This window comes from Arachis hypogaea, chromosome 1 (genome assembly GCF_003086295.3).
Source record: "Arachis hypogaea cultivar Tifrunner chromosome 1, arahy.Tifrunner.gnm2.J5K5, whole genome shotgun sequence".
Lineage (NCBI taxonomy): Eukaryota > Viridiplantae > Streptophyta > Magnoliopsida > Fabales > Fabaceae > Arachis > Arachis hypogaea.
In genome coordinates, this window is record NC_092036.1 from 104129896 (window position 1) to 104201984 (window position 72089).

General features: G+C 35.3%; 5 protein-coding genes and 1 pseudogene across 5 annotated transcripts; 2 read left to right on the forward strand and 4 right to left on the reverse strand.

Moving 5' to 3' along the window:
• The first annotated feature begins 14522 nt into the window (after positions 1-14522).
• On the forward strand, positions 14523-16864 carry LOC112706139 (alkaline ceramidase). The gene is made up of 3 exons (XM_025757285.2): positions 14523-14794; positions 15265-15587; positions 16062-16864. The coding sequence occupies exons 2-3, from the start codon at positions 15337-15339 to the stop codon at positions 16573-16575; spliced, it is 765 nt and encodes a 254-aa protein (XP_025613070.1). The 5' UTR covers positions 14523-14794; positions 15265-15336; the 3' UTR covers positions 16576-16864.
• Positions 16865-20482: 3618 nt separating this feature from the next.
• LOC112706131 (transcription initiation factor IIF subunit alpha) lies at positions 20483-24947 on the reverse strand. The gene is made up of 9 exons (XM_025757271.3): positions 24585-24947; positions 24191-24349; positions 23872-24017; positions 23348-23709; positions 22688-22803; positions 22457-22591; positions 22001-22216; positions 21382-21600; positions 20483-20948 (listed from the first exon to the last, which is right to left on the reverse strand). The coding sequence occupies exons 1-9, from the start codon at positions 24753-24755 to the stop codon at positions 20856-20858; spliced, it is 1617 nt and encodes a 538-aa protein (XP_025613056.1). The 5' UTR covers positions 24756-24947; the 3' UTR covers positions 20483-20855.
• Positions 24948-27897: 2950 nt separating this feature from the next.
• On the reverse strand, positions 27898-28959 carry LOC140183799 (uncharacterized). The gene is made up of 3 exons (XM_072233059.1): positions 28732-28959; positions 28429-28623; positions 27898-28230 (listed from the first exon to the last, which is right to left on the reverse strand). Exons 1-3 carry the CDS (start codon positions 28957-28959, stop codon positions 27898-27900), a joined length of 756 nt encoding a protein of 251 aa, XP_072089160.1.
• A 148-nt stretch (positions 28960-29107) lies between these two features.
• On the reverse strand, positions 29108-37916 carry LOC140183801 (uncharacterized). The gene is made up of 3 exons (XM_072233061.1): positions 37874-37916; positions 29555-29924; positions 29108-29492 (listed from the first exon to the last, which is right to left on the reverse strand). Exons 1-3 carry the CDS (start codon positions 37914-37916, stop codon positions 29108-29110), a joined length of 798 nt encoding a protein of 265 aa, XP_072089162.1.
• A 23323-nt stretch (positions 37917-61239) lies between these two features.
• On the forward strand, positions 61240-61869 carry LOC112764615 (transcription factor TCP7-like; annotated as a pseudogene).
• Positions 61870-67748: 5879 nt separating this feature from the next.
• LOC112706144 (acyl-CoA--sterol O-acyltransferase 1-like) lies at positions 67749-69130 on the reverse strand. The gene has a single exon (XM_025757298.3). It carries the CDS (start codon positions 69023-69025, stop codon positions 67952-67954), a length of 1074 nt encoding a protein of 357 aa, XP_025613083.1. The 5' UTR covers positions 69026-69130; the 3' UTR covers positions 67749-67951.
• Positions 69131-72089: the final 2959 nt, after the last annotated feature.

Genomic DNA, 72089 nt, shown 5'->3' on the forward strand with positions numbered 1-72089 from the left:
AAGCTTCAACTATCTGACTGAATCAGCTCATCGGTGAGATTTCGCAGGAGCTGGGTAACATAAAGACGCTGCAGAATTTGATTTTGGACTTCAATGAGCTAACAGGAAGCATCCTGCCAGTTTAAGCAACTGCATGCAGTTGAATTGGATTTCCCTTTCGAATAACAGGGGCTCACGAGAGATTCTCCTAAATTGGAAAGCTTTCGAATTTGGCGACCTTGAAGCTGAGCAACAACTCATTCTCTAGCAACATTCCACCGGAGCTGGGCGACTGCCACAGGTTGATTTGGTTGGATCTCAACACTAATGAGCTGACCGGAGCAATCCCGCCCGAGCTTTTCAAGCAGTCGAAGAAGATTGCGGTGAATTTCATCTTAGGTGAATTTCATCTTGAGTGGAATGGTAGTTTTAAAAATTGGACAAAAAACAGTCATTCTCCCTCATATGCCATATATGCACCCGTAATGGCAGATCATTAGAACGGGAGTTATGTTAGACTTTTTTTTTGGGTCCGAAAGCATTTACATAGAGGGAATAGCCTGTTCAAGTTTTAAAAATGTGAGGAATTTAAAAATATTTTTAAATAGTTAGAGACGAAAATGTTCGCGGAACAAAAAGTTAAAAATCTATTTGTTCTTTTCTTAAATTAAAATATCTCAAAATTTTACTAAAGAAATAAATCTGATAAATATTTATTTACCTAATTGGCATTCAGTTCTTGATATTATTTCAGATATGATATTAAATAAATGACTAAATTAAATAATATAAATTATGTTATAAATTATTATATTAATATCAAATGAATTTAATTTAAGTAGTTTGATATTTATCCTAATTAAATCAAATGATTGATATAATAGACAAATTATAATTAATTTAATTTATAAAATCATGTGTATGTGTTGCATACTTTTAAAAGTTATAATATTTTTCTAAAATTAACGTGTGCTAATTATTAAAATAAAAATCTTAACCTCACATATTAATAAATATTTAATTTACTTTATAGTTATGTCTATTATGATCATTATGAATTTTAAAATTTGTTTTACCAAACAAATTATTATTTCTTAGTTTGTGCTCATTAAAAATTATTTTTGGTTTAATTTGTTAAATATAGATACTACAATTTTTATTTAAGTGCAAAACGATCATTAGCATAATAAAATATTATGTAATTAAAATATCATATAACACATTTCACTATCCTCTTCAAATAAATAATTAAAATAAAATAGTTTTAATCTTTTGTACAAAGTATAATGAATAAAATATATGAGTCAAATAGGTATAAATATAGAGATTATAAAACTTTATTAACTATCTTTTTATACAAAGTTATCATTTATAAGACTATATATATTAACAATTCAAATAAATTAATATCATAAAACTTAATTAATTGTTTACTTTAAAATTTTACTGACTTTTATTGTTATAATTCTTAACAATCCAAATAAAACAATACCTTAGAGCTTACTTCATTATTTATTTTAAAATAATTACTAATATTTTATTTTTTTAATTAATTTTTTTATTTATTGTTATTTTTAATCAATTATATTAATATACAAATTAAATACAGTATATTACTTAGACTCATTAACATAACTTTTTAATTTGGAATTAACTTATGTTTAATCTAGTATTATTTTCTGTAAAAAAAAAAAAGACAATATTGTTTTACTCTATTTTAAATTAAACTTTATGTTTCAAAACTCTTTTGATAGAATCTTTTTCATTTTTTTTATCATTTTAATTTTCTCATTAAAAAAATTTATAATTTACATTACTATGCATATTTGATATATATTTTATAATTGCAAACAGTTAGTAAGTTGAGAATATATGCCTAGAAAAATTAATTAAAAATAGAACATAGTATTTTTTTTGGTGATTAAAATAGAACATAGTATAATATTTATGATGACTTAGTGATTATCATAAAACTAAAATAAAATGCAAAAAAAAGATATCCTTTTAATTTACTTAACAATTGCAAGAGCAAAAAATAATAATAATAATAATAACAATAATAAGTAAACACATGCAGAGAAGAAAAAATAAATAGGAAATAATATGAAAGAAAGGTTACCTGTAAATGACAGTAATAATATGTTTATGATGAGATGCGAAGAAATAGAACTAAGTTTAAAAGTCAAAATAACAAAAAATTTAATCAAACAATATAAAGGATGAAGAACAAAAAAAAATAATAATGATAAAAGTAATATCATATTTAATTTAATTTTTTTTCATATTAATATAATTGATTAAAAATAATGATAAATAAAACAAAAAATAATTAAAAAAATAGAATGTTAGTAATTACTTTAAAATAAATCATGAAGTAAGTTGTAAGGTATTGTTTTATTTGGATTGTTAAGAATTATAACAATAGAAGGTCAGTAATTTATTTGGATTGTTAATACATATAGTCTTATAAATGACAATTTTGTATAAGGAGATTATTAATAAAGGTTTATAATTTTCATATTTATACTTATTTGATTCATATATTTTATTTTATTATACTTTGTACGAAAAATTAAGACTATTTTATTTTAATTATTTATTTGAAGAGGACAGGGAAATGTGTGGTATTTTAATTACATAATATTTTATTATGCTAAAACATCATTGTTGTTGCACTCAAATAAAAATTGTAGCATCTATATTTAATAAATTAAATTAAAAATAATTTTCAATAAACACAAGCTAAGAAATAATAATTTTGTTTAGTAGAACAAATTTTAAAATTCCTAAAAATTATAATATACATATATATAAGAGTAAATTTAAATATTTATTAATATGTGAGGTTAAGAGAATCTTAATTTTGAAAAAGCATCTTAACTCTTAAAAATATGAAATACATGATCTTATTAAACCAAATTAATTACAATTTGTTTATTATATCAATTATTTGATTTAATTAGGATAAATATCAAACTACTTAAGTTAAATTCATTTGATATTAATATAATAATTTATAACATAATTTATATTATTCAATTTAGTCATTTATTTATTATCATATCTGAAACAATATTGAAAATTGAATGCTAATTAGCTAAATAAATAATTATCAGATTTATTTTTTTTTCATAAATCTTGATATATTTTAATTTTTCATCTATATAAGAATGTGTTTTATTTTAATCCAAAATCAAATTAGTATATGAACCCTCTTATAACATTTTGTTATTTTCCTTATGGCTCTCTTTAATTAATAATGGTTTAGCTTTGATTATCTTGATCTCCTTTTTTTTCGAAAATGTTTGATAACAAAAAAATATTAGTCAAAAACAGTTAAAATTTGTCTTATTTAGTATTTATTAATTATTATAATAATTAATAAATACTAAATAAGATAAGTTTTAGCTGTTTTTTTGTTTCTTTAAGATTACTATTTTTTTAATGTTCCTCTACAACCATTAACATCAATGATATGTCCATATTGCATAAGAGAACATCTAATAATGCATAATTAAAATGTATTACAAAAAATTTGTTGGATATCGTCAGATTTATCCACAAATTTATTAAAAAAATTCGTCGGTAATATATTTACTGCTAGATTTAGTGTCAGAATAAATTCGACAGTTGTTAGATTTTTTTTATTCGATATTAATTACTATAAAAAAAATTTCCAGTAATTTTTACTGTTGGATTTTTTTCGGTAAACTTAAATTTTAAAAAATTTAAAAAATGTGTTTAAAAATTAAATATATAATTTTAAATTCAATAATTTTTAAACTAATAAGCTAAAAAATACAACACTAATTAATTCAGATGATAATAAATTAAAAATTTAACAACAATAAGTCAATAATTAACTCAAAAAATAAACAAGTTAATATTAACTTAGAGAATTAATAATAATTAACTAATTAACTCAGAAAATAATTAACTCAAACAACACTAAAATAGAAATCAGAACAATGTAGTTAGGGATTTTATACTTGCAGATTCATTCACAAGAGCAACACCAGGTCTTGTTGCTCCTTCTGTGACACCAATGTTCTTACTTGAACTGATATCAAACTGCAAAATTATCACAGGATTTGAAAATAGAATCATAAAAACAGAATTAAAAATCAGAATAATAAATACAAAACTTAAAAACACAAAATCATCAAAACAGAATTAAAAATCATTTATAAACAAAATTTTAAATACAAAATCATCAAAACAGAATTAAAAAAAATCTAAACCATCACTAACAATTTCAAAAAAATAGCTGAAGCCATAAGTGAAAAAATAGAAGAACAATAATCAACAAAACAATCAGGAACTAACTCGACACAGAGGCTCTATTCTTGAGGATGACAGAATAGAGGGAGGTCTTACTGTGCATGGAAGACGACATGTTCGGTGTGTGTTGCTACTGTGCATGGAGGACAGTCAACGACAGCTACTATTGATGTGTGAAAGACGATGACAGTTGCTGGTGCGTGGCGCCGTGGAGGAGGACAGAGAGAGAAGCACTTCGAGAATAAGGGAGGGAAAGGAAAGGGTTGCGTCACCGTGAAACACAGGTCAGGGTGCTATGGGGCAACATCGCCGGCAGAGAAGAGGGAAGAATTTCGTCGCTGTGAGAGATTGAGATAGGGAGAGAAAATTCGGCGCTGGAGAAATGGGAGTGTTTCGACGCTGTGAAAAGTGAGACTGAAGAGAGAGAGGAAGTTAGAGAGAGAGAGAGAGTCTGTTTTTCAAAATGAGAAAAGAGGGTGTGTTATTTCAATTTAGAACAAATTTATCGGCGAATAAATTCGACGGTGATATATTACGCGTAATCAAAATGTGATGTTCTATTAATTGAGCTTTACCGACGAATTTATTTGATAGTAATTTCGACGATAATAATCGCACTATTTTTTTTAAAATATTATCGACAAATTTACCATCAAAAAATTGAATTCGACAATAATTTTTTTATCCAAAAAATTAATTATCAAATCTATCGATAAATCTGCTGCTAATGTTCAATGGTCAATTCAATGATATTTAACGGTTTTCTTGGGGAGAAGATATTAAGAAATTTAAATTAAAGCAAATAATAAAAAGTATAAATGTAGCACAAAATTAAAATCATAGATAGTATATAACATTTGTATAGCATATGAATCTTATTTTATTATTAAAGTAATAATGTATCAAATCAACACATACACTCACACATGCACACAAATTCTAAAAATAAACGTAATTTAAAATAATTAATTAAGTTAACGTAAAATAAGAAAGATTACTAGCCATAATTGTAATTGATTATACTTAATAAATTAGGCTAAATAAATCAAGATCAAAACTCAAAAGATTGTCATGTTAGTAATTATAAAATAATTAATTAATTTAAGAATTCAACTATTTTATTCTCTAAGAATACATATTAAAATTACTAATCGAAAAAGTTTTTTTTTAAAAATACAAAATATTTAAATTTTCAATACATTTATTTTGTATTTATTTAAAAAAGTTTAAATAATAATAATAATAATAATAATAATAATAATAATAATAATAATAATAATAATAATAATAATTTTATCATGTATCTTTAGAACATATGTTAATTAAATTCTTAATATAAAATAAGAAATAAATAATTAGACATAAGTGTAATAAATTACATTTAGTGAATTAGCTCGCTATAAATAAATAAAGAAACACTACACAAAAAATTGTCACATATGCTATAATTAATTGATGATAATCTTATATAATATTAATTGGACTAATAACATTATTTATTTACCTACTTGTTATATGTTTTGTATTTTTTTTGGGTAATATTAAAAAAATAAAAAAATCAATATAAATTTATTTCATTTAATATTTATTTATTATAGAATGTATTAAATAAAATTAAAAATAATAAATTTTGATAATTTTTAGCTGCTTATTTTTTTATTATCAAATATTTTTGTTTTTTGTTTGCTTGATTGGAGGGTAGAACTGTGTTTTTCTTTCATTGTGTAGTTTTGTGGATTTTTTATTTTAATAAATAAAATAAATGTAATAATTATTAAATTAAATAATTTTAAATTTTATTATTGAAATCTGTCATCCTATCTCATCTCATTTACATTATAAATGAGATAAGACATTGGATATGATACGTGTATATTTTGTTTACACTGTAAACGAGATACATAGAATCTTATCTCGTTCATAGTGTCAATGAGATAAGAGAGGACGATAGCTATATATATAACTTATTTACAACGTTTGATCGGGCACCAGTTTAAACTTTTCAACCACTTTATCCTCTCTTTTATCCCTTTTTGACCATATAATCAATAAATACGATGATGGCGTGCGCAGCTGGTAACGACAGAGGCATCAATAGGCTGAACGAGACTTCGCATTACGCCGGGGCAGCCGACTTTGCAGTTAGTTCTGTTATGTTAAATTTTATGCAATTCCATATAGATATATGTGTGTATGTAGCCATGGTTATTAGGGTAGTCGTCAAGAACTAGAATATAGTTTGTATAGTTAGGAATAAGTCACTGGTAGAAATTTGGAACTCTCTTTTATTTCACTTGTGTTAGGTTGTTACTACATAATTATTAGTTTGGAACTCTATTTTATTTCTTTTAGTTTCGTGAAATTTACAATTAGTTTTTTTATATTTTTTAATTTAGTTATTATACTACTTTTAATTTTATAATTAGATTTTTTTATATCAAATATATTAAAACTAACAGAATAATATTTTTTTCAAAAACATGTAACTAAATATCTAATTATGTTCTTAATTATAAATATCTATAATTTATAAAAAATTATTTATTTAACTTTAATTTTTCTTATACTGAAAAAATTTAATTACAAAACTAAAAATAGTGTAGGAATTTAATAAAAAAAATATAGAAACCTATTTAAAAATTTAGTGATATTATAAAGACCGTTAAACTTAAAAGAACCAATAAAAGTTTTAAAATTACATATTGATAATTGTGAACATATATTTTTTTTTTCAGATGCCTCGTCTTCTACCGCCCTGCCGAGTGAGTCATACCCTTCCTCCACCCGATGCCATCGTCCCGTATCTGAGGGAAGCTGGATTCGGCGACACGGTGCCTCTCAGGGATTTCACATTCGACAATGCCCTGATTACGGCATTCATGGAGCGATGGTGTCCGGAGACCCACATGTTTCATCTTTCGTGGGGTGAGGTCACTGTCACCCTGTAAGATGTGGAGTACCACCTAGGACTACGCGCCCACGGGACCCTGTTGGGGGCGTTTTCGTGACTTTGGTAGGTGGTACCAGACAGAGACGTGGTAGTTGGTGGAGTGGCTACTGGGTGTCAGGCCTCCGGTGGTTCTATAGCAGGCGGCGTAGAGGAAGGAGTCGTTCACACTGAAGTTCGTATGGCTTCAGGATCGTGTCCGCCAGATGCCCCCTACGGACGACCCAGAGACCCTCCGACAGTATGCTAGATGCTACATCATGTTAGTGATAGGAAGATATCTGATGAGGGACAAGTCAAACAACTTGGTCCACCTGCGTTGGCTCCCACTTCTTGAGGACTTTGGGCGGTGTCGAGTGTTGTCTTGAGGCTCGGCCGTGCTGGCATGAACGTACCAGTCATTGTGCTCGGCAGCACACTGAGGCGTCACGGATATCGCTGGCTGCACTCCACTGTTGATGTCCTGGATATACTAGAGATTTCTTCAGTGGTGTCCACCGAAGAGAGCGTTCTACATGTATCCTATGGATGCAAGGTAACAACGGTTTATGTCTTTATTTAGTTATCAATTTGTAACTTCTTTCGACCTTTTTCATAATGAACTGCTTTTATTCTTTTGATTGGTGTCAGGTTGGTTGAACCAGCAGAGCAGATATCAGCATAAGGCCAGGATCTTGGGTGGGAGAGTATCGATCGATAGGTTATGATTCGATGAGGTTAGTACCATGCTTGACACCACCACATTTGCATAACAAACTCACACGCTGAGTGTGCAACAGAATCAGATTCTCATACTCAAATATTACTCTACTGTTGTCATTTTTCATACAACAATTGGGGTAAACATATGTAACTATGTATACGTTATTACTGGCTATTGTTACCTTCTTTTTGTGAGAAAGACGGGACAGGAGAAGATATGAAATGAATGTAAAGAATACCAAGGATTATACATTTTTTTATAACTGTTAGAAAATTATTTTACTGTATCTCGTTTACACTGTAAATAAAATACATATAAAATTATTTCATTCACAGTGTAAATAAGATAAGAGAAAGTAAAAAATTTTGATAATAAATTTTAAAATTATTTAATTCAATAATTATTATATTTATTTTATTTATTAAAACAAAAAATCCGTAGCGTTGCTGGTTGATTTTTTTTCCTATGTTGTTAATTCTATGACTATCTCATTGTCTTATTTAACCGTGAATGAAAAACCATAAAATAATATTTATTTACCTACTTACTCGGAAATCTTTTAAGAAATTTACAAAATAAAGAGAATTATTTAAAAGGACAAATTAGAAGGATCAAGAATTGTTCTCTTAGGTAGTATTTATTTTATAAATCTAGGACTGAGATTGAATGATTATGATTTAGTATTATATTTAATGATTAAATACTGAAATTAAAATTTTTGAAAATACATAAAATTATAATTTTTTAAGATAGAGACTAAAATTTTAATAATATTAGTGTATGTTAAAAAATTAAATAAAATATATATAGTAATTATTATTATTATAAATATTTTATAAAGTTAAAATTAAAATCAAACTCTCAGGATTTTTCATATTAAAAATAATTAGTATTTATCTTAATCAATTTGAGTTTGTTGAGTGATCATCTCATTCGTCAGCTTAAACAACTATTATGAGTTAGAATCTCGCCTTGTGTGTGTAACAATCCATTAGCTAGCGGTAAACCATTAATAAATAAAGTATCAATAAGTGGTTAGACTTGACAGGAGTACCCGAATACGCGGGTAGCATACCCATCCATACCCGATTGGGGAGGGTAATAATTTGACCCGAGTCAGGGCAGATTTTGCTTAGGACAGGGCACGGTCGTGTTTAGAATGTACCCGTTCTAGATATATACATATAAACACGTTTTAGAAATTAGGATTTGCCTCACATCACAGATTCAGTGATTCATAGTTTCAGTCGATACTCTATAGCCATGCAAGAGAAACCCAGTTATTCTCACCCGGAGTCTTCTTCTTCTCGCCTTCTTCACAAAAAATCTCATAGCTCCGTCATCGTTGTTGCTGAGCGCATTGCTGCCTACCCTTCACAGCTCCTATCTTCCTTCACAGCTCATGTCGACATCGCTGCTTATTCTGTTACTGTCGTTGTTGAGTCCATCGCCACCTTTCTCCTGCCGAGTCCCTGTTCTCTAGGTAAATTTTTTACTCTCTCTGTGTCACACACACACACACACACTCATTGTGAGTATGTTAAATTATTCTCTTCTTCTTCCACAGACTCACCACTTAGTTGTCGTCGCTAGAAGCCCGGGCGTTACCGTTGCAGTTTCTTTGAGTCTGTCACCAAATAAAATAAATCTTATATTCAAGTTGGACCAGTTGAAAATAGGCATGCATGAGATCATTCTTGCATGTAATTTTTGAATTTTCTCATCCAAATTTGATCTATGTGGTTGAGTATTTTAGTATAGCGATCATCGTGATTTCGTTGGAACACTAATGTGATAAAAGTTATGATAATTTCGTAACTAATATATGAGACAGACCAGATTATCAAAGTAATCAGGGAAATAACATTCAGATGTACGCATAAAATTTATAAGATGTGATTATCTCAGGAAAATATATATGTATAGTTCAAGTTGAAGATTTTTAGAAAATTATTATTTCTCAATATATTTATAGACAATGCATATATTAATTATAATTGTAAATTAAGTAATTTCACATTAAATGACTTATATAATGATGATCTCATTTATTGTCATAAATATTAAATTAAATAAGACATTATTACTTTTGATTTGGATAAATGAGATTAAAATCATAGATACTATTTTATTTGAGTTTTAGGATTTAATAAGTGTCACACTCAAATATAAATAATGACTTCAGGATTTTGGTCTCCAACACATCAAACTCGTCTCTGTAGCTCTTTTCCCACAGTGAAGTTGTGATTCAGCCCTATCAGGGATACAGAAGGTTTTGGTTGACGAAGATCAAAGAACCACAAGAGCCATGCTCTCTGATCTCAATCATGCTCTCGAATGAAGAGACACTTTTGTGCTCTCAGTTATATTTTTTTAATAATTTAACATGGATGATCTTGAGGTTGAGAAATCCTAAAATTTTTAGATAATATAAAATTTTTATTCAATTAGATGAAGAGAAATAATTTTATTGAATTAAATTATATTAATATGATCATTGGAAATAAAGAATACTAAAAAAATAAATAAATAATATTTTATGAGTATAAAAATATTAAATTGCTATTTCAATTTAATTTTTTAATCAACAACAATAACTATCTTGAATTAATTATTGTTGTCTTTAGAAATAGTCATCACCATGATAAGAAGTGGAAGCCACGTTGCAGGAAGTTTAGAGCAGTCATTGTTAATAGCAACACCGATCCTCTTTTCCAAACAAGAAGTTCACTAGCACCAATATTGATTAACCCAGTGGCCTCTGGTTTGACCTTCTTGGATGGGGTACTGACCTCCAAAAAAATCAAGGAATTGAGACCAAAAGCGATCAAGATTGGCAGGCTCACCATGTTGAATGTCATGGGTACTTAGTTCCAGCACATCTACACTAACAACGATCCATTGGCAATTTTTTTAACCACCTTGCTAACTTTGGTCATGCTATCATTTTTGTTGTAAGTCCTCACAACCCATCTGTTACATATATGCTTATCATTTTAATTTTGCTCGAAAATGCTTCTTATCCTTTGCTTCAGTAGCTCTCGATGGTCATTGTCTTTAAGAGTCGTGGGAAGAAACGTAAGAAATCGCGATGGTAGATTGCTCTAAACTACCGTTATTGTCTGTTCTAATGGAGGAGATGCACTATTGATGTTGGTGAAAAAAGAAGAAAAAAATATTGTAAGTGATCATTGTTGGGAATAAGACACCATTTTCCCTTGAGAAAATACCTTTGACAGAGAAATAAAATAGACACAATCACAACACAAGAATTTAACGTGGAAACTCCAATTACCGGAGAAAAAACCACGGCCGTTGTCAAATGAAAACCAGAGAATATCACTATGTGAAAATTGTTACAACACATAGACTTCTTTCTCTCTAACACCGGCACCCCAGTACACCCACACTCTCTCAAAACAAATATCTAACTACACCTCACAACACTCTCTAATCAAAGAGTACAGAGGAAAAAAAAATCAGATACAAGCTTAAAGTGTTTCCGACTGGTGCAAAAAACAAATGGAGAACTTAACCTCATATTTATAGCCTAGGCCACCCACTCCATTTGCTATCGTAAGTAATGTGGGACTAATTCAACCAAATTCTAACAATCTCCACCTTGGTTGAAATAGTCACACATCTTCAGCTTCCATTGTCAACACCGACAATTCTTTGCTGCCATTGTCTATACCGACAATCATAGTTCAGAGAACTATCATACTCCACCATGAAAGTATACTCACTTGGAATTAGACCACTCCAAGCATTTTACCTTGGTACAGATCGAAACCTTGCTGAAAATTCATGGTGCAACTTCCAAATTGGCTTTTCCTGGAAGTTCTTCAGCCATCGACCTAACTCCGCCACACACCTTGCATCTCAACGCCAACCAATGCCCGTGTGCAATTGTGGTCCCGATTGCCACAACTTATTCTTATCTATGGCAGTGCGGTAATACCATGAAGATACTTCTTGTCTTCAACGCCTTGTGCAAACCTGATTGTATCAACACATCCTTGACTTGTATTTGCCACAAGCCAAAATTGATTCTTCCATCAAATTTCTCTATTTCAAGCTTCACAGCACTTGAATATCCTGACATTGTTGCAACCGTATACTGGAATAGTATAACTCAACTGTAGACCGTGCACTAGGAAGGGTCCCCAGGAAAGAGAGGTGGGTCACAATGGACACACTTAAATACCAGGTCTTTCCTTAGCCAGAACCTTTCCAAACTGCACTCTCACAGTGTCACACTGCCTTCCAGCAACAACAACAGCAACCAAAGGTCAACCTCAAGCCACAGGACAAAATTCTTTTCTGATGTGGAAGGTCAGACTAGGCTGCAACCACAGAGCATACTAAGAATAAATCCCACCGAACCGAAGCTCTGATACCACTTGTTGGGAATAAGACACCATTCCCCCTTGAGAAAACACCTCTGACAGAGAAATAAAATAGACACAATCACAACACAAGAATTTAACGTGGAAACTCCAATTACCGGAGAAAAAACCACAGCCGTTGTCAAATGACAACTAGAGAATATCACTATGTGAAAATTGTTACAACACATAGACTTCTTTCTCTCTAACATCGGCACCCCAGTACACCCACACTCTCTCAAAGCAAATATCTAACTACACCTCACAACACTCTCTAATAAAAAAGTACAGAGGAAAAGAAAAATCAGATACAAGCTTAAAGTGTTTTCGACTGGTGCAAAAAACAAATGGAGAACTTAGCATCATATTTATAGCCTATGCCACCCACTCTATTTGCTATCCTAAGCAATGTGGGACTAATTCAACCAAATTCTAACAATCATTCCTCTCATAAAGCAACCTTTTCACTCCTCTACATAGTTAAATGGCGATGTTTTACTTTCAAAACGCGCTAAAGATTAAAATAGCGTTGTACTATTCATCCCATGTGACATTGTCACATCAGCTTTTTGACTGCTGACTCACATCTGAAATTTAATTTACGACTTGTATATAATCTGAAATTTAATTTAAGAGTCCAAATTAATATAATTAAAGTCTCAAAAATTAAATTAATACACAATAATCTTGAGAACCACTTTAAAAATTTAGTCTCTACATGCCCCTTATCTAAACAAACCTTTCCGACCGAATTTAAAAGTAGATGTACCAGAAAAGATACCATTAGCTTGTATAAGTTGTAAAGCTTTAAAGGTGTTATTGCATTATACTATTATAGGTATAGAAATTCTTAACCACAACGCACTCCTGTCTCCATTCACATTTGCATATTGACACCACATTGGCCCTGTCCTAAATCCAAAACAAAAGGAAAGGCGGCAAATGAAGGATATTAACAAAAAACTCCAATGGATGTAAAAATGGAGGTTAGGTTCTCCAATCTGCATGGTTAGTATATGATGTAATATTAGGCTTTTTTTCACATTTAAACTAATATTAATTAATTTTCTATTTGTTTACACTAAAAATGTTATTACATATTCTCCTTTTAATAAACATCAGAGTATTGCATTACGAAACTTTTACTATGGTTACCACATGGACATTGGCCATCACCTGTTTTCCATTGATTCATTTGCCTCATTCATCCTCCAAAGTCCAAAGTAGAATAAAGGTCCCGATAATCATCCTATGGTAGCAAATGATCATAGGTATAGTGATTGATGAGTGAGAAAGAGACAAAAACAATGCTAATAATAACTGTTGGCAGAGGCAGGTAAGAAATTTTGGCTTGTGAGTTAAAAACATGTACAAGAATGCAAAGAGAGAAACTGATTAGAAGGTCCACAGAAGGGGTCCATGGAATTCAAATTATTGAGCTGCCTTAAACCCTCAATCAGGCGCCTCCATCCATCACTCCATATGCCTCCTAATTTTTTATTTTTTCTTTTCCGTTAATGTCCAATAAATTAAATTGATAAAATTATGTACCAGACTCATTTAAATCGAAGAAAGAAGAAAGAAGAAAGAGAGAGATGCTGAGTGTGGGAGATAAAGCTCTTTGATTTGAATTGCGAAATATGAAAAATCATGCATTGTTACACATGTTTTTTTATACGAAGAATGAGAATGTTAGAGAATCATAATTTATTATTTTTTGTCGTTAGTTAACCATTAATATTTAAAAATATGGAATAAAATATATTATTAAATTACTAAATTAAAAAAATTATATTAAAAAAATTGAGTTGATAGTCAAATGATAGTAAAAATCAATAAATTCTGATATTCCTTATTATTTTTCTTTTTATATAGAGGCTATAGCTATGATTAACCAACTCTAACTAACTTCTCTTAGCTTAAGCCAGCTGGCCAATAACCTCAACTAACTCATAATTAGTCATGCTGACTTGTCATAACGATCTAACTGTAATAACTACCACTCTTTTAACTAACAAATTTCTGAATCACAATCTGTCAACTTTTTTTTTTTTTTGGTCAAGTACAATCTGTCAACTTAAATTCTAATTATGTGTCTACTTAATCCTAAAACTAACATCCACGATCCACACGTACAGAAAAGACTTGGACCGGAATTGAAAATTTGAGGCCTCGTATGACATTGGGCCACAAATATATGAGTATTATTAGCAATTACCGACCCGATTTGGAATTAACTTGTTGTTCTGGCCTGTTTGCCAAATACGACATGCAGAGTGTGCCGTTTCGTTGTTTCTATTACAGTCCATATACCATAGGCATTAGGCGTAGTCCAGGGTTGTGGATTGTGGCGTGGTTGGAAATTGGAATTAGAAATTTATGGGTTGCGAAATTGTGATTTGAGTGGGCGCGTTTCGTTTGAGTTGCGTTTGTGTTCTCATTCGCACACAGCATACCTCCTTCTGTTCCTCAGATTCAGATTCAGATTCATTTGAGGTAGGTTCTTCTTTCTTCTCCTTCTGCTACCTCCTATTTACTTTGGTTGAATTGAAACGATTGCTTAACTTCACTGTTGGATCAAAACATTGTGGATCCATTCATAGTTTCGTCGATTGCTGTGATTTCTTTTTTTTTTTATAATTATTTTTTAACTTCCGGTTTTACTACTATAGTCAAGTGTGTTAATTAAGGTGTGTACGTTTGTAATATTAATCGAACATCCACATTTTAATTAGCTATTTTCAACTTTCGGTTCATTAATCATTATGTGGAGTATTGCGGTTCCTTTCTCGATTCTCTAGCTACCTGGTTATTGTTGTAACTCGCAAGATAGTGATTCTTATATAGATCCTATACGCCCGATACCATTATTCTTGTTTTACTCACACTTGGAGCTGGTATCAGAAATCCATGGCTGCTGCTTGTATGGTTTATTGGAGTTTGATGTGTTGCCACATGTTTTGTAGGACTGTTTGTTTTGGCTCTCTGCAGCTGAAATATACTTATAAGAAAGAGGTGTCATCAGGCTGTAGAGGAGAATGGTGGAAACTTCAAGCTTCTGGGGTCCAGTCACATCCACTACAGAGTGTTGTGAAAAGAACTATGTATATTTACCTTACATTGCAGAATTTTATAATACTATCTCCAACATTCCGACAATCCTTTTGGCTCTGATTGGTCTTATAAATGCTGTTAGACAGCGATTCGAGAAAAGATTTAGCATTCTTCATGTATCCAATATGATACTTGCCATTGGAAGTATGTCGTACCATGCGACACTGCAAAATGTGTAAGTTTTAATTTCTGTCCTGTGTTTACTAATTTTTTTATGTTTGCTTCTTTAATTTCCATTTTGTTCCAGTTTTCTTGGTATTGTACATTTTTGTTATCTAGAATTTCCATATTGAAAATTTGAAAAGTAGAGCATTTTCAAGAGATATGTCATCATCCCTAGCCACATATTTTCATGGGGATATATTTAATCAGAAGTATAGAATTTGTTCTCTTGCTCTACACCATCAAGATGGCTATGGTTTTACCTGCATAAAAACTACTTTTTCTTTTATGCATAATAAGTATATCAGCATTTATGCAGTCCCTGAGAATTAATAATCCTCAATAACATTTTTCTTCTGCTGAATAAATAGTACTAGGATGCTATGGTGTCCATCCCTTATACAAATGGGTAGGTTGGCCATCATTATTTCATTGTCTGTCTGTTTTGGATGACTATTTATTTTTCAGATGTTGTACTTTAATTTAGGCAACAGCAAAGTGATGAAACTCCTATGGTATGGGAGGTGCTGCTGTACATGTACATTCTCCACTCTCCAGATTGGCATTATCGCAGTACGATGCCCACCTTCCTCTTTCTATACGGTGTTGTTTTTGCCATTGCACATTCAGTTTTCCGTTTTAGTGTCGGCTTCAAAATGCACTATGTCGTACTCTGTCTCCTCTGCATTCCAAGAATGTACAAGTATTACATTTACACTCAAGATGTTGCTGCCAAGCGGCTTGCAAAGCTATTTATAGCCAATCTTGTATTGGGCAGTATATTTTGGTTCTGTGATCGTTTCTTCTGCAAGGAGATATCCAGTTGGCCTATTAACCCACAGGGTCACGCTTTGTGGCATGCTTTCATGGGTTTCAGTTTGTACTTTGCAAACACATTCTTGATGTTTTGCCGTGCTCAACAGCGTGGGTGGTCTCCAAAAATTGTATATTTTATGGGTGTTTTACCCTATGTGAAGATTGAGAAACCAAAAGGACAGTGAGAGAAACTTGTAGCAGAAGAAGGGAAGCTTCTCTGTCATTATATTTTGCCAGATAAGTTGTTAGCAAAAACGGTTTATGATATCTTAGGTTATTTTCTCTTTTCTGGTTTAGATCGGCTACAATGTTGATTGAGTATTTACATATTTCTTTCTAGAAGTAGGACATGTACCATATTTATCTTACGGATACTATTTTGTGCCTGGACCTTTGATAGCTCTAAAATTTTATGACAACCAAAAAGATAGTTTTGCAGTGCCGCATGTTGTTGGGCTCGCAAGTTGAGTCAAATTTTAACACTGTTTGGTGTCTTGTGTAACCGTATCAGGTGTGTGATAAGCGTCATATTAGATTATTATTACCAACTTTTTTGAAGCGCTCATAAATGCCATATACAGCTTGCTGTTGCTTTCACAGATTTTTTCTTTCAAGAAAGTTGGCACTTCTGATATTTGATGCTAAGTTGTCTTTTTTGGGGCTCGATTTTGCTTGTGTTTATGCCTCTCGCCAGGGCTACCCTTGCTGTAATGATCTACGAGCTAATTGGGACCTGAGATTTGTGTTTTGTGCTATTGAAATGTATATTTCTTTTCAGTCTAACACTCGCGCTTAATACTTTTCTAGTTTATGGAATGAAAGTGCTGGGCCTGACCTGAATTTATGTTGGTGAATTGAGTTCAAACTTTCCCAGAATCTGAATTCAATTATATATTATATTGTATTATATTTTTGGACGGAATACTGAATATTTGCTGCACACACACTGAATTGCAGTTTTGTTGCAATGCAATTATGCATAATTAAAAGAAATTCAAAAAAGGGATTACCCTCTCTTTCCTCCACCCTCCCCCTCCCGGCTCCCCTTTTTATCTTTTGTAAAGCATAGTTGTATTTACTATTCAGTTGCAAGTTTCAAGGTTAATTTCAGCTGATTGTCAACTAGTTAAGCTATTTTGTGAATTTTTTCTTCTTTTTTCTTTTTTTGTTTTAGCTGGTAATTATGTGATTTTGATCCCATCAATATTACCACCAGATTTTGTCCTGTCAAAATTCTTGTTCTATGCGTTCTTTGAAGCGTTGATGATAAAGAATCGAGAGTAACATTGTTATCCTCATATCATCCAAAATACTAAAAGTAAAATTTTAAATTATATGGATATGAAGTCAAATTCTTATATAAGCAAATCGTATGAGTATTTTGTTGATAACTAGAGCTAAGTAGTACTTAGAAAAACACAAACAACGACAATAACCAAGCCGCCATGTTGCCAGAAAGATTCATTTGATTTCTTGGCTCTAGTATCTAGTTTTCTCCGTCTCAGAATTTCTCTATGTACTTATTTGGAGATCTTTAAATCGATAAAAAATTAATAAATTTTGTTTTAATATTTTTGGTAAATTTTTAATAGTAAAAGTAAAATTACTAGAAAAATAAAAAATATCTTTTTTGAAAAATTATAATTTATATCTTTTTTTTAAAAGATTTTTTTCTTAAAAAAAATATATTTTTCACATAATAAATGAATAAAAAATACTTTTATCTTATTTTATCCAACGTAATTGATAAATAAAAAAATTTTTACATAAAATATTCATACATAAAATTATTTTTATTTTTATAAAAAATCTTTTAAAAAAATATCCCTAAACAAGTCCTATATATAACCCGCTAAAGATACTGAACTGAATAAGCGGACTCAATTTCCTTATGATTGATGATGTTATTCTCCTAAGACTATACTCTTTAACTCATTTCTCATCCTCATACTAATGGGTGGTTGCCTCTGCACTCTGCGCCACCCAACATCGGCTGAAAAATCTAACTCAGTTGCTGTGACAGACGGAAGAGGATCATCATTGTCAGATTATGTGAGAAGTAAAAAAGATATGGATGTTGAGGCAGCTAAGAGTGAGAAGAAGGTTGAAGATTGGATGAAAGCTTCTTCTCCTAGCTCTAATAAGCATTCTAAGAAAAAGGTGCACCCATGCTTCAATCAATCTCAACTCCGTAGATCTTTGATAAGTGAAGCTCAAGACAGTTTATACTTGGACAGAACCATGAAGCAGCATCATCAAGAAAACGAAGAGTCATCGATTGTGAGAAGCTTAAGCTGCAAGAAACAGAAGAGGGTGAGCTTTAAGCTTCCTCACGTTGTCATATTTTACAACCCAGATGAGCCTGCTTGCAAACAAGCTTCATTAAGCTCATTAGAGGATACTGATTGCATTACTGAAGACTCGTTCGCATCACCAAATTTTGTAGCAAATCTATTTGACTCAACGGAGGAGCCTGTTAGACTCGCTGTGGAAACTCTTCCTCGTGTCTTTGTCTCTTCTCGAATTTCTCACATCTGTCAATGACTCCTAAGGGTGTGTTTGGGACTCCTTGAGAATAGGATTCTTCAAGAAAAGAATTATTTTCTTTGGTTTGGAATACAATAAATAAAGAGTTTTACTAACTTGTGCTATAAGGACTTAGGTTAAGCATACTATAAAAAGAGATGTTTTATAAAAATTATTTCAGCAATTAATTTTTTTTTTTACATTTTCAATGCATTGAATACATCAAAAGTATTAAAAAAATTTTATTATTATATTTTTAAAATGTGTCTTTAAGACACAAATTAGTTAAATCCTACAATAAAAATGTCATTTTTAATTCTCAAAAGAAATTTAATTCTCAAATTAATGTTCAAATAAATTAGACCAAAGAAAGTACTATTACTAAAGATTGAAATATCAAAATTATTCTTAATAAACAAATAAGAAAAGACAAATAAAAAAAACACAAGAATAAAATAGTAAAGAACACAAAATTCATTTCATTCATGCAATCAATTGTTTCAAATCATGAATTTAAATTTGAAATAAAATAAGAATTCACTTTTTAACGGAAATAGAATTTTTTTTTCTTTCTTTGATGCATTCCAATCACACTCTTACACTTTGTTTGGATGCAAAACGAAAAATGGATGGAAAGAAAATGGGTAGAAAGAAAATGAGAGGAAAAAAAATAGAAAGAAAAGTTAATTAAATAGAAAGAAAAAAAATAGAAAAAAAATTTTCTTTTGTTTGAATGAAAGGAAAAATAAGAAGAGAGAAAATCATACCTAAATGAAAATATATTAATACCCTTCATTAATTATAATATACCAATGTTATAACGACAAATTTGTAATTTTACCCATTTTCCACTCCAATCTAAGTTTTCTTCTCAATCTTGAAGAGAAAATTTTAATATGGGCTCCACATGTACTTTTACATTTTTCATCCATTTTCTTCTCCTTCATTTTATTTCCTTTCAAATTCTTCTAAACCAAACAAAGTGTTAATATAAATCCTTATGTCTTCCAAGAGTGCATGTCTGAAGCACTTTAATTTCTTCTTCGTTGCTATTTGAGTAGTGTAACATAGAATAAATCTTTACCTGCGTGCATGCTTCGTCAAAATAATCCTATTTCATGCTAAGTAATTGAGAACAAGAGGCAACGCGCCATGGCAAATACCCTAAGCTAAGATTGTGATTTATTTCATTTTATAAAGGTAAGTTACTTGTACAGTGTGACTTATGCGTATAACTTACAAGGAAGTTGTAGAATACTGATTACTTACTACTACAAGATTCTCATGACTTGAATAAATAGATAAGAATAATCATTTAATCAATCACTTAATAATACATGATGTGTGTGTGTGGGTGTGTCTTTTTTTTCTCATCAGCTTTTATTTATTTTCATTTTTTTCTTCAAAAGACACTGTACTTCGAAGTGAGTACATGGAAAGCGATCGAATGAGATCGAATTTTGAGTTGACGCCAACAAAAAAACAATAAAAATATTCGAAATTTGAGATAGGCTACTTAAATGGTTAGACCATTAGTCCATCATCCTCAAGCTGAGAACTCGTTACTGGGTTAAAAACTAAAAATATGTCATAACTTTTTACGCAGATTACATCACAATTATAAACAGCTGCATCCTGAGCAGAAAGAAATAGCGTCATTGCTTCCTCCTGTCATCTGTTTTTAATAAAACAGTTCATGAATAGCGCATGTGCAATATTGATGTACAATGAATTACACACTGAATAACCTCAATGATATGTGTCATATATAGTGTCTCAAAAACAATTAACAACAAAAATTAGAACAGCTGCCTCTCCCTGTTTTCTGGGGTTTTGAGGGCTAAAAACCGCAAACGATAACAATATAAAATTTGTCAACGCTTTTGGAACAATGGCGCTATGGTTGTAATAGCTTCTTTTCATCCCATTGTCAATTTTGTCATTTATCTCTTAAAATAACATAACGGGATCCTCCATTACCCTTCGGTATCTTACACATTTTCCTCAGGAGGTCCGCAAAAGCCGTTTTCTCCTGCACATACAAAAGAAGCACATGGTGTATATTCAACCTTCGCAACATTAACTTTAAAATAAATCAATTGTACCCCTTAGGTGATCTCCAGGCTAAGAGTAATCATTCTTATCCTTACTACATGACCCAGATTATATCCAGCTGATGGAACAAGATACATTCCCCACCCAAATTATACCATAAAATTTCAAATGGCATTACTTTATTCTGACGCTAACTGGTCACAAATTAAATGAAGTGATGCAGAACATTTCTAAGAATCTGAGAAACAAGTTGCACCCTTCCACAGATATAAAATCAACTTGGGCTTCAATTTACAACACATTCTAACAGGGGATACAGTATAAAGACATTGGTTAAAAATTATAAGAATGGCTAAGCAAACAAAAGCATCTTAAGAAGGCTAAAGCAGAAAATGGTTGATAAAGCTTACCTCAGAAGTTTTTAGTCTTCCTTTGAATTTGGCTACGAGAACTTGTGTGGTTACTGGAGTCTTTTGCATTAAAACAGCTCTGATTTCTTCCTCACTCACGGGTCCAGAAGCTGCAGAAGAAGACCCTGCCTTTGATGATGGTGCTGGTGATGTACCCTCTGAAGGACCGTTACTTTTGGATGCAGACCCATTTTCTTCTTTCACAGTTGGTTTTGTTTCCTAATTGAATGGGAAGGGGACAATGAGGATTTCAGTAACTCTTGCATACAATCCCCCATAATGAACTTTCAAACTAAAGTATTAAGTCTTAAAAAATAGGACCCTTTTAAGCAAAAGCTATATCACGTTTGAATGCATCAAAAGAAACTAAGGCCAAGTTAATTCGTCAATTCTGCATTTCAAGAGCCTATTTATGCAGCTAAGTTTTATGAAAAGATAATGTAGTATGTGTATTAATTTTAAACCATCATAAAATAATGTGATGCTGAACCATTAAAGATGTTTGTCTTCGTAAGTAGTGGTTATATAGCCAAAGTCTTCTTTTGTCTGAGAATAAAAGAGAAACTACTATAATGAAGGGCCTTAATAATCAACCAAACACAGACAAGCAATGGCATACGTTTTCTGTTTTAACTTTCTTTGGTTGTGCACTATTAGATGCTTTTGAATCCTCATTTAATTTCCTCTTCCCCTTTGAAGACTTAGAAGTAGAGGGAGTTCCCCGAGCAGTTCCTGATGCTGCAGGTTTTAACGGACTATTGTCAGCTGGCTCTTCCTTAGGTGCATCCTTCTGCTTTGGAGCAAATGCAGCAGGGATGCTAGCATCGTCATCCTCCTAGATGAAATAAAATGACCAATTAATGGATGAAAAATGCTCACGTCTAATTCATCGAATCATCGTGCAACTGCAAAAAGTTGTGCCTCACCAAAAGATATTGTAGTTTGTACCGAGCTATATATATCTTCCATGTAATTGGAAGTAAAAAGAATAATGGAACAATTATAGTTGCAGCTAACAAAATAATAGAGAAGTGAAAAAAACATAAATGAAGAAAATGAAAAAGAATAACCATACATCTTCGTCATCGTCATCATCCTCGGCATCAGATTCATTCATGCCACCAGCTCGTCCAAGCAACATCTTCAGCTCTTTCCCAGATTTACTCAGACCACCTCCATCTTCATTATCTTCATCCTCATCCTCCTCATCCTAAAATAATATATTAGTGTAGTTTCATAATAAACCAAGGGTGAGTACCAAGAGGGTTAATTCCTAAAAATGGGTTGCAAAATAATTGAAATTTACCTGCTTGATTTCAGGAGGAGCAGGAACTTCAGGAGCCAAATCTTCCCTTTCCTCGGGATCATTGCCAACAGCTTCATCATCATCAGTGAAAATCTCTTCGTGTTCCCAATCATCACCTAAAAGATGTGCATACGTATGATTAGCAAGAAGCATAAGCATATACATGAAGATTTCAACAAGATTAATAACTTCAAATAAAATTAAGTAAAAAAAAAGGCCATCTGTAGGCCAAATTAAAAGTAATTACTTGAATTGAATGCAACCAATAAGCAAAGGATACTAATGAGAAAATAGACTACCTAAGCCCACCAGGTTAATAGTCGCAATGACTAGTCATGGTTAATATTAAAAGTACACTACACTGGTGTTGACAATGTTCTCTTTCTCTAGCTAAACTCCATTTTTTTTCCTTCATATAAAAGTTCTGTAGTTATAACCATCAACAACATCTAAGGCAGTCAACTCCCAATATTTGATTCACTTAGCATCCAATTTGCTCTTCGATTTGACTCTCTAGGCTATATCCTCCACCAGGAATACGCGTATAAAAACACTGAAGCAATCAACTGAAAATGATGAATAAAACTTCACATAAAGGAGAATTGATGTGTAATCTAAAATAACTGCTTTGTAGCATTTTCATCAGAAAAATTAACTTACCCTTCTCAATATCATCATCATCCTGATCAAGGTCACCTCCCCTTGGACCTTCTTCATCATCATCGCCATCTCTTTTATCAAGTCCAAGTCTATGCTTCCTTGTTGCCTCCTCCTCTTCGTCCTCCTCTCCCTTATCAGAGACATGACCCTCATCATCATCACCACCCTTTTTGCGGCCTTTCCCGGCAGTGCTCTCCTTCTCTTCAAATTTTGCACGTTCACCAAATACAGCAGGTCCATTATTTGCAGCTTTCATCATCCATCTTTCATATCCATCTGCAGTTTTCTTTCTATTCTTAATTTTCTCTTCTGCTTCCTCCAGAGTCAATTGCTTATACTGTGCAACCTTGTTAAAGTTGTACCTAAAGATTTTTTTACGGAGAGAGAATAAATATGCATTATTATACATCTGCCTTCTTCCTTTGATTTGACTGGTAAGCGCAATAAAAAGAAAAATAAAACTAAAACCACGGGAAAATTCTCAGAGAGGAACACCACCCTTATTCTGAAAAGAACAAGCATACCAAGAACAAGCAGGAATGGCGACAAACTCCTTCCTTTCCATCATGAGAAGGTAATATGTAGCTGATTGTGCACCTTCAAGATTACCCTGGTATTGGGACTGACCCGTTTCATCCTCCAACAGCCAAGGCTTGTTCTTGTACTTCTCCTATGACATACAATAAGCAAATATGCAGGAAATAAACATCTGGGATTTCCATGGTGAAAGCAAAATACAATGCTAACATGTCAAGCTTCAACGAAAAATATTAGATAAGGGGAATATCACTTTCAATCCCATATCATCAATTTGCACATGGAAGGATGGATATGATTCAATACCCGCAAAGCGTCAGTAATTTGGCGGTTCTGCAGTCCATCCTTCTGCAGGGACCACTTGTTTTCAGCACTTTTCTTCTTAGAGAAATTAGGCAACCCAGTCACGAATCTTCCAATGAAGTAATTTTTGTCAGTGGTTGAGCTTGCACGAACATTATATTCCTGCCACAAACAACACCATTGACCATATGCTTTCGTTAATCAGCAAATAACAATAACGAAAGAGTAAAAATGTTAGTTTGTATATGCAAGTGTCGTAATGCTTGCAATGAAGCGAAAGAAATTAGAATGCTATGCCATCGAAGAACCAAGTATGAATTATTAGGTGGAAAAACAGTAGAAATCCGGGAAGGGAAAAATGAATGAATGAACGGAGACATCGGAATTGAAATCGAACTCGAATCAAGCGAGTGATGGTGGCGCCACAATCGATGCATTTGGCCTTTTTCTCAGCCATGGTCTTGCCGCAGGTCAAACAGAGAGTCATGTGCTTGCAATTGCTTCCGTAAAGGTCGGTGGTTGATCCACATCCACCGCACGACGCCTTCAGTTGCAGGTCCATCGACATTTTCCCGGTAATCAATCAATCCAAAACGCTAAGATTTTAATAGCAATAAATTCAATAGCAATTTTTGGTGCGCATCTTCTAAGATTTTAACTCAGCGGCGCGCACCACCGATTTGTAATGTTATGTATGTAATAATATCTACGACGACGGGACGACACTGAATTCATCTCCCGATTTTTCCTCAGATTTGAGCATTCACTCAATAGGCTTGGCATTTTATAGCACTGCGAGGTTACGAACCCATCTGGGCTTGGGCTTGCACATTAATTGGGCCTTTAAATAATTAAATCATCAATTCGGTTGTCAATACCCAAAATGTTTGTATTTTAGATAAATTTATTTTAGAGTAAATATTCTATTAAACCCCGATCTTTTTTCCGTGAGATATAGCGAACTTTAATTATTTTTAAACCTTAATTAAATCTTTTCCATTAAAAAAAATGGACAAATCAATTCTTGCTATTGGATGACAAATGATTATCCGCTGACATATCAGGTAACCGTGTCAAGTGTTATCTCTAAAAAGTTACAAGAACTAAAAATTTCTCTTTATCTCTTGATTCTCTTCATTTTCTTCATTTTCTTCTTCTTGTTTCTTCTTTCTTTCTTTATTAATGGTGAATTTCACTGCCACCCCTTACACAGCTACTAAACCTCATTCTCATTCACCTCAAGAATTCACGATCCAAAATCCTTCCAACCCTCACCATCTAAAACCCTTCTAACCCCTTACATGATTACTGTTTCATGTTGTTCTCCCATTCTTTCCTTCACAAGTCCCTGACATTGTGAGCCAAACCATAGCATCAACCAATTGAATAAAATTAAAGAGAAAATAAGAAAAAATTGTGGAAGATTAAATCAATTAGGATGATGACGCACCTGACCTCAATAGTATTAGGGTTCTATTGGTGGTGAAGAATAGGAAAAAAATGGTGGTAAGGGAGAGGGTGCAGACAGCAAAATACAAAAAATTTCATGTGGCAGCAGAATTCTATAGGTGGCGAAGAGCAAAGAGCTATCAGCAATTGAGAAAGAAATAAATGGTGACAAATGAGACAAAGAATAATGGTATCAGACAACGGTAAAGCACCTCACAAGACAAGAAAAATAAGAGAAAAAATTGTAGGTTGAGACTATTTCTGTATGTGTTGAAAGAAAATATATTGAAGAAGAAGAACAAGTAGAGAGGGAGTTGTGTAAGGGGTTGGAAGAGTTTTGGATGGTGGATCTTTGAGGTGAATGGGAAATAAGGTTCAGTAGTTGTGTAAAGGGTGGTAGTAGAATCCGCCATTGATGAAGTAAGGAAGAAGGAAGAAGAAGAAGAGATAGAAAAGAGGTTTTTAGTTCCTGCAACTTTTTGGAAGCGACACTTGGCACTATTACGTGACATGTCAATGGACAACCGTTTATCATCTAATAGCAAGAATCAATTTGTTCATTTTCCTTAATAGATAGGGGCCTAGTTAAAATTTAAAAATAATTAAAATACGTTATATCTCACAAAAAAATCTGAGATTGAATAGAATATTTACTCTTTATTTTTTATATACTTATAATGTAAAAGATTTTGACATAAATAATTAATTACAAATTGCTATATCAATAAAAATAATACTTTAAAAAGTTACGCATAATTTTAACTAGATAATGTATAAAAATTTTTAAGTTGATATACCAAAATTAAGTTTTCTATTTATATATTAAAAAAGTTGTCTAAAATAAGATAAAAAATTATTTATTTTTCCGCTATAATAGGAAATAAAATTTTTTTAGACTTATCAGATATTATTTTCGATATATATGAAAGTTAAAAAGAGCGTCTAAGATAATAATTATATATATATAATTTTTAAGATTTGAGTTTAGTAGGACAAAAATTAATTTATTACATATTAGAATTTTATTTACAAATTTGGAGTTGACTAATTATTATTGCATATACAAAATAAGGTTTAAATTTCTAATATTTGTTTTAGTAGATTAATAAAAATTAGAATAATACTATATGTTCTTGCAAGGATACTTTGTTTGATTTATACGTTGGCTCTCTGTTAATCTCGCTATGTCTGATAGCTTCGGCCGAGTCGATGATATCTTTGTGAACCTGAACCAGAACGTGGTACCTACAAAAGGGATTCCGACGCCCAAGTCAGTAAGAAAATAAAATAAATAAAGAGTGTATATGATTGGGGATATAACTCCGAAGTATGCTATTTTTGGGATGAAGTATTTCTGTCTTGTCTATTTCTATTGATGCCTTCTCCCTTTTTATAGCTTGGTTTGTAGTTTATTGGTCAGTTTCTTTTGGGATTTTGGTGAGTGAACTATTGGGATGGAGCCGTTACGCCGAGGTATGACTCGATTTCGTCCGAGATTTTAGGGGTACAGTACACAGCTCCCAAGCTTGACTTGATGTGGTTGCAGCAAGTTGAGCTTTCTTGTTGAGATTATACCTCGGCGTTTTGAGGTAAAATACTAGAGCCCCCAATCTCAACACGCAGTTCAAGCTTGGGCTAAAAATCAAATGGGTTTTACAAAATAAAGATAAAAATAAAATTAGATATGTTTTTCGAAAAAAGGTTTTGCTTTGTAAACTGGGCTGCAATAAATGCCACACTTAACTATAATGGAGCCGGACTGTTTTGTATTTGGGTGCGTAATTGTTGCTGTTTCAACTTTCCACTAAAATAGTGGGTTGTAATTAAACTTGTGCCATTTACGAAACAAGACTTCAGTTTGCAAAAATGTTTTGATAAGTGAGAAGACATGTCTTCCAGAGGTTAGTCTTCTCACCTTGTATCTGTCTTTTCATCTTCTCAGTGTTCTTTCGAGTTCTTCTCCTCTGTTATTTTCTAAAAAAATGGTTAAAGAGAAAGAGAAAGAAAAGATGAAAGCTGTTGAAGTAAATAAGGAGAACCCCTATCATTGGGTTCATGATGATGTGAAAACTTGTGCTTCGTCGTATTGTGATCAGGAGTCGCTTCATGTTTTTTTTCTAAGCTAGACTTGACGACCATATCATCGACGTATATTTCTATGTTTTGTCTGATTTAATTTTTAAATATTTTGTCCATCAGTCTTTGATAAGTTGCCCTGCATTTTTCAGGCCAAAAGGCCTCACTTTATAACAAAAGTTACCTTAGTCGGTTACAAATGCCGTCTTATCCTCGTCGTCTGGGTGCATCTGTATCTGATTGTACCCAGAGTAGGCGTCCATGAAGCTTAGCACTTGGTAACCTGAGGTGTCGTCTACGAGTCTGTCAATGTTCGGAAACGGGTACAAGTCCTTTGGGCAAGCCTTGTTTAGATCTATGAAATCTACATACATCCGCCATTTCCCTGAGCTTTTTCTGACCATAACCACATTTGCTAGCCATGAGGAGAAACGGATTTCTTGGATGAACCCTGCATCTAGTAGTTTCTGTGTTTCTATTGCTGCTGCATTTCTTCTTTCAGTGCTCAGGTTACGTTTCTTTTGTCTTATAAGTCAGGCATTGGGGTTGACTGCTAGTTTGTGGCATATGAAATTTGGGTCGATCCCTGACATGTCAGCAGGGGTCCAGGCGAACAGGTCAGCATTGGCCTTTAATATGTCTTTCTAGTTCTATTTTGTTCCTGCAGAGAAAGCCAAACCAATGTTAGTATAGTGATTTGTTTCATCCAATTGTACCTTTTCTAAGTCGTCCATTGGGGAGGGGCGACTGTTGTTGTCCCTGGGGTCTATTTCGGCTAGGGTGGGGATGCTTTCCGAATTGTATACTAAATGGATGATCAGGATGGCTTCCTTTGTGATTTTCTTCAGACTTGCATTGTAGCATTGCCTAGCTTCCTTATGGTCGGCATGGACTGTCGCTATTGTGTTATCCTGCAAAGAAAACTTGACACATAGATGAATGGTAGAAACAATAGCTCCAAAGGAGTTAAAGGAGGGGCATCCTAAGATGATGTTGTAAGGACTAACACAAATGACTACCAAAAACTGGATGTACAGTGTTTTGGAATTTGGGAATTTTTCCAGTGTTGTCCTCAACCATACATAGCATGATATAGGGACTCTTTCTCCTGAGAATCCTGCTAATTCTCCTCCTGATGGTTGTAGTGCCTTATCGCTTAGCTGCATCTTTTTAAATGTGTAATAGAATAGGTCATTGACACTGCTTCCCAGATCGAGCAAAACTTTCTTTACGGTCAGCTCTCCCATATGTACTGAGATTACTACTGGATTGTCCAAGTTTGGTGTCTGTGATTTGAAATCGCCAGTATTGAAACTGATGTGGACAGTTGAGGTCAGAACTGTTGGGTTTTGGTGTGACCCTTCCATTGTCATCATAGTCTGGTAGCATCTTTTCCTAACTGTTGGTGAGTCCTCCTCCTGCTGCGAAGCCACTTGATATGTAATTTATGACTACTTTGGAGGTAGGGGTTTCGATTGGGCCGCACCATGTCCCTTTTTCTTTGTGGTCCGAGTCATATCTCGACTTGTTGATGTCCTTGGTTGCCTCCTTCCGACTTCTAGTACTGATATATTTGTCCAATAACCCCTGTCTGGCCAATCTCTCGTGTAGGTCTTTTGCTACTACGCATTCGTCAGTGGTGTGGCCAAACTTTTGGTGGAACGCGTAATGTTTGCTTTTGTCCACGTATTTTTGGTCTTGGTATGTTTCTGCCTTGATTGGTGGCTTTATAAGTCTGTTGTGTAGTATTTCCTTGATGTCCTCTCTTCTGGTATTAAACCTGGTATATGAATTAAATTTTGGAGTTAGTTTAAAAGTTTTTTGGAATCTCTGTTATTTGACTTGGTTGGCCTGTTGTCTTCCTTCTGTGATGGTGGTCGTTCATTTCTTTGTGTCTCACGCAATTCCTCTATTTCAATTTGTTCGGTGGCTTTGTCTCGGAATTCTTCCAATGTCTTTGGTTTCGCCACAACAATGGCTTCCTGAAATTTTCCAGGTCGAAGGCCACTTTTTATAGCGTGCAGCTGGACTTCTGGGTTAAGCTCGGGGATTTCCATGGTCGCCGTTGTGAAATGCGTCATGTAATCCTTCAAACTTTCATGGTGCCTTTGTTTGATTATGCTGAGATAATCCGAATCTCTCACATAGATTTTAGATGCTGCAAAATGGTTGATGAACATCTTGGAGAATTTGTCAAAGCTGGTTATGGACCCTGCAGGCAAATTAGAAAACCAAAGTAAAGCAGCTCCATCTAAAAACTGTAGGGAAAGATCGACATAAAATGGGATCGGAGTCAATATTGAGGAACATCATAGACTCAAATTTCGTGACATGAACTTTAGGATCCCCGATCCCCTTATATGGCGTTATGGTCATTGGGAGCGTGAAATTCTTGGGTATTTTGAAATTCATTATCTCCTCGGAAAATGGGTCGATTCGCCGTCTTCCGATTTTTGGGGGTGTCTCCCCTGTCTTTGCGTTGGATTCTGACTAATGTTCTTCATGTTGATCAGCATTTGTCTTCTTGCTATCGACCTTTCGATCTCCGTTATTTTGCATTGCTGCTAATAATTCAGCCATCCACTGATTATTTGCTTGGAGAACGGCATTGGCAGCCAGGAGATCAGCGTTAGCTTGATTGGGTTGCTGGGTATTTGAGTAATCATTCATGCTTCCTTTTTTGTAAAGAAAAGGAGATACAGAGCAGATGTGGGTGAGTTAAAATAATTATAACTTCGGGGCGGGGTGAAATTAACTTTGGCCCCACGGTGGGTGCCAAAAATTTTTGCAAGGATATTTCGGCTGATCTATATGTCGGCTCTCTGTTAACCTCACTATGTCTGGTAGCTTCGGCCGAGTCGATGATATCCTTGTGAACCTGGACCCGAGTGTGGTACTGATGCGTGAGCATCTTTTCTATCTTTTTCTAATGAATTTGCATCTAATTTGTTGAGTTTAATAAAGAATTAATTATATTTTAGCCACTATAGATGCTATTTTGAGTTTTGTGCAATACTGTTTATTTTAGGTAGCATTCGGCTAAATTTAATGGAGTTTCTGTAGCACGAGAATCAAAGGAGATGGCTACAAGGAGCGACGCGCACGCGTGCCTGACGCGTGCGCGTGAATTGGAGGTATCCATGGTGACGCGTGTGCGTGACTGACGCATGCGCGTGACTGACACGTGCGCGTGACTGACGCGCATGCGTGAATTGAAGATGTGCTCAGCGACATGTCCGCGTGACCGACGCGTCCGCGTGACTTGCGAAGAAGACCAGCAACGCGTCCGCGTGACTGACACGTACGCGTGACATGCGTCACGTGCAGAAAATGCAGAAAATGCTGGGGGTAATTTCTGGACTGTTTTGACCCAGTTTCTAGCCCAGAAAACACAGATTAGAAGCTACAGAATGGACAAAACAAGTGGTCCCCACCCATCAGCTGAAGACTTGTTAATTAATTCGAATTTAAATTCAAATTTTATTTTTAAGAAAATATATTATTTTTAATTTTGATAATTAGATTTTAAATTCATTAGGATTAGTTATAAATAGGAATTTAGATGCCATCAGATGGGAACCCGGTACATTTAACCAAAATCCTTGTTTTCTTCTCTGAACCATGAGTAACTAATCCTCCATTGTTAAGGTTAGGAGCTCTGTCTATTTGTATGGATTGATTTGCTTGCTCTTTCTAATTTAATTCATGTTTTGATTTATATTTCAATAATTGTTTTCGTCTTTATTTTATGAATTTGGGTGGAACAAAAATATGACTGATGAGCGGATAATTTATACGCTTTTTGGCATTGTTTTTATATAGTTTTTAGTATGATTTAGTTACTTTTTAGTATATTTTTATTAGTTTTTAAGCAAAATTCACATTTCTGGACTTTACTATGAGTTTGTGTGTTTTTCTGTTATTTCACGTATTTTCTGGCTGAAATTGAGGGACTTGAGCTTAAATCTGATTCAGAGGCTGACAAAGGACTGCTGATGATGTTAGATTCTGACCTCCCTGCATTCGAAATGGAATTTTTGGAGCTACAAAAGTCCAAATGGCACGCTCTTAATTGCGTTGGAAAGTAGACATCCAGGGCTTTCCATCAACATATAATAGTCCATAATTTGCCCGAGTTTAGATGACGCAAATTGGCGTTTAAACACCAGCTTTCTGTCCTATTCTAGCGTTAAATGCCAGAAACAAGTTGCAAAGCAGAGTTAAATGCCAGAAATAAGTTACAAACTGGCGATCAGCTCCAAGGAAGACCTCTACACGTGAAAGCTTCAATCCTCAGCCCAAGCACACACCAAGTGGGCCCGAAAGTGGATTTCTGCATCATTTACTCATTTCTGTAACCCTAGTAACTAGTTTAGTATAAATAGAACTTTTTACTATTGTACTGGGGGTCTTTTTCCCTATTTTCGAATTCATATGCCATTTGAGGAGGCTGGCCATTCGGCCATGCCTAGACCTTGTACTTATGTATTTTCAACGATGGAGTTTCTACACACCATAGATTATGGGTGTGGAGCTCTGCTGTTCCTCGAGTATTAATGCAATTACTACTATTTTCTATTCAATTCATGCTTATTCTCATTCTAAGATATTCATTCACACTTCAACCTGATGAATGTGATGATCCGTGACACTCATCACCATTCTCACTTATGAACGCGTGCTTGACAAACACTTCCGTTCTACCTGCGAAAGCTAGAGTGTGTATCTCTTGGATTCCTGGTCCACGACGCATGGTTGCCTCTCCTGACAATAGAGCCTTCCATTCTGTGAGATCAGAGTCTTCGTGGTATAAGCTAGAATCTATTGGCAGCATTCTTGAGATCCAGAAAGTCTAAACCTTGTCTGTGGTATTCCGAGTAGGATCTGGGATGGGATGACTGTGACGAGCTTCAAATTCGCGACTGTAGGGCGTGGTGACAGACGCAAAAGGATAGTAAATCCTATTCCTACACGATCGAGAACCAACAGCTGATTAGCCATGCGAAAAACCGTAAAGGACCTTTTTCACTAAGAGGATGGGAAATAGCCATTGACAACAGTGACGCCCTATATACAGCTTGCCATAGAAAGGAGTATGAAGGATTGGATGAAGGCAGTAGGAAAGCAGATATTCAAGAGGAATAAAGCATCTCCATACCCTTATCTAAAATTCCCACCAATGATTTACATAAGTACCTCTATCTTTATTTTACGTTCTATTTATCTTTTAATTATAAAAACTCTATAACCATTTGAATCCGCCTGACTGAGATTTACAAGGTGACCATAGCTTACTTTAAGCCGACAATCTCCGTGGGATCGACCCTTACTCACGTAAGGTTTATTACTTAGACGACCCAGTGCACTTGCTGGTTAGTTGTGCAAAGTTGTGAAGAAGAGTGATATTATAATTGTGCGTACCAAGTTGTTGGTGCCATTGAGATCACAATTTCGTGCACCAATGACCCATGTTCTCATTGAGTTCTTGTATAACTTGGAAAAGCTCTATACTTGAACAACAGCTTGAAAACATATTATCCTGAATTTCTAATTGTTTGTATTTAACGGGATACGTGACATATAATCCCCTTAATTTTGGATAATTAGGATTCTTGTGGCATATAAACTGAAATTTGATCATCACCTTCTAATTGAAATTAATTGACCAAGGAATTGGCAGTTGATGAATTTTAGAGGAAATTAGGAAGGTCTAAGGAATTAGGGTATAGTCACATATAGTTTGCCATGAATTAAATCTTGCATGATTAAAATAGTTAGTAAGAAAAATCAATCTGGAAAATAGATAACTCTGAAGCCTTAACTGTTTTCTCCATATTTTATTCCCAACTTATTGCTGCTTGCTTTCTGAAATTCTTAATTTACCATTTAATGCTCTTTGAATATCAAAAAACTCTTTTCTGTTTGTCTAACTAAACCAATCAATCAATCATTGTTGCTTGATCCATCAATCCTCGTGGGATCGACCATTACTCACGTAAGGTATTACTTGGTACGACCCGGTGCACTTGCCGGTTAGTTTGTGGGTTATAAAATACCGCACTAGGTACCTGCAAAAGAGACTCTGATGCCCAAGTCAGTAAGGAAATAAAATAAATAAAGAGTGTATATGATTGGGGATATAGCTCCGAAGTATGATGTTTTTGAGATGAAGTATTTCTGTCTTGTCTGTTTCTATTGATGCCTTCACCCGTTTTATAGCTTGGTTTGTAGCTTAATGGTCAGTTTCTTCTGAGATTTTTGTGAGTGAATTGGTTTCGAGATTTTGGTGAGTGAACTATTGGGATGGAGCCGTTACGTTGAGATATGACTCGATTTTGTCCGAGATTTTAGTGGTACAGTAAACTACATATTTAAGTTTTTTTGTTAACCAAGTTCAACCAAGTTAGTATTTTAACGTATTAAAAATAAGTTATAACTAATATTATTTCAAGTCTTATTATTTAACTTAATTAAATTTAGCTCATAAAAACCTTGAATGTATAACATTATTCAACAAATTAATCATTAAACTAACTCAAATTGGACAATAATTTAAATTTTATACATAGAGATGAAAAGTCAAACAAATTAATCCTGTGTAATAAGATTGGAAAAAAATGGCAATCTATTTTCGTTTTAAAAAAATTAATTAAACTTAAACATTTTCAGCAACCTTAAGTTAATTATGTTGTCTTCCTTTCTATGATTCTATCTCTATTCTTTCGAATTGTTAACTTTAAAAAAATATTAAGTGATTAAAACTTTTAATTTTCTTTGTTTTTTGTATTGTAATATATAGAGTGAATACCTGGTTCGGCCCCTGACAATTTTTGCGAAAGACAACGAGGCCCCTAGGAAAAAAAACTACATTCTGGCCTCTGAAATTTTTTTCGTGAGACATATTAGCCCCTACGTCAATAATCTATTTTTGGGGTTAACAGAACGTAAATACGTGGTAAGTTAAGATGGTGATGTGTCCGTTAAGTGCCAGCTTGGATTGGCATATTAATGAATCACCAAACCCGGTCCCTGACAATTTTTTGAAAATATAATTTCGTGTTTTATCTACACTTCACAGAACATGATGAGCCCTAAACGCCTCTTTCTCCTTCCTTCTTCTATAGAATCCTAACTGTCTACCACCATGAGCCATAAAGATCATTCTTCGGAAACTAGGAGTCGCAACCTGCATGGTTATAGTGTTGGCGAAGAGAGTAAGTGTTACACCTTTTTTCTGGAAGAGTTGGATAGCCAAGAAAGAAGAAATTCATATCTCCAAAATGTCACTGTGGGTTCTATACAATTCTCTCCCAATCTTGCACAGAACTTAATCCGGATAGGTTCTTCTTGGAATGCCCTAATTACAACATAAGTATTGATTTTTTTGTATATTTCTTAAATTTGAAAAATTTATGTAATTTTGGTTTTTTTAACAATCAAAATTTTTTATTTCCAGGCACCCACCCCACATTGCAAGTATTTCAAGTGGTTAGATGTATTAGTTCACGAAAATATGGATGAGGACATTACTTCTAACAATGCTATTTTAATGGAAAGGAGATTGAAGGAGGTAGAACATAGAATGAAGGAGTTAGAGATAAAATTGAATTTGAAAAATCAAAACAAAATTGGATCTCAAGGTGGTAGATATTACTTCAGATGTTTTAGCCTTATAATTTTGGGTATAATTAGTATCATAATTGTTGTAGCCTTTAGAACATGTCCTAAGTAATTGTCATAACCTTAGCTGTGATATTTTGTGATAATTATGTTGCATTGTAATGCTTTCAAGATATAACTGAATCTGTGTAATATTATGTTTTATGTTAATGAATTTGCTATCACTTTAATCTGAGATGATATTGTATTGAAAGAAATTAGATTATATTACAAATGTGTAATCACATATTTTGATGGATGAAGATATAAAAATCTAGGTATACAATGATTGTAAGTTAAATATATGTTTCATCAAATTAAAAAAAGTATGTACAATATGATTTTCATATGTGCTATATGATAATAAAGATGGAGCTATAAACACAATCCAAAATAGTTCCATAATCTATTATAATAAACTTAGCACTAAAGTATGATTATTTGTGCTGTGCAATAGCAAAATAATATGTCTCTAAATTGCCAGTTGTCTAACTTATATACAAGCCTTGTCATTTACAACTATTAAGGAACCAAAAGATAATTAATTGAGTTCATAAGATACATATGACTCTTCACTTATAGACCAACAAAATACATAGTCTTCACTTGGTGCTTTTAATCCATTAATGAATCTTGATGAGTCCATATTTGATGGTATATTTTGACTCAATTTGGATGAATTCTAGCATATGAACTCACACTTAAGCACCAAAATAGCATACTTTTGTGTTTGATCCCTTTTGATCTTAATTGTGAAAACATGTAATTTTGTACTTTAATAGAGCAAATTAATCCCACTTTTATGTCATTCGATGTCGTGATATGGTTTGTGAGTGATTTCAAGCCTTGAAGGCAAGGATGGATGGCCAAAAGTGGAAGAAAGCATGAACAAGGGAGAAAACATGAAGAAAACAAGGAAAAGCACAAATAGCAAAGTGTGCGTGCGCACAGCTCTACGTGCATACGCACGAGCGAGGATTTCCATGTGTGCATGCGCACAAGCACCTGTGCGTACACACAGGTTAATTTTCAGCCGAGTGTGCGTGCGCACACGCTTGTGCGTCTGCACAGGTCCCTGCACGTGGTTGCATCAATGAAACACGTGCTTATCATATTTTGGGGCTTTTGGCCCATTTTGGAAGGCTGAATTACTGAATTGAAGTGCTATATAAGGGGAGAATCAACACATATGAGGATAGCTCACTTATAATTAGGTTTTAATTTAGTTTTTCTTAGGATGAGGAAGCTTCCATAGGAGTAGGAGTAGGAGTAATGTAGCATTGCTCTCTTAAGGTTTATGCAATTTCAATTGTAGCATTTTATAGTAATCTTTAAATTTGGATGTTGATCAACTCTTTTGTAAGTACTCTCAATTTCCTCTTTAATTACATTGTCTTTATTTTCATTTCCTCTTGGTTTAAGTACTTTGTTTATATTTTCAATTTTGAGTTCTTGAAGTTTTGATTGATGAATTTAGTGTTTTATGCTTTCTTTATGCTTGATTACTTGTTTATATTTGGTTTTGTTGATAGTTGGTTATAGCTTTTCAATTTCCTTTGCAACTTTCCATACTTTACTTTTATGCACACAAGGTGTTTGTGAAAATGCCAACCTTAGATTTTGAGTAAATTTTCACATCTTGGCTTGTGGTTTGAGTTCCTAGGATACTAGAGTCATAATGTCCGACATTTAGTGGTAATTCTTTGGTAGTTATTTGACTCTTATTTCCATTGACGCTAGCCTTTTATCAACTAGTTTGATAAGTTGGTTGGGACTTATAGATTAAGGTCAATTATGCTTGCTTGACTTACTCCTCGATGGTTGGGGTTGACTAGGCGAGATTGACTCATCATAATTACCATAGTTGTGGTTATGTCGATGATAGGATTTCTTTGATCCTCATTCCCAAGTCAAGGCTCCTTATTGCATTCCTTGCGTTTTCACTAGTTTTGATCTCATTTTCTCCTTGCTTGAATTAATTACAATTTTGAGCATTCCTTAGTTCTTTTATTGCTTAGTTCTTTTAATATTTTATTTCTTGCTTGAAACCCCCCTTTTTCTCTTAACAAATGAAAGCGTGTAACACTTCAATTGCGTCCTAGGGAGAACGACCCGAGATTTAACTACTCTCGGTTTAAATAGAAATTGTAAACTCTGATCGAGCATCACTTGTCGGTTGAGAGCTATACTTGCAACGAGGTTATATCTCTCCTTTGTCGAGAAGGAATTCTTAACCGACGGTTTTGCTCGCGTCAAGTTTTTGGCGCCGTTGCCGGGGAGGCAATTGGTGTTAAATCTTTTGGTTGTTGTGAATATGTTAATAGTGTAAATAACACTTTTTGGTTGTTTGTTTGCTTTTGTTAGTAGGTTTTTGTTTATATTTTCTTGATGACTTTTTCATACTATCACCACAATGCACCTCAATGGAGCCCAAACACTTACCTTTCTAGTCACCAATCTTATACGCCATTACCCCACTACATACAAAACCAAAACTCTTACCCTCATGAGTTTGATTATCAACTCTCATCATCTCAATCTTCATCTTCATATATGGATCAAGCCACACAAGACGTACTTCTCGTGCTCATTCAAGGACAATAAGAGTTTCAGAAGAAGCAAGAGCTCGCCATGTCTACCTTAGCAAAAGCTTTGGATCGTTTGGCTTCATTACATTCATGCCACAAGCAAGAAATTCTAGTAGATGAATGTGTGGAACCGAGTGATGAGTGTGGAATGAAAGAAGAATTGAGAAATCGAGAAGAAGATGTTAAGTCACAAAAAGAAGTGAAAAAGGAGTCAAATGAAGAGTTGGTAGGAATTGATCAAGAGGATTACATCATCCAAGAGTTTTTGTCCAACTTGGGTAATTCCTTCAATGACCTTCATGAGCCTCCCTTGTTAGATTTGGAAGGAGATGTTGATATGGACTTCACACAACCTCCAATTTTTGAATTGAGTGATGATGAAAAATATTTAGAAGAGGTTGAGGAAGATTTTAGTTGCCAAGAGGTGAAGGCGTCTATGTAAGACGAGTGGGTGAAGAATTCCCCAACGAGTTTTCTAGGCCCACATCAATATGCCATTCTGAAAACGGATGGTCAACTTCAAACCTTTCTTGGAGTAGTGGATGGTGATGGGAAGAATGTTAATTGGCAATAGAATAGGAAGTTCATCACAAAGGCCAACTTAACATTTGAAGCTCAATTTGGTGCAAAAGTCAAATTGGTGGATTCCGGTTAGTGCACAAGCATGTCAATGGTGATAGTGTAACTCAAGTATGGGATCCGAGCATTGGCTTCATGAGGGAACATTAAGGATCCTAGTTGCTAGCTTGAATTCTCTCATGAGTTTGACGAATTTCATATGGGACCCCGGAGGTCAAATCAATAGCAAACTTGGTTGGAGATTCAAGGAGGAGTGGAAGCATAGGCCGCCCTAACAAGGATCTCTTCACCAAGTCCAACTTAGGACTATAAACCAAAGCGCTAGGTGGGAGACACCCCACCATGGTAATATCCTTCTAACTTTTCCTCTTTTACCTTTTTGTTTCATGAATAATTGGCTATATTGCTTGATTGGTTACAGTTATTTTGATGTTTGTTAAGTAATTCTAGTGAAATAATATGTTTTTGGGAGTTTTCTGATGTTTTGGGACTTGAAAACCTGTTTTGGATGTCAAGAGTGATGCCTTGGAGGCATAATTTTTGTTGCAGGATGGTGCACAAAATTGTGATCATCAATGGCGCCATCAACATGGTACGCTCAATTGCAATCTCAACTCTTTATCACAACTTCGCACAACTAACCAGCAAGTGCACTGGGTCGTCCAAGTAATAAACCTTACGCGAGTAAGGGTCGATCCCACGGAGATTGTTGGTATGAAGAAAGCTATGGTCATCTTGTAAATCTCAGTCAGGCGGATTCAAATGGTTATGGATGACTTATGAATAAAGCATAAAATAAAGATAGAGATACTTATGTAATTCATTAGTGAGAATTTCAGATAAGCGTATGGAGATGCTTTGTCCCTTCCGTCTCTCTGCTTTCCTACTGTCTTCATCCAATCCTTCTTATTCCTATCCATGGCAAGCTGTATGTTAGGCATCACCGTTGTCAATGGCTACAGTCCCGTCCTCTCAGTGAAAATGTTCAACGCGCTCTGTCACAGCACGGCTAATCATCTGTCGGTTCTCAATCAGGTTGGAATAGAATCTAGTGATTCTTTTGCGTCTGTCACTAACGCCCAGCCTTCAGGAGTTTGAAGCTCGTCACAGTCATTCAATCCTTGAATCCTACTCAGAATACCACAGACAAGGTTTAGACCTTCCAGATTCTCTTGAATGCCGCCATCAATTCTAGCTTATACCACGAAGATTCTGATTAAGGAATCCAAGAGATATTCACTCAATCTAAGGTAGAACGGAGGTGGTTGTCAGGCACACGTTCATAGGTGAGAATGATGAGGAGTGTCACAGATCATCACATTCATCAAGTTGAGGAACAAGTGATATCTTAGAACAAGAATAAGCTGAATTGAATAGAAGAACAATAGTAATTGCATTAGTACTCGAGGTACAGCAGAGCTCCACACCTTAATCTATGGTGTGTAGAAACTCCACCATTGAAAATACATAAGAACAAGGTCTAGGCATGGCCGAGAGGCCAGCCCCCATGATCTAAGAACTAGACGTCCAAAGATGAAAATACAATAGCAAAAGGTCCTATTTGTAGAGAACTAGTAGCTTAGGGTTTACAAAGATGAGTAAATGATATAAAAATCTACTTTCGGGCCCACTTGGTGTGTGCTTGGGCTGAGCATTGAAGCTTTCATGTGTAGAAACTTTTCTTGGAGTTAAACGCCAGCTTTTGTGCTAGTTTGGGCATTTAACTCCCATTCTTGTGCCAGTTTCGGCGTTTAACGCCGGGCAGTCTTGAGCTGATTTGGAACGCTGGTTTGGGCCATCAAATCTCAGGCAAAGTATGGACTATTATATATTGCTGGAAAGTCCAGGATGTCTACTTTCCAAATAAATTAAGAGCGTGCCAATTGGGCTTCTGTAGCTCCAGAAAATTCACTTCGAGTACAGGGATGTCAGAATCCAACAGCATCTGCAGTCCTTTTCAGCCTCTGAATCAGATTTTTGCTCAGGTCCCTCAATTTCAGCCAGAAAATACCTGAAATCACAGAAAAACACACAAACTCATATTAAAGTCCAGAAAAGTGAATTTTAAATAAAAACTAATAAAAATATAATAAAAACTAACTAAAACATACTAAAAACATACTTAAAACAATGCCAAAAGCGTATAAGTTATCCGCTCATCACAACACCAAACTTAAATTGTTGCTTGTCCCCAAGCAACTAAAAATCAAATAGGATAAAAAGAAGAGAATATACTATAAACTCCAAACTATCAATGAAACTTAGCTCCAATTAGATGAGTGGGACTCGTAGCTTTTTGCCTCTGAACAGTTTTGGCATCTCACTTTATCCTTTGAGGTTCAGAATGATTGGATTCTATAGGAACTCAGAATCCGGATAGTGTTATTGATTCTCCTAGTTAAGTATGATGATTCTTGAACACAGCTACTTTATGAGTCTTGGCCGTGGCCCAAAGCACTCTGTTTTCCAGTATTACCACCGGATACATCCATGCCACAGACATATAACTAGGTGAACCTTTTCAGATTGTGACTCAGCTTTGCTAGAGTCCCCAATTAGAGGTGTCCAGGGTTCTTAAGCACACTCTTTTTGCCTTGGATCAAGACTTTAACCGCTCAGTCTTCAAGTTTTCACTTGACACCTTCACGCCACAAGCACATGGTTAGGGACAGCTTGGTTTAGCTGCTTAGGCCAGGATGTTATTCCTGTAGGCCCTCCTATCCACTGATGCTCAAAGCCTTGGATCCTTTTTATTATCCTTGCCTTTTGGTTAAAAGGGCTATTGGCTTTTTTTGCTTGCTCTTTTCTTTTTTTTCTTTTTTTTAATTCACTGCTTTTTCTTGCTTCAAGAATCATTTTTATGATTTTTCAGATCCTCAGTAACATGTCTCCTTTTTCATCATTCTTTCAAGAGCCAACAATTTTAACATTCATGAACAACAAATTCAAAAGACATATGCACTGTTCAAGCATACATTCAGAAATCAAAAAGTATTGTCACCACATCAAAATAATTGAACTAGTTTTAAGGATGAATTTGAAATCATGTACTTCTTGTTCTTTTATAATAAAAACATTTTTCATTTAAGAAAGGTGATGGATTCATAGGACATTCATAACTTTAAGGCATAGACACTAAGACACAAATGATCATGTAATAAGACACAAACATAGATAAACATAGGCATAAAAATTCGAAAAACAGAAAAATAAAGAACAAGGAGATTAAAGAACGGGTCCACCTTAGTGATGGCGGCTTGTTCTTCCTCTTGAAGATCTTATGGAGTGCTTGAGCTCCTCAATGTCTCTTCCTTGCCTTTGTTGCTCCTCTCTCATGATTCTTTGATCTTCTCTAATTTCATGGAGGAGGACGGAATGTTCTTGGTGCTCTACCCTTAGTTGTCCCATGTTGGAACTCAATTCTCCTAGGGAGGTGTTGATTTGCTCCCAATAGTTTTGTGGAGAAAAGTGCATCTCTTGAGGCATCTCAGGGATTTCATGATGAGGAATTTCCTCATGTCCATGAGTGGGATCTCTTGTTTGCTCCATCCTTTTCTTAGTGGTATCCATGAGGACTTGGTCCAACCTTTGATCAAAGTTGACCCTTTTTGAGTTTGAAAGGGACCTCAGGGATCACCTTCTTCTTGGCCACAACTTCATAGAAGTGGTCTTGATGCACCCTTGAGATGAATCTCTCCATCTCCCATGACTCGGAGGTGGAAGCTTTTGCCTTCCCTTTCCTCTTTCTAGAGGTTTCTCCGGCCTTAGGTGCCATAAATGGTTATGGAAAAACAAAAAGCAACGCTTTTACCACACCAAACTTAGAAGGTTTGCTCGTCCTCAAGCAAAAGAAGAAAGAAGGACGGAGAAGAAGAAGAAAATGGAGGAGATGGAGAAGTGGGAGTGATTCGGCCAAGGGGGAGAAGTAGTGTGTATGATGTGTGAAAATAAGGGGGTGAATATGGGTTTATATAGGGGTGGAGAGGGGGTAGGGTTCGGCCATTATAGGTGGGTTTGGGAGGGAAAGTGGTTTGAATTTGGATGGTGGGGTAGGTGGGGTTTTATGAAGGATGGATGTGAGTGGTGAAGAGAATGGTGGGATTTGATAGGTAAGGGTTTTTGGGAAAGAGGTATTGAGGTGATTGGTGAATGGGTGAAGAAGAGAGAGAGTGGTGGGGTAGGTGGGGATCCTGTGGGATCCACAGATCCTGAGGTGTCAAGGATAATTCATCCCTGCACCAAGTGGTGAGCAAAAATGCTCCTTCTGCCAATCCTGGCATTAAACGCCGGGCTGGTGCCCATTTCTGGCGTTTAACTCCAGCTTCTTACCCATTTCTGGCGTTAAACGCCAGTCTGGTGCCCCTTTCTGGCGTTAAACGCCCAGAATGGTGCCAGACTTACAGTGGGCTCTCATGGATCCTTACAGATTCTCAGAGCAATGTTGGAACCTCCCAACACCAAACTTAGAGTTTGAATGTGGGGGTTCAACACCAAACTTAGAAGTTGGTTGTGGCCTCCCAACACCAAACTTAGAGTTTGACTGTGGGGGGCTCTGTTTGACTCTGTTTTGAGAGAAGCTCTTCATGCTTTCTCTCCATGGTTACAGAGGGATATCCTTGAGCCTTAAACACAAAGGATTCTTCATTCACTTGAATGATCAATTCTCCTCTGTTAACATCAATCACAGCCTTTGCTGTGGCTAGGAAGGGTCTGCCAAGAATGATGGATTCATCCATGCACTTCCCAGTCTCTAGGACTATGAAATCAGCAGGGATGTAATGGTCTTCAACCTTTACCAGAACATCCTCTACAAGTCCATAAGCTTGTTTTCTTGAATTGTTTGCCATCTCTAGTGAGATTCTTGCAGCTTGCACCTCAAAGATCCCTAGCTTCTCCATTATAGAGAGAGGCATGAGGTTTATGCTTGACCCTAGGTCACACAGAGCCTTCTCAAAGGTCATGGTGCCTATGGTACAAGGTATTGAGAACTTCCCAGGGTCTTGTCTCTTTTGAGGTAATCTCTGCTTAGTCAAGTCATCCAGTTCTTTGGTGAGCAAAAGGGGTTCATCCTCCCAAGTCTCTTTACCAAATAACTTGTTATTTAGCTTCATGATTGCTCCAAGGTACTTAGCAAGTTGCTCTTCAGTGACATCTTCGTCCTCTTCAGAGGAAGAATACTCATCAGAGCTCATGAATGGCAGAAGTAAATCCAATAGAATCTCTATGGTCTCAGTGTGAGCCTCAGATTCCCATGGTTCCTCATTAGGGAACTCATTGGAGGCCAGTAGACGTCCATTGAGGTCTTCCTCAGTGGCGCTCACTGCCTCTTTCTCCTTTCCAAGTTCGGCCATGTGGGTCATGTTAATGGCCTTGCATTCTCCTTTTGGATTCTCTTCTGTATTGCTTGGAAGAGTACTAGGAGGGAGTTCAGTAATTTTCTTGCTCAGCTGTCCCACTTGTGCCTCCAAATTTCTAATGGAGGACCTTGTTTCAGTCATGAAACTTTGAGTGGTTTTGATTAGATCAGAGACCATGGTTGCTAAGTCAGAGTGGCTTTGCTTAGAATTCTCTGTCTGTTGCTGAGAAGATGATGAAAAAGGCTTGCCATTGCCAAACCTGTTTCTTCCACCATTATTGTTGTTGAAACCTTGTTGAGGTCTTTGTTGATCCTTCCATGAGAGATTTGGATGATTTCTCCATGAAGGATTATAGGTATTTCCATAGGGTTCTCCCATGTAGTTCACCTCTTCCATTGATGGGTTCTCAGGATCATAAGCTTCTTCTTCAGATGAAGCGTCCTTAGTACTGCCTGGTGCAGCTTGTATTCCAGACAGACTTTGAGAAATCATATTGACTTGCTGAGTCAATATTTTGTTCTGAGCCAATATGGCATTCAGAGTATCAATCTCAAGAACTCCTTTCTTCTGATTCATCCCATTGTTCACAGGATTCCTTTCAGAAGTGTACATGAATTGGTTATTTGCAACCATTTCAATGAGTTCTTGAGCTTTTGCAGGCGTCTTCTTCAGATGAAGAGATCCTCCAGTAGAGCTGTCCAATGACATCTTGGACAGTTCAGACAGACCATCATAGAAGATACCTATAATGCTCCATTCAGAAAGCATGTCAAAAGGATACTTTCTGATCAATTGTTTGTATCTTTCCCAAGCTTCATAGAGGGATTCACCTTCCTTCTATCGGAAGGTTTGGACTTCCACTCTAAGCTTACTCAATTTTTGAGGTGGAAAGAACTTTGCCAAGAAGGCATTGACTAGCTTTTCCCAAGAGTTCAGGCTTTCTTTAGGTTGTGAGTCCAACCATATCATAGCTCTGTCTCTTACAGCAAAAGGGAATAGCATAAGTCTGTAGACTTCAGGGTCAACCCCATTGGTCTTGACAGTGTCACAAATTTGCAAGAATTCAGCTAAAAACTGATGAGGATCTTCCAATGAAAGTCCATGGAACTTGCAATTCTGTTGCATTAGAGAAACTAATTGAGGCTTAAGCTCAAAGTTGTTTGCTCCAATGGCAGGGATAGAGATGCTTCTCCCATAGAAGTCGGGAGTAGGTGCAGTAAAGTCACCAAGCACTTTCCTTGCATTGTTGGCATTGTTGTTGTTTTCGGCTGCCATATCTTCTTCTTGTTTGAAGATTTTTGTTAGGTCCTCTACAGAGAGTAGGGCTTTAGCTTCTCTTAGCTTTCGCTTCAAGGTCCTTTCAGGTTCAGGGTCAGCCTCAACAAGAATGCTTTTGTCTTTGTTCCTGCTCATATGAAAGAGAAGAGAACAAGAAAGTATGGAATCCTCTATGTCAAGTATAGAGATTCCTTGAGGTGTCAGAGGAAAAGAAGAATAGAAGGAGGAGGTAGAAGAATTCGAACTTATCAAGTGGGATAGAGTTCGAATTGTGCATTGAGGAGGAGTGTTAGTCCATAAATAGAAGGATGTTAGAAGAGGGGAAGAAATTTTTGAAAATTAAAATGAATTAATTAAAAGAAATTTTGAAAAATTGATTGGTGATTTTCGAAAACTAAGATTGGAAAAGAAATAAAGTGATTTTTGAAAAAGATTTTTGAAAGTAGAAATCAAAAAGATATGATTGAAAACTATTTTGAAAAAGATGTGATTGAAAAGATATGATTGAAAAATTATGGTTTTAAAAAGATATGATTGAAAAACAATTTAAAAAGATTTGATTTTTAAAATTAATGACTTAGCTAACAAGAAAAGATATGATTCAAACATTAAACCTTTCTCAACAGAAAAGGCAACATACTTGAAATGTTGAATCAAATCATTAATTGTTAGCAAGTATTTTTGAAAAATGGAAAGAAATTGATTTTGAAAAGATATGATTGAAAAGATATGATTTTGAAAAATTATGAAAACTTGAAAAAAATTTGAATTAAAAACAAAATCTTCCCTCTTGTGCCATCCTGGCGTTAAACGCCCAGAATGGTATCCATTCTGGCATTTAACGCCCAAAATGCTACCCTTTTGGGCGTTAAACGCCCAGCCAGGTACCCTGGCTGGCGTTTAAACGCCAGTTTTCCTTCTTCACTGGGCATTTTGAACGCCCATCTTTTTCTGTGTAATTCCTCTGCTGTATGTTCTGAATCTTCAATTCTCTGTATTATTGACTTGAAAAGACACAAATTAAGAATTTTTTGGATTTTTAATAATGAGGAATAATCAAAATGAAACTAAGATCAAATAAACAATGCATGCAAGACACCAAACTTAGAAGTTTGTATACTATTGACACTAGACAAGAGAATTTAAAGATCAGAGCAAGGAAATCATCAAGAACAACTTGAAGATCAATGAAGAACATAATGCATGTAATTTTCGAAGATTAGAGGAATAAAGACATGCAATTGACACCAAACTTAAAATTAGACACTAGACTCAAACAAGAAACATAAATTTTTTTTTTGGTTTTTATGATTTTGTAATTTTTTTGGATTTTCAAAAATTATATGGAAAAGAAAATAAAGAGATTCAAATTTTTTAACAAGAATTCCAGGAATCATGCAATGTTAGTCTAAAGCTTTAGTCTAAAGATATTAGACATGGCTAGCCAAGCTTCAGTAGGACATTACATTCAAGAGCTAAATTGATGAGAATCAATTAGCTTTGGTGATGATGAAAATATCACCTTGAAACTCTAGAATTCATTCTTAAAAATTCTGAAGAAAAATACCTAATCTAAGCAACAAGATGAACCGTCAGTTGTCCAAACTCAAACAATCCCCGGCAACGGCGCCAAAAACTTGGTGCACGAAATTGTGATCATCAATGGCGCCATCAACATGGTACGCTCAATTGCAATCTCAACTCTTTATCACAACTTCGCACAACTAACCAGCAAGTGCACTGGGTCGTCCAAGTAATAAACCTTACGCGAGTAAGGGTCGATCCCACGGAGATTATTGGTATGAAGCAAGCTACGGTCATCTTGTAAATCTCAGTCAGGCGGATTCAAATGGTTATGGATGATTTATGAATAAAGCATAAAATAAAGATAGAGATACTTATGTAATTCATTGGTGAGAATTTCAGATAAGCGTATGGAGATGCTTTGTTCCTTCCGTCTCTCTGCTTTCCTACTGTCTTCATCTAATCCTTCTTATTCCTTTCCATGGCAAGCTGTATGTTGGGCATCACTGTTGTCAATGGCTACAGTCCCGTCCTCTCAGTTAAAATGTTCAACGCGCTCTGTCACAGCACGGCTAATCATCTGTCGGTTCTCAATCAGGTTGGAATAGAATCCAGTGATTCTTTTGCGTCTGTCACTAATGCCCAGCCTTCAGGAGTTTGAAGCTCATCACAGTCATTCAATCCTTGAATCCTACTCAGAATACCACAGACAAGGTTTAGACCTTCCGGATTCTCTTGAATGCCGCCATCAATTCAAGATTATACCACGAAGATTCTGATTAAGGAATCCAAGAGATATTCATTCAATCTAAGGTAGAACGGAGGTGGTTGTCAGGCACATGTTCATAGGTGAGAATGATGATGAGTGTCACGGATCATCACATTCATCAAGTTGAGGAACAAGTGATATCTTAGAACAAGAATAAGCTGAATTGAATAGAAGAACAATAGTAATTGCATTAATACTCGAGGTACAGCAGAGCTCCACACCTTAATCTATGGTGTGTAGAAACTCCACCGTTGAAAATACATAAGAACAAGGTCTAGGCATGGCCGAGAGTCCAGCCCCCATGATCTAAGAACTAGACGTCCAAAGATGAAAATACAATAGCAAAATGTCCTATTTGTAGAGAACTAGTAGCTTAGGGTTTACAAAGATGAGTAAATGACATAAAAATCCACTTCCGGGCCCACTTGGTGTGTGCTTGGGCTGAGCATTGAAGCTTTCATGTGTAGATACTTTTTTTGGAGTTAAACGCCAGCTTTTGTGCCAGTTGGGCGTTTAACTCCCATTCTTGTGCCAGTTCCGGCGTTTAACGTCGGGCAGTCTTGAGCTGATTTGGAACGCCGGTTTGGGCCATCAAATCTCAGGCAAAGTATGGACTATTATATATTGATGGAAAGCCCAGGATGTCTACTTTCCAACGCAATTAAGAGCGTGCCAATTGAACTTCTGTAGCTCCAGAAAATCTACTTCGAGTGCAGGGAGGTCAGAATCCAACAGCATCTGCAGTCCTTTTCAGCCTCTAAATCAGATTTTTGCTCAGGTCCCTCAATTTCAGCCAGAAAATACCTGAAATCACAGAAAAATACACAAACTCATAGTAAAGTCTAGAAAAGTGAATTTTAAATAAAAACTAATAAAAATATAATAAAAACTAACTAAAACATACTAAAAACATACTTAAAACAATGCCAAAAGCGTATAAATTATCCGCTCATCACAGGATCAGAGACCTGTGCGTGTGCACAGCCTTGTGCGTCCGCACAGGTCCCCTATTTTTTAGTTCCCGTGCGTACGCACAGCAACGTGTGCACGCACGCCCTTAAACACCCCCTCTATTCCCAGCACGCGCACAGCCTGCGCGTGGGAACACTACCCTTCTCATTCCATGCGTCTGCACACCATGCGTGCGGCTGCACACGTATTCCCTTTTCAAAAAAAAAGGAGAAGAAGAACCCCTTGTGCGAGCGCATCACTTTGTGCGCCCGCACAGCTTGAACAACACCCCCTGGCTGCAACACACGCACAGGTTGTGCGTGTGCACCCACCCCCTTCCATCCTCTGTGCGAGCGCACACCTTTTGTGCGTCCGCACAAGTCACATTACATCTTCTGCTCGCAGTGTCCACACGACCCTGTGTGTGCGCATACCTCGTTCTTCCTCCTTGTGTGCATCCGCACACGACCTTGTGCATCCGCACATGTCACTTTTCGAACGTTAATTCGAAAAGAAAGGGGAATCGCGCTTTAGTTTCCTCCCACCACCCCAACCCTTTCCTTTCCTTCTGTCTGAACCCACACCACCACCCAACCCCTCTCAGCCCTCCTCCCTCCTCCACGACCGAACACGGCCGGCGACCACCACGCCGCCGTCGTACTACTCTGTCTCCCCCTTCTTTCTTTTTCTTTCTTCTCTCTCCTTTACATTTTCCTTCTCTCTCTCTCTCCCTGTCTCTGCTATCGCGCTAGCACAGCCCTAGGCTGCGCTCCCTGTTCTAGCAAACTTCTGTGCTGCCGATCACAGCCGCGCCAACCGCCACCCCCTTCTCAGTCTATTTCCCCTTCCCTTTCCTTCTGCATTACAGGTTTTAACCCTGTCTCCCCTGCCCTATTTCCTTCCTTTTCTGTTTCATGTTATTGCTTCTTTTTACTTCTGCTTTTTGATTTTGCTTTAGTTATTAGGTGGCTATAGGCCAGATGACTTGTGATTTCTGGACTGAATATATGTGACTGGCTTATTGTGAATGTTGCTGAGATTGAATGCTATTGCTTCTTCCTGCACTTTGAAAGATGCAATATAGATATTGAACTGTGATGACTGCTTGTAATTTCTGCACACATTATGCTTGATGAAATGCCTGAATGAAGTTTTTTTGTCTGGTTTCTTTGTCTGATCAGCGAAGAGCTTGGATTTTGCTTTCATTTGACATTTTATTTTCATATAGTGAAATTCTCTGTTGACTTTGACTGCTGCCTAAGATGGTTTAGTAATGCACTTTGCGAACTCCTTTTGTTGAAACATCAATCTGAATTTCATTTTGCCTTATGATTATCTTGTTTGATGTCAATTGTTGATGTACATAGCATTCTCGGCCTACCAACTTGTAGTTCATTGTTGATTTTGCTCTCGAGACCAAATTGGATTGAATTTGATAATATTGATTACTCTATTTGGTATCTTTAAGTGCATAGCATGCTAATTCACTGCATTATATGTTGACTGCCCATTCCTTTTTGCTCACACACCCAACTAGCATTAACCTTCCAATTCTGCAATTTGTTTGGTGTTCTTTCTTGCAGCAGTACATATAATGTTTGTTTGGTGAATTGACTAACTGCTTATTCATGTGTTCTTGACCATAAATGATCATGTACAATTACTTGTCCCTTGTAAATCTTTTTGGGCAATGAATCTGATTTCAACTGACATTGCTTTTGGGAACAAGGATTGACCATGTAACCATTTTACTACTTTGTTCCATGAAAAAGCAGGTGCTTTAAATTGTCAAGTTGATCATTGCCTTTTGTGTCAATTTTTACAAACTTTTTCAATCCTCAAGGCACAATCGCAATAAATCAATTTCTTTTAGTTTGATTCACTTACATAATGCACCTAAGACATGCATATGCTTTCATTGTTTGTTCCATCATTCATTTGCTACTTAGGTTGCTTGATTTGGGAAAACACCTTTCCTTTTTGACTATTTCACTGCTGCATACATGTTTTTCCCTTGATTTAGTATCTGTTTACCTCATTGGCTCTTAATTCATTTGTTTGATTGTCTCCTCTGAATTTTTGTGACTTTTATCTGTTCTCCTGAGTTGTATTCTATTTTTCCTTCTTCAGGATGACTCACAAGGGGAAGGAAACCTTTGTCTCGTCCTCCTTCTGCACCCCAAGTGACCAACCAGACACGTTCATTAATTCTGAAGCCCAAGAGCAATATAAGAAATTAGAAAAATGTGCCTTTCATTATGAGAGAAAGCTAAAATTGCCTGAGAAATATGCGGATGCGATCCTTAACCGACTTGATTTTTATCATTGGAGATTCGTAAAATCTGACCCGATGGAAGTAAATGAACACCAGGTCAAGGAATTTTACGCAAATCTCCTAAAGAGGGATGCCAAAACTATTTTTCTAAGAGGTGTCACATTGGACACCTCTAATACTGCTTTAGAGGCCCTCTTGGATATTCTGCATATTCCTCCGGCTCGCGACGCTTACACTCAAGTAATGAGGGACGTCTCAACGGGCAAGATTTCTTTGGATGTGGTCCTGGAGAAGATAGGCCAGCCTGAGGCTAGAGGGGAGTACAGTAAAGGAGACAATGCGGTTCTGTTGAGCATTGTGTGCACTGACCTCAACCCAGAGGCAAGGATCTGGCAGCAGATCATTGCCAACTACATTCTTCCGAGCATGCATGCCACACATATCAGAGTCCAGAAAAATGGGCTATTCTGGAGGGAAAGAGAATCTCTGTTCTTTCCCTTATCAGAGAGTCGATGATGAAGGTGAACCAATAGCTGAAATTCAACGTTCCCTTTTCATCATTGATCACCAGATTTGTAGCCTTATCTGGTGTAGAGAGACACCCAACAGACCGAACATCTATTTATACCAGTAAGCAGCTGTTTCTGCCATACAGAGATTTCGAAGGACCACCTTAGAAAAAGAGGAAGACCTATGAGCCTACATCAGCAGCAGCAGAGCCCTCAGCACCCGCACCCGTATCCCGACTCCAGACGCCTTATGAGCTGGGTCGGGAGATCTTCCAGACTCTGCACTGCATTGAGTGCCACAACGCTCGCCGCTTCCAGTGGATAGTGGCAAAGTTTGACGGTCGCGACCCTGGGCCACCTCCTTCAGATACACTAGAGCCTGACGCCGAGGAGCCTGCATCTGAAGAGCCAGCAGCTGAAGCTAGCTAGGCAGTCCAAACACCTGAGTGGAGACCTGAGGAGCATAGAGCTGAAGAGCCTAGAGTTGAGGAGCCGACAGCTGGAGCCAAGTTGATAGTTGAGATGGCAGTCGTGACAGCTACCCAGGCAGTTGAGCAGCCAGTGGTTGAGTCCACTCCAGTAACATCCAGAGCCCTCATAATTTATCAGCGTCATCATCACCCACCACCATCTGATGGTGGAGCTTTTCATGGTTGATTCTCCCCTCCCTAATTGACTATTTTAGGCACTGAGGATAGTGCATGACTTAAGTGTGGGGGAGGATCTGTGATATTTTGGGTATAAATATTCTCTCCTGAACACTTTCATTTAGTTATTTTCAGTTTTTACTATACTTTTGTGGATACTTTTAGTACTTTGACTTATGCACTTTTGATTTGGTATATATATCAGTTACTTATAGTTATATCTAATATCGCACCTTTATTTTGGTATATATATATATATATTGCATTTGATATTTCATGGTACATAGTATAGATATGGATTGTGATTGGATGATGTGAATAGCTTATGCCTAGTTTATCTTGATCCTAATTGTTCATGTTACTTTTTGCTTGTTAAAAATTAGGAGAAGAACTAGGAAATTTTGAAAAAAAATCTTGCATCCGTCACAACATACATACATACATATATAGGAATAATTTTGGTGAAAAACAACATGACTTTCCAACAATTTTAGGCTTTCTATTGAATTAATTGGAAAACTATTCTTTTCAAACTTAACTTGCTTGAATGAATTTCTTTGAAACATAGAAGAGTAAAGAACAGTTGCCAAGTGAGTTTTGAGCTATATTGAGTGGTTACACATTTTAACGGCTAATTTTGTTCATTGTGTGTTATATCTCTTCTATGAGTGTGATCTTGGTTTGCTTGATTCTTTATTTCCAATGATTGATGTTTTGAATTGCACTGAACATGATTGAGGTCATCTTTGTATATCTTACTTTTCCCATATAGCCTACCCTTTGCATATACTATTGTTAACCCCTTGTGAGCCTTATTTGCCCCATTGTTCCTAATATCACCACATCACAATCATAAGCGGAAAACTATGAATAACCTTGGATTGTATCCTTGATTAGCTTAGGTTGGAGAAGTGTATTTCATTTAAGTATGGGGGAGTATTTGTAAACATTGGTAGTGATTGAAAATATTACTTTTGGGTATTTATTGAAAATCTTGGAAAATGGGTGCATTCATGTATGAGGTACTAAAACCATATGCATTTTCACTTCCATATATAAAAAAAACACATTATCATCATAAAAAGGGGATGAAAGTACCCCTAATTGAAGGAAAATGAATAAGAAATGCATATGTGATGTGAATGATGATCATACATGAGTGATTGTGAAAAAGAATTGATGGAAGGTTAGGATTGCCTTTTGTTTTGATTTGGTTGATATAGGTTAATGTGGAGACTTAAACTAATCAAGGATTCAACCATTTTAGTCCACTTAGTCATATCTATCCCATCTTTACCCTAACCCCATTACAACCGTATGAAGTCCTCATGATAATTGCATTCATGCATCACTTATTATTGATTGTTAGATGAAAAGCAATTCCTTCAAAGCATGATTAGAAGAGACTTGAGTGATTGAAAGCCTAAACACCGAGTGATCGGAGTGTATACACACCTAGTGAGGGTTCAATTACTCAACTCTATGTTTCCATGCTTCTTATCATGTATTCTTGCAAGTTGTTTCACTTTAATGAGTTGGATTAATTCTTTAGACTTTGGTGTATTGAATTATTTCCTTGCTTAGCCCTAAATGTCTATACATGCTTGGGAATTTGATTGTTTATTTTCACCAATTTCATATAGATACTATAGATAGATATATAGGTATAGACAGTATTTACATACTTGCATGTATATAGATAGTTGCATTCAATAAATTGATTACAATTTTTGATCAGTCTCCTTGTTAGTTTAGCATGAGGACATGCTATCGTTTAAGTGTGGGGGAATTGATGAGTCCATATTTGATGGTATATTTTGACTCAATTTAGATGGATTCTAGCATATGAACTCACACTTAAGCACCAAAATAACATACTTTTGTGTTTGATCCCTAATTTGATCTTAAATATGAAAACATGCAATTTTGTGCTTTAATAGAGCAAATTAATCCCACTTTTAAGTCATTCAATGCCGTGATATGGTTTGTGAGTGATTTCAGGCCTTGAAGGCAAGGATGGATGGCCAAAAGTGGAAGAAAGCATGAACAAGGAAGAAAACATGAAGAAAACCAGGAAAAGCACACACAGCGAAGTGTGCGTGCACACAGCCCTGCGTGCGTATGCACGAGCGAGGATTTCCATGTGTGCGTGCGCACAAGCACCTGTGCGATGCACAGGTCAATTTTCAACCGAGTGTACGGGTGCACACGCTTGTGCGTCTGCACAGGTTCCTGCACGTGATTGCATTAATGAAACACGTGCTGCGCGTATTTTGGGGGCTTTTGGCCCATTTTGGAAGGCTGAATTGCTAAATTGAAGTGCTATATAAGGGGAGAATCAACACATATGAGGAGAGCTCACTTATAATTAGGTTTTAGTTTAGTTTTTCTTAGGATGAGAAAGCTTCCATAGGAGTAGGAGTAGGAGTAGTGTAGCATTTCTCTCTTAGGGTTTATGCAATTTCAATTGTAGCATTTTATAGCAAGCTTTAAATTTGGATGTAGATCAACTCTTTTGTAAGTACTCTCAATTTCCTCTTTAATTACATTATCTTTATTTTCATTTCCTCTTGGTTCAAGTGCTTTGTTTATATTTGCAATTTTGAGTTCTTGAAGTTTTGATTGATGAATTTAGTGTTTTATGCTTTCTTTATGCTTGATTACTTATTTATATTTGGTTTTTTTGATAGTTGGTTATAGTTTTTCAATTTCCTTTGCAACTTTTTATATTACTTTTATGCACACAAGGTGTTTGTGAAAATACCAACCTTAGATTTTGAGTAGATTTTCACATCTTGGCTTGTGGTTTGAGTTCCTAGGATACTAGAGTCATAATGTCCGACATTTAGTGGTAATTCTTTGGTAGTTAGTTGACTCTTGTTTCTATTGATGATAGCCTCTTATCAACTAGTTTGATAAGTTGGTTGGGACTTATGGATTAAGGTCAATTATGCTTGCTTGACTTACTCCTCGATGGTTGGGGTTGACTAGGCGAGATTGACTCATCATAATTACCATAGTTGTGGTTATGGCGATGATAGGATTCCTTTGATCCTCATTCCCAAGTCAAGGCTCCTTATTGCATTCCTTGCATTTTCACTAGTTTTGATCTCATTTTCTCCTTGCTTGCATTAATTACAATTTTGAGCATTCCTTAGTTCTTTTATTGCTTAGTTCTTTTAATCTTTCATTTCTTGCTTGAAAACCCCCTTTTTCTCTTAACAACTGAAAGCGTGTAACACTTCAATTGCGTCCTAGGGAGAACGATCCCGAAGTTTAACTACTCTCGGTTTGAATAGAAATTGTAAACTCTGATCGAGCATCACTTGTCGGTTGAGAGCTATACTTGCAATGAAGTTATATCTCTCCTTTGCCGAGAAAGAATTCTTAACCGACGGTTTTGCTCGCGTCAAATCACCTCAAGTGTTAGTTGGAGACCTAAAACCAGGTGCTGGCATGAAGGTAAACAAGCTGCCGGATGCCCCTAAGGTAGCTGGTCCAAGTGGCTCTAAATGGTTTTGAGTGGGTGGTATTGGCAGCCTCACAATGGTTTGCTTCATTCGAAACCCAACAGGAGGTTCAGGAATTTGCTGTGTAGCCTGCACAAGATAGAAAAACCATTTCAACACAAAAAATGAGCAAGACAAAAGTCACAAAATACAATCCTATACTCACAGGTCCATCATTAGGAGGTGCAGATTGAGATAAATCAATCTCTTCACCAAAATCTACATTGGGCGAGGCTTTCAGTTTTGGCATCTTTTTCTTATTCTTTTTTGCCTTTGCCTGGAAATGATGATGCAAATATAACATATAGATTAAGAAATTTGCAATCAACAACATAAGACAGACCTAGCAGAATTAACATAATTAAAAAAATAGAATACAAAAAATAACAAATGCAACCAATGGATCATGTTGTTGTCCTAGCTTGTTTGTTGTTGCTCTTACAGAAGTTTTTGATTGAGTCTTGCTTTCCTTCTTTGTCTTTTTAGTCTTTGATTGCCAATTTGGATCCTTAGGTGCACCTTTGCAAGTCTTGTGATAATGACCTTTCTCTTCACACTTACTACAAGTTACTTGGTGCGATCCCATAACTTTATTGCCAATCACCATTTTGATAGGGGCTTTCATCCTCCTAAGTTTTGGCCATCCATACTTCACACATATTGTTGGTTATGTTGTCTACTTTTGGTCCGTGACTGAAGTGTGATTTTGACCAACATGATGGAGGAAATCTCATCATATGCTCCCATGCATGACAATTTATCTGCTTCAACTTTTCCATGTTGTTATTGAACTGCATCTTAGTAATTAACTTTGCACACCTCCATACTATGCTTTTGGACTCTTTGTCTTTAATTTTTTTGTGAAATTCTTCCAAAAGTGAAGTACACAGTTTCGATGATTTGCATTGAGCATAACATTATTAAGGGCAGCTGCCAACCCTGATTCAGTCCATCAACAAAATTCACAAACAAAGTTCACTAATAAAATAAACTAACAAACAGCACTACAAATTAAATTAACTAATACAAATATACTAAATGCATTGACCCTAACATCCACTAATATCCTTCACTAATAAACTCTTATACTAGAATTCAGCAAAACCATAATGAAAGCAGATAAACTTTAGAAATAAAGTCCTACACCAGACTTCAGAAAAATCATAAGATCATAACGAAACTTCACTAATCATCCTCTTATAACAAAATTCATAATACATTATAACAAAATTTATGTAACCATAAACACAACTTAAGTAAACTTAAGGTTTAATTACTTTGCAGGTCCTTATAATTTCACCGAATTTTTAATTAGGTTTCTATACTTTTTTTCTTTTCAATTGAATCCCTATACATTAAATTTTTTTTCAATTAAGTTCCTACTATGAGAATAACGTTTAAGATAATAGAATATTCTTGGTAAAAAATGAATATTCTCTTTTTTGAGATAAGGAACCTCATTCACGACACTTCTATATTTCAAAAATTCTAAAAAAAGACCCTTTTTCATTTCACCCCACCCACGCATCCCTAGCCCTAACCTCTTTACTGAGCTCTCTTCGAATCTGCCACACGGTCCTGTCTCGCTGTGCCTCCACCTCTCGGCGTCCCTCTCGTGCTTCGTCCGTTGTATTCTGCTCATTCTCTCGTGCCTAGTGTGCTCCATTGCTCGTATTCTGCTCGCTGCACCTCTGTCCCTCGCTGCGTCGTGCCTACGTGCCTCCGTGCTTCCATGCCTCCCTCGTCGCGTCGCGCCTTCGTCCCTCGCGGCTGGTTTCTCTACCTGAAGTGCTACTCGTCGTCCACGGTTCTGCCTCTACAACAGGTGATAATTTAATTTAGATTATTTCCAATTTTTTTTCTCACGATGGATTCTTTGATGTTGTTTATGTGAATTTTATTGTTGATTGGTTTATTTTAACGTTGTTTAATTTGGTTTCTGAATATGAATATATATGAATTATTTTTTTTCTTTCTTTCAATTTTCATTCAGCTACTTATGATGTTAGTGTTCAAAACACTTTAAGATATGCATGTGTTCCAGTTTATGGTATCTCAAGATTAAATCTTCTGAGCTATGCTAGTTCATTTCCAAATTTATGTGGCTCACTTGGTTGCAATATCAGAGAAGTTACATAGCCAAGCTCATGTTTGTCTACATAAGGTAAGTGTATAACTTTCAATGTACATAGTATGTATTTTCCCTCGATGCATTCTTTCTTGTTGGTGCATTCTTGGAATAGTTGTGGTTGCTGAAATTGCTATGCTTTTTGCATTTATCTTTGCCCCACTAATCATGTATTCTATGATGCATCTGTCATATGAGATTTGCCCTTTAGCTTCATGTCCAACTGCTCAAGATGTCATAGCTTAAGGGTGTTCTTTTTACCAAGTTTGTAAATCACACCATTGTCTCAAATAGCTGCTGTGTATGTAAGAGTAGTAATAACACCAGTCATCCATTCACTTTCACAGGTGTGCATATAATCATTTGGTTAGTTGAGTTCTTTTCCCTTAAGTTGAGTTCTCTGCACTATATATAAAAGTGTTTATTCAAAATTTTGGAAACAAGTTGGTTCAATTTTCAAACCATAATTTGTCATTGTCACTTCTCATTCTAACCATAATTGCATTAACTATTTAAAGTAAGGAAGTGCATTAATTTCATTGCTGACATTTTCCTTGAGGACTTCCAGGTTCACATTGTTTCTATGAGCTATCTGTATAAACCATATATTATTCTAATTAACTAATTAATTAGCATATCATAATTATTGACTGAAATGAAGTTTGACCATATATATGTGCCAGATCCTTCTTTGAGTACTATCCTCGAAGAGCAGGGTCAACCATTTCCACCACTTTTTTAGTCCAGACATTGGTTCGATACCAGGTGTATATGGTGGTGATCGAAGAACTCCCGAAGAGATGAATGGACCTCACAAAGATGAATGGTTTAGAGGGTGAGAGGCTGCAATACAAGAACTGATTTTTAGATTATCTGTATTACACTGAAACTACGTTTTCTATGATTTTCGTTATTAGATTTCAATTTTTAATAATACAAATTACATAACCTTGTGATTTTTTATGGTGTACCATGATATGATAAAGACACAAACTACATTCTATGAATCCACACAAATGTAAAATATTACATGATCATAATAAATACTTGAATGATGGAAACTAAATTTTATATATACTTATTATTCTTATTTCTGTTTCATTTTATCCATTCCTTTTTTTCTTTTTGTATGTTCTTAAGATAAGGTATTTGGAAAGTCAAAAAAAAAGAGAAGGTATTATTGGTACAATTTGTATATAAATAAGCAAAAGAATGATAGTGACAAAATAAAAGGGATTATAGGAATATCTTTTATATTGTAGAATTATTGAATATGGATTATAGAAATATCTTTCATTGAATATTTATAGTTTCATTGAATTTTCAATTATGTCCCTATACTTTTTTCTTTTCAATTGGGTCCCTAAGGGTATACAAGTAATTTTATAATTCACTAACATTTTTTTTACGTTTAACGTTAGCAGGGACTAAATTGAAAAAAAAATAAAGTATAGGGACCCAATTGAAAAGAAAAAAAGTATAGGGATCTAATTGAAAATTTGGTGAAACTATAGAGACCTGCAGAGCAATTAAACCTAAACTTAACTAATCATACTCTAATAATAGAATTTATGTTATAGAATGCTTACTTTTTGTTGGTCCGAGATGAAATTTAGTTCTTCATTGCAGACATCACCCAAGACTTCTTTTAACCTTGTTAGAAACCACTTCCATGTCTCAGTGTTTTCACTGTCCACCACCGCATAAGATATAACAAAGAAATGATTGTTTCCGTCTTGTGCTATTGGGGATAGGAGCTGTCCACCATAATATCCTTTCAGAAAGCATTCGTCAAGGCCAATCAACCGCCTGCAGCCAACCTTGAACCCAAGCATACAAGCCTCAAGCGAGATGTAAAGCCTATCAAATAGTGGCAGACCCTCTGGTTGAGGTATTGTCCACATCATTGCAGTGGAACCTGGGTTGCTCCTTAACAGCTCACTCAAGTAGTCTTGTAGTTTACCGTATTGTTCTCCTTCCTTTCCAATTACTTGTTCCCTTGCAGCCTTCAAGCCTCTTGCCACTATCTTGTCATGCAGTTGCACATTATACTTGTCAACCATGTGCACCTTAGCCTCTTTTGGTGTCAAGTCCGGCCGAGTTTCCAACACCTTAACCAACTTGCTTGCAACCCACTTGTAGTCGGCCAGATTAGAAACCTAATCCCTCCCACATGTATGGTTATCTACAAAGGTTTTGATTTGATAACAATAATCTCTAGAATTGTATGAGGTATAGATTAACCACGGAGATCCTTCGTCAACACACATCGCCCTAATTCTTTTTGGTTCATTCCTAATATATTGGCATTCCTTTCCCTCATAAACAAAGTAATCCTTCAAGCACTCCTTGAAATCAACCATTGTGTCAAACTCCATACCCAACTCAAAGTACACTTCTCCATAGCTATAACCGATTTTGTGCTCCGACCATTCGTGTTTATTACCTCCTTCATCATCTGATGAAATAGGGGACACAAATGCTTCACTCGCATAAACATACTCCTTCTCTTCTTCAGAATCAACTTCTTCTATAATGGGCTCAACACCCTTAGTGTGACTTGACCCACTTTTATCTTGTCTAGAACCAGGTTGGGCCTTAGAACCACTAAGCCCAGTATGTTGTCCACCTATATTGCCCCCTGAACCAAATCTAACATTACCCCTTCCACTAGGACTAAAGTTGGGCCAAGCATGTTTCTTTCTTTTTCCTGCATACTTCCTTGAATTAGCCCTCTTCTTGTCCGTATTCACATTTCTAGCAGCCTTCCCGTCCCATTATCACAATCATCTTTCTCATCAGTAGCCTTCTTATTAGTATGTGTCCTCAGCTTCATTTTGTCTTCGTCACTATCAGTGTCACTACTCTTATCATATGCATCTGAAGAAAGATTGTATGCCTCATCCTCTGAACTTCCATCATCTTCATCAGATAAGGATGAGGAGGAAGAATCCTTAACTTGAGTGGCAACCTGCCATAAATCCTCATTAATATAGCAAGGCTCACCAACTGGGTGTTCAAAGTATAAATTAAATTCTAAACAGTCATTCTCCAATAAACTGTTTCTCAAATCATTTATCTCAGAATCTCCCTTAATCACATGCAGACCAAATTCTAAATTTCGAGCTGTGGGTTCTAACTAGTACATTACAGCATAATCAGCATATCCTTAACTCTTTAGTAGTTCTTCTAGATAAAAAAAAGTTCACTAAATCTAAGTCCATTGGAGGAAATTTATGTACCTTTCCATCTAAATACTTCAACACCCCATTACTATCCTTCCCAAGTCTCCCACCATGGTGAAACATGGGTACTGCAAAGTTAGACATCTGCAGCACCAATAAAAGACAAATTCAGCAACAATAACAATATGTAATAGATAGATATAGAGTAAAGGACAAATCCGTCTCTAACCCTTTTTTTCGTGGACATTTTTGTCCCCGAGAATTGGAAAATACTTTAATGTCCCTGACCCTTCGAAAAAGTGGAAATATTTATCCCTCCGTTAGAGTCGCTCCATTTGCCCTGACGAAAAACGGTGACGTGGCTCTCGTGGCGCTGACCTGGCCGTTACGGGCTGCCACGTGGGATGAGCCACTTTTGAAAAGAGGACATATTAGTCCCCAGGAACCAAAAAATTGCCGTTTCTCCCCCACCCTCAATCTATGAAATCCTTGAGCCCTAATCCTTCAAATGCAGGGTGAGGGTGAAGCGGGTGAAGGAAGAAAGGGAGCATTCCGACCCATGGCATCCGATGGAGCTCGGCCACAAGTCTGACGACCAGACCATAGAGTGGCTCCTCTGCCAGGCCGAGCCCTCAATCATCGCCACCACCAGAACCACTTCTGCCAGCTTCTCCTCCGTTTCCATCTCCGTACGCGAGGATGCTGGCTCTCTCTCTTCTCCTTCCTCAACCTCTGCAACGTCTTCGCTCGACCACAAGCCCTTGCTCGCCCCCACTCCCTTCATACTCGGCAAGCACATACGCACCGATGATGACATTTTCGCCAAGGACGACGGCGTCTCTGTGGGGCCTGCCGTGGGGTCCTTAGTGGGCCCTGAAGCTCCCGCGGGGCTCTGGGCCCTCCCGGCCAGGCCCAATTTTGGTCAAATTTGGAGTTTCATAGCTGCTCCTCCTCTGCTAGATATAGTTTTGCAGTCAGTGGCAGTGTGGTGTCTTAGCAGCAGCAAGCTTCTTTGTTCGTTCACCATCAGCATTAGGAACAGCAACAAGCCATGGGAGAAGCTTCGGCGGCGAGGCTGGGAAATTACTTTCCTAGACATCTGAATTTGCTGGCTTCTTTGTCGGGAGAGCCCGGAAACTCCGGCCGGAGAGACGATGAGCCTCGCTGAATTCGCGGTGGTTTTGGTGGCTAAGATATAAACTTGGCTGAGATATGACGGTGGAAATTCACTTATGAGCCTCTCTTTTGTTTTTAGTTTTTTGAGTGGAGAAGTCCATGAATTCAATTAGGGTTTTTTCTTTTTAATTTAATCCCTTCTGGTTTGAAGAATTAATTAGGATTTTTAGAAGTTCAAAATTGTTTAGAACTCTGGGTTTTTTGCTGGAAGAGAAGAAAAAAAGATGGGGTGAAGAGAGAGGTGATGGATTTGTTTTTAAGTTATTTATTACGATGATGATGAATTGCTGCAGATTGAGGCTGGAAGCGGTTTTCAGGACCTTGATTATCAGTATTTGCTGTGTGCAAGTGTAAATGTAACTTGGAAATTCATAATGTTGGTTGTGATTAAAAGAAAGCAAGGTTCTCCGAGTTGGAGAGACTAATAAGCTTTGTAATGATAATGGGATTGCATTATTGGTAGCTTGGTTTTTGAGTTTTTCACATACTCTCGTCCATCATGTCCTAAATCCTAATGAAGTGTACAAGTTTGATTGTTGTTGCAGCCAGTTCAAGTGGAATTACTAGTAGATTTAGTGTTAATAGTGGTCAAGCTCAACTCAACTTTGCTCTCAATTTTTTGGTTTATAGGGACTAATATGTCCTCTTTTCAAAAGCTCATTCCACGTGGCAACCTGTAACGGCCAGGTCAACGCCACGGGAGCCACGTCACCGTTTTCCGTCAAGGCAAACGGAGCGACTCTAACGAAAAGGGTAAATATGTCCACTTTTTCGGGGGTCAGGGACATTAAAGTATTTTTCAATCCTCGTGAACAAAAATATCCGCATAAAAAAATGTCAGGGACGGATTTGTCCTTTACTCATAGATATATTTGAAAGTAATGTAGATTATTTAGTAATTTTAATGATTGATATATCAAATTTTAATGTATATTATATATCAATTTATCAAATTTTAATACATAGATAGACAAATTTTAATGTAGATTATTCACTAAATAGGACAATGTGAATTATATATCAATTTATCTAAAATTTAGCAACAATAACAATAAGTAATAGACTACATTATTAAATTATTAAATTTACTTTACTAAATTAGTAAATCTGCAGTGTGCAGTAAAAGCCATATCTTAATAAATAATTATTAAACCTTGAGGCTTTGAATCATAACATGGTCAGAAAATTTTTAATCACCGAATAGTTTTCATGTGCTAATACAAGTATATGCAGTAGCTACGACTCCAGGTTGTTAAATATTGATGGTCAATTTAAGGAACTACTAAGTGTTAGCGGCACATAAATTCAGGATCCCAATCCAAAGCATACAATTTTTAGCAGCCTCCAATCACATTAGTTGTAGCCTACACCAGTTAACAACACAAGTGAATCCATTGAAAATTCAGAGGGAGCAAGAGCACTGAATGATTTTCTTTTGTAAATACATAAGCTTTTCAGTCAAAATATATAGAGCATATTTGTTGTTATTGAATCCTAAGTTATGTTCTAATTCAACCCTTCATGCAAAATTTGAATATAAACAATACTCCAAATCATAGGTTTCAAAGCATGTTTAATGGCAGAGAGTGTGAATAAAACCACCTTTAACTTGATCATACACATGCAATGACAGAGAGAGTGAGTAAAAAGCTTACCTCTCAACTATGTAATTCTCCGTCACGGCGCCGTCAATCGCTCCGTCGGGACCAACGTCTTCCTCCAAGTCAAGCGTCTTCAACGAATTTTGGAAGGGAGAGCATTAAGGTTTTTTGTAATTCTAGAGAATAGAAGAGGAGATATGTGTCATCACGTACGAAATTTGTTTATTTTTAATGGAATTGTTAGGGGTCGGGTTGGATGGCCCATTAATCTGCCCATCCAAGTTGGCATTTAACTGACACGTCATTAACTTAACGTGCCAAGTAGGCATGGTTAATCAGCTTTAGAGATAAATTATTAACGTAAGGACTACCTTGTCTAACGAAGTTAAAAAATAGGAGTTGGATAGCGATTTTTTTTCCCTAGGAGCCTCGTTGTCTTTTTATGTTATTGTCAGGGGTCATTTTGTATTTTTCTCTAATATATAAGAACTCGAATTAACGAAAAATAACTTAAAAAAATTTAATAAAAATCGACTACGTGATTAAAAATAAGGATAAACTACTATTTTTGTTTAAGAATATTCAAAACACTGATAAATTTATTGATAAAAAAATAAAATTAATTTTATATTAATAAAAAAAGATTTTTTGATAAAATTATTTAAATTTTAAAAAATTATTAAAAATTTTTAAATTATCTTTTAACTTTAATTCTAATTCTAATTATCCTTTAGCTTTAATTACATGGAAGGTTCTTCAAAAAATTCACACTAGAGAAAATCACAAAAAAACTCAGTCGCTCAATTGCCATGTTCAGTAGTACACAAATTCACAATATAAAAAGTCACCAAAAAACATTCACAATAAAAAAAAGAGAATGGATGACATTGAGATGATGGAATGAGTGTTCCGAAGACTTTGAAAGAGAAAGTGTCGTGAGAAACGAGGCAGCAATCGACAACATCGGCGATGATTGAGCGTTTGGAAGTAGAACTGAAGCGATGAGTTAAAATTTTAGCTCACTAACACTGACTTTAGCTCACGGCTCATCTCATTAATAATCAAGTCTAACTTTTAAGTTTAAATTTAGCTCACCAAAAATATATGAGCCGACTTGAGTTTATAAATTGACTTAAATAATAGAAACATAATCTATAATTTTATATCAATAAATTATAACTTATATATATTAAAAAATATTAATTTTATATATAAAAAATTTATAAAATTTTAAATAAAAATATTAATATATATAATCGAATTAGCTCACGAATTAATAAGTTGAATTTATCCAAATTTAAATTTGACTCATTTAATTTATAAGTTAGACTCAAACTTAACTAATCAGCTTATAAACTCAGCTTATTAAACTATTAATAAATCGATGCTAATTCATAAATTGGCTTGACCTTTTAATCTTAATCGAAAAAAAACAACAGGATCCATTTTCATAGGCCATATCGATTATTTAACATAAACGGAATATCAAATGGCTCAATAATATTTTGATTTGATGCCACAACAAAACTAATCGGACACCTTACTTTCGGCACATCATTGATTCATAATCCACATTCATAAAGCATGGTAAATTTTCACTTGCATGAATTCTTGAGCAGACCAAACCAAAAAAAAAAAAAAAAGAAAAAGCCACATACACCTTTGAGTAACATTTGTGTGCAATAAAAAACACACCAAAAACACATTTACCAATAAGGAACTTTCGAAGCACATCCTGAGAAAATTAAGAAAAAAAATAACTTTTATTATAAAAAAATTGTTGAATATCGTCATATTTATTAGCAAATTTACTAAAAAAATTGACTTATTATTAAATTATTGTCAGAATAAATTCGATGATATGAACTTTGTCGGTAATTATATATTTACTAACGATTTTTTCGTCTACCGTTAATTACTATCAAAAAATTTTCTTTAATAATTTTACCATTGAATTTTTTCCCAATAAATTTAACGATAATATATTATTAATTAATAATTAAATTAATAATTACCGATGAACTTATCCGACAATAAACTTAAATTTTTAAATTTTTTTAAAAAATTGTTAATTCTCATGTATTAAAAAATAAAAAATCTAAAAAATCTAAAAATAAAAAATTAATTTCACAAATAATAAAATAAATCTCAAATAAACTAAATTATTACCCATGGCTAATATAAATTATAACAAGTCAAAAGTCGTAACTCATAACACAAATTCAACGTTCAACTCACAAATCAAAATACAAATTCACAATTTATAAATTTATACGACATTAAAATAAATTCAAGTAGTAAATAAAATAACTAAACTACTGCAATGAACAACTAATTAACTAAAGTCTGAACAAGTCATTTAATCATCATCATATTCTTCATCAATAGAAAAATTTTTATAAATTTCACAAGCTTTCACATTACCATCTTCATTATCAAGAGTGGGAAGAGGAGATTCCTCGAGAAAGTTCACTTGACGATGCCATTTATGTTAGAGCAATGCTAGGAAACCAAAAGGGTATTAACCAAAAACCAGCCAAATACCTTTGGGTGAATTTAAAATTTCTACGAGTTAATATATATGGATGTTTTTTTTGCTAAGTATAAGAATGTTTCTTTTTCATATTAAATGGATGTTCTTTTATATATTTTTCGAATTTTTTTGTATTGTAAATATGAATGTCTCTATTTCTTTAAGAATTTCATTTTTTTTAAATTTTATAGATTTTTAATTATTTTTTGCTAAAATATAATTAGATGTTTCTTTTGTTAAGTATTAGGATGTTTTTTTTATAATTCAGGACATTCACATTAACAAACAGGATCATCAATGGAGAGTTAAGAAGTGTGAACCCATATCAAATCCTAAACATTTTGATCCGGTTCTCGTATCATCACAATTGGAAAAGTCAGTGAAATATAAATTTGCCACCCCATATGTCCTGTCCAAGGCATGCAGTTCATACCCTTATAAAAATAACACAACAACCGAAGGCATTGGTGTTTATCAAGGAGAAAGATTCTGTGAAATCCTTGAAGAAATTACCAAAGAGCAGCCTCTAAATGTCGTGCCGAACTGGAGATGCAACAGCACTGATGATTTCTGCAGTAAGTTAGGTCCCTTTTTATCTGATAAGGCAATCAAAATAATAGATGGAGGGTTTCAAGATGTTAAACTTTATATGCGCTTGTTGAGGGCGTCGCGGAGAGCATGGAAGTCGCCGGCGCTTCCAGCAGGATTGCTGAAAGAGAGAGATCTGTGTGTGATTATTGGAGGTGGGTAGGTCAATGTGAGAGAGAAGAGGAAGGTTTTTATAGGTTTTAATTAAATTTACTTAATCAATTTTAAATTTTTTAAATTTTGAATTTAAAAAATTTAAAATTAATAATTAATATAAATTAATGTGGTTTTGTTTAGTTTTTGGCCGGTAACCTTTTGTTTCATATACTTTTTCTTTATGTTAAAATGAATGTATAACAACAAAAATTCAATAATTGAATTCAATGCAATAGCAAAATTTAATATTGTAATTAAGGAAAAAAATCAAGATAATAAAAATTTAACAATTGAGGTCAAGGTCACAACAATAATTCAGTTCGAAAGAAATTTAACAACAACAAAAATTTAATTATTCAGATCATATATACAAGCTTGGTTGTTGTAGATTACCTAATTAAACAAATCTCTATATATACAAACTTTGTGGCCATTATTTTCGTTTGATGAGAGTCACCAAAATGTATAATAGTTGCCACTAAGTTAATATATATTTTTATTTAGCAATGGATCACATTCAAAGATCAGAGATTTAAGCCTAGCTTTGACAAAATAATTAAAAAAATGAGCTGGAAATCAGGTTGGGTAAACAATCTGCAAGATATTTCAATGCATAAATTAGCTAAGTGTTTAATAGTGTGATTTGATTCTGAGTTTACCTCTGAATGTCCTTTCCTTTTATTTCTAAGAAATTGTCCTTTTCTAATATTTAGCGCCTTTAAGTTGTATCATTAATGTCAACATCGACGATTTTTGGCCTAACAATGGTGCCGTTATGGCGTGTTATGGCGCATTCGACAGTATCTCATGACATCGAGTTCTCACTTAATTATTATTTCATCATGTATGTCGTTATTTGTCTAGAACAGATATGAATTGCTATTCTAAAAACAACAATACTAAAGAAATAATAATTAAAGTTATCTTAGTTAATTTAATATTTATATATAATATTTTTAATTATATATTTATTATATTTAAAATTACATAATTTTTAAATAATAATTAATAAATATTAAATAAAATGATTTTTACTATTTAACTAATTTTTTTATTATTTTTTAAATATTATTATTTTGGAAATGAAATTTTCCCATCTATTACCTTCAAATATCCAGCCCACTGTGTTCTTAGCCTACAATTGCCTTGAAATAAACGGTTTATTTGTCAACAAAAAAAAAAAAAACAAAAACATGTGCTCAGTACTCCATGCAAACCTGAAAACATTTATGTAAGAGCAAGCGTTCTCACATAGTCAACGACAGCAAGTGACTCTCTTTTGCCCTTCACAAACGCTCCACACCTTGCAAGCGCCGGCACAAATAGCCACAACCCAGTAGAAACCACGAACGCCACCGTCAGCGGCAACGACACCGCCTTTGGCACCCGCCACCTCCCTCCCAGTTTCTTCTTGACCCCAATCTCCATAGTCAAACAAGCCCCATGTATGAGGAAGAAGCACAGAGAGTCCCACGATGGTTCCCACCGCTCCAGTGTATTTGGCTTCTCACGCTTGAAGCTATAGAACACAAGCTCGTGCATCAGCCCCGACACCGCAAAGGTTGCCATGACAGCGGGTAATGGGGCCCACTTCCGCCCCACCACGTGGCTCGACACCCTCACCACGGGATCATATACGGTTGGGTGCAGCACACGGTTGACCATGATGTTCCACCTTCTCCCCCAGAAATCTTGCAGCGAGGTACTCAGATAAGGCTTGTCGAAATGAGGATCCAACTTTATGTGTAGAAGCTTGCTGACCGCCACGGAAGCGAGTCCGAAAACAAGCTCCATTGAAACGTACATGTGGAGACTAATCAATAACAAAGTGAAGACTGGGTAGAAACTATCTTGCTTTTCTCCGTAGAGAGGAAAAAAACAAGCAGATAGAATAGCCATGAGACCTAATCGGTATATCTGGCGGGTTTTGTTGTTGTGGGGATCCGGAATCGTTTGAGAGTTTGGATCTTTTAGGTGTTGGAATGTGATGGGGAGGGAAGCTAATATTAGAAAGTAAGGGAGAGAGAGGGGGGGATTGGAAGATAGAGGGCCTTTGTGGAAGGCAAAGAGGAGGAGCTTGAAGGTGGAAAGCCAGCCAAGGAGGAAAGTGGAGGGGGGTCCAAGGTGGGCGGAGGTGAGCCTGAGGGGGAGGAGGAAGAGGAGGACTATGGCTGGGAACAGAGCCACGAGCCTTGCTTTGCCGCCATTCGTGACTAGCTTCCCAACAGCGTGGCTGTAGCAAAATGAGGCTGTTGCTACCATCCATACCATGATAAAGTTGTTAACTTCTCCTTCTATCATGGTCGCTATTTCCTTTCTCCTTGGCTTATCAAAATAAATTCTGGCAGTTGAGTTGAGATACAACGTACCCGTCTATTGTTTTTTTGTCAGTGTAAATAGGTAACTTTCATTCATGAATAGGATCTATTAAATTCAAGAGGGCCAAATTATAGATATTTGGGGTGCATCGTCCTTACAGAGGTTTTGAATATTCAACTGCATATGGTACAAAACTTTTAAGACATAGGTCTAACCAATTTAGTAGAATAAATTTTAAATAAATGTAGGATGACTAAGTATTTTACTATTTTATATAATAAGCTAAGGTTTTTTTTTGGTGACTATAATATGCTAAGGTTTAAATAGTAGAAATAAGCAAGTCTCACAAAAATAGTAGAAATAAAAAATTTATTGTGAAATTAATATAAATACAAAAATTTTAATAATAATATATTAATTTTTAAAATAAATACATATTTTTATCTAAAAAATTCCTTATGGATAAAAAACTTTTTATTTTTTATATTTTGTTTTTTCTTTCTCTTATTCTTCTTTTGTTTAGTTTTATTATCTAGTTTGTTAGATAGACAATAACTTTCATAAATAATAGACTTTAAAATTAGTCCAATAAAATAAAGGAAAAACACACTACACCACTACAGAAATCACAAGTGGAGAAGAGAGATTACCGTATCAGTAAACATAACTGCATTGTTCACTAAATTCATTGTCTATATCCTTTCAATATATATAATAATAGTGAAGCTTCTCGTGCATTCGTGCTTGCTGTGAAAGTGATATTCGTAATCAAGAGATGGGGCTGCCTACAACACTAAGAAGCAATGGGGACAAAGGCCTCGAATCCTGTCTTTGACGGTGATCATAGCGCTAGAAAAGTAATCGAATGTTTTCATCTTCTATTTGACTTACTACGGGCATCACATGATTACCATAGTATATGGAGATCTCAGTCAGCCATCCATAGAATCTATCTAGATAGAGGCAGTCTGCCGATTCCTGCTTGGAGCTTCACATCATGGATTGCTTTGGCTATTATAGGATACACCTTTTATTATATCCTTTCAGTTTATGGTGCGACATTTCCTACATCTCAAAATGACTGGATATTGGACTTCCCACCAAGATCTAGACTCCAATCCAATCCGAATTGACTCGTCACGGAAGTTGCCTTGCTTTTTCTTTCTCTAGCTCTAGATCTAGGGATTAGCAGGTTGGCTTAATCTAAACTTACTTACTATAAGAAGATCGCTTCAGAGAATGCTTTTAGCGGCAAATAGAACGAAGCAGACAATATAACGCAATCTATCAATTGTTGAGCTAAACCAGCCTTTTACCCTAAAGAAGATTTCCAACTAACTGGATTTAGGGATTTCTTACTTTCCGGGGCATATCCACCCTGATCTTCCCGACTGAACTCCTATAGACTCAAGAGAAGCTGTAGGCCTTACTGAGCTAATTCAGTAAGCTATTCAAGCTCCTAGACCTCCGTCTGCCTAGTCCTGTCCTCAATAGATGACTTCCGCTTTAGGACTTCTCGGAGATTAATCGATCTATCTTAGTTATGACCGGAGACAGATCGGGACGAGCTGCATCCTATTAAGATTTAGATGTTTTAGTTAGGGCGGAAAGCTACCTATCTTCTTCTGTCCTTATCTTCCATGCTAAATCTGAGATCGATTCCTGAAGTGACTTTGAAACATAAACATCATCAAATACGGCTACTGAAACTGCTAAATCAACAGATTCTACTACTGAATCAGCTACTTCCGAATCCCTGTGATGAACTGAAACTGAGTCTGATTCCACTTCTTTCCTTTCCACTTACTCGTAACAGGCTTCTTTACGTTACGGTGACGCTGGTAAGAGACGGATATTCGCCATAGGTAACTTTGTGAATCAAAGGGTATTGAAGCCTCTTCATGATTTCCTCATCGCTTCGGTCTATTCCAATGGATGGAACTTTGAATCAGCTCCGACCGTTCGTTGGATAGATGAAAAGGTTTCAGTAAGGTTTATTCTTTTGACTTGAAGTCTGCCACCGATAGGTGGCCCCTAAGTCTGAAGACTAACCTTATTAGAACTTTCTTTGGTAAGTCTGTTGGAGATTGTTTAGATGCAATCTTCAGCAGATCTATCTTTGAAGTACCTTTCTTCGCTCAGTTCGAGGTGTCGTATTCTTTAGAGTAGGACAACCCATCAAATGACTCCCCTAAGTAAACTTCACTGTCGAAAAGACAGTCATACTATTCCACCTGCCGGTCGAGGCATACTATTTTAGCCACTCTCCTAGTGGTCTTTTTGTCTATATACTTTTGTTTTTATTATTCTTCCTGTTCCTCTTTATTTTTTTTCCTTCTAAGAAGAACAAAACAAAGAGAAATGAAAAATTAAAACAGACAAAAAAAATTGAAAATGTAACAATTTCAAAAAATTTGAAAAAGTACACAAAAAATTGCATAAAATATAAAAATCTTGAGATTTTTTTTTAGGGAAAATAATGAAGCTAGCTGATCTTTTGAATATATTCTTTTTTTTAATTATGGATGACTAGGGTTAACTACCAAAATTACCCTCGAATTATTTAAATACTAACAAAAATACACTCGAATTTTACTATCGACAAAAATGCCTTCAAATAATTTAAAAATACAACAAAAATACCCAACAGTAAATATATATTTTCAAAAAAATACTTTAGAGATTGAATTTTGATACAATTTTTTACGAGCATGATTATAAAAATAAGATATTATTATATTTAAAATTTGGTGATTTTTCGTTAAGTATATATTTTTTTATAATTTTTTTGTTAACAACCAATAATACTTTTAAAAAATCACAAAAACAATATATACTTAACAAAAAATCACCAATTTTAAGAATAATAATATCTCATTTTTCTAATCATGCTCGAAAAAAATCGCATCAAAATTTAATCTCTAATATATTTTTTGAGAAATATATATTTAATGTTAGTTTTTTGCAAGATTATCTAACATTAAATATGTATTTCTCAAAAAATACACTAGAGATTGAATTTTGATATAATTTTTTGCAAGCATGT

Coding starts and splice junctions, on each gene's coding strand:
- LOC140183799 (XM_072233059.1), bottom strand. CDS start 28,959: ATGGGAGAGCTGACCGTAAAGAAAGTTTTGCTCGATCTGGGAAGCAGT. Junction 28,624..28,731: donor CACTGTACATCCAGTTTTTG/GTAGTCATTTGT, acceptor TTTTCTTTGCAG/GATAACACAATAGCGACAGT. Junction 28,231..28,428: donor CAATGGACGACTTAGAAAAG/GTACAATTGGAT, acceptor ATAAGACAAAAG/AAACGTAACCTGAGCACTGA.
- LOC140183801 (XM_072233061.1), bottom strand. CDS start 37,916: ATGAAGATTGAGATGATGAGAGTTGATAATCAAACTCATGAGG. Junction 29,925..37,873: donor TGATAATCAAACTCATGAGG/GTAAGAGTTTTG, acceptor ATTTGCCTGCAG/GGTCCATAACCAGCTTTGAC. Junction 29,493..29,554: donor GAAGACAACAGGCCAACCAA/GTCAAATAACAG, acceptor TTCATATACCAG/GTTTAATACCAGAAGAGAGG.
- LOC112706131 (XM_025757271.3), bottom strand. CDS start 24,755: ATGTCGATGGACCTGCAACTGAAGGCGTCGTGCGGTGGATGTGGATCA. Junction 23,710..23,871: donor GCCATTCCTGCTTGTTCTTG/GTATGCTTGTTC, acceptor AAAAATCTTTAG/GTACAACTTTAACAAGGTTG. Junction 22,217..22,456: donor ATGATGACGATGACGAAGAT/GTATGGTTATTC, acceptor TATTTCATCTAG/GAGGATGACGATGCTAGCAT.
- LOC112706139 (XM_025757285.2), top strand. CDS start 15,337: ATGGTGGAAACTTCAAGCTTCTGGGGTCCAGTCACATCCACTACAGAG. Junction 15,588..16,061: donor CATGCGACACTGCAAAATGT/GTAAGTTTTAAT, acceptor ACTTTAATTTAG/GCAACAGCAAAGTGATGAAA.
- LOC112706144 (XM_025757298.3), bottom strand. CDS start 69,025: ATGATAGAAGGAGAAGTTAACAACTTTATCATGGTATGGATGGTAGCA.